The 69790-nt window shown below is 33.4% G+C and overlaps 3 protein-coding genes across 4 annotated transcripts; all 3 read right to left on the bottom strand.

Annotated features, from left to right (window-relative positions):
- Nucleotides 1–9217: 9217 nt before the first annotated feature.
- On the bottom strand, nt 9218–25249 carry LOC108981947 (MACPF domain-containing protein At4g24290-like). Of its 2 annotated transcripts, none has more exons than XM_018953215.2 (8): nt 24645–25249; nt 23815–24053; nt 23058–23250; nt 20826–20891; nt 19732–19924; nt 11569–11732; nt 9863–10547; nt 9218–9543 (listed from the first exon to the last, which is right to left on the bottom strand). In XM_018953215.2, exons 1-7 carry the CDS (start codon nt 24918–24920, stop codon nt 9864–9866), a joined length of 1815 nt encoding a protein of 604 aa, XP_018808760.1. In that variant the 5' UTR covers nt 24921–25249; the 3' UTR covers nt 9218–9543; nt 9863. The 2 variants fall into 2 exon arrangements, with proteins under 2 accessions (XP_018808760.1, XP_018808753.1); XM_018953208.2 differs by having other exon boundaries at nt 9218–9561; nt 24645–25248.
- Nucleotides 25250–33509: 8260 nt separating this feature from the next.
- LOC108981960 (phosphatidylinositol 4-phosphate 5-kinase 2-like) lies at nt 33510–38420 on the bottom strand. Its single transcript, XM_018953226.2, has 8 exons — nt 36921–38420; nt 36629–36793; nt 36294–36459; nt 35990–36100; nt 35703–35896; nt 35444–35574; nt 35260–35353; nt 33510–34283 (listed from the first exon to the last, which is right to left on the bottom strand). Exons 1-8 carry the CDS (start codon nt 37976–37978, stop codon nt 33974–33976), a joined length of 2229 nt encoding a protein of 742 aa, XP_018808771.1. The 5' UTR covers nt 37979–38420; the 3' UTR covers nt 33510–33973.
- Nucleotides 38421–56438: 18018 nt separating this feature from the next.
- Nucleotides 56439–60763, bottom strand: LOC108981974 (flavonol synthase/flavanone 3-hydroxylase-like). Its single transcript, XM_018953238.2, has 3 exons — nt 60273–60763; nt 59836–60163; nt 56439–56666 (listed from the first exon to the last, which is right to left on the bottom strand). The coding sequence occupies exons 1-3, from the start codon at nt 60746–60748 to the stop codon at nt 56454–56456; spliced, it is 1017 nt and encodes a 338-aa protein (XP_018808783.1). The 5' UTR covers nt 60749–60763; the 3' UTR covers nt 56439–56453.
- Nucleotides 60764–69790: the final 9027 nt, after the last annotated feature.

Genomic DNA, 69790 nt, shown 5'->3' with positions numbered 1-69790 from the left:
AATGCATGAAAAAACCTTGCTAAAACCTTTAGAAAGGCTCAAGTACTGAACATCCAAAATAGAATTGTTCAAAACATCCACTACAAGAAAAACGAGTATTTGTGATGGATTATTTATGACAAGAATGACTATTTGTGACAAAAACAGACTTCATTTTAGTAGAAAATAATCATTTTCACAGTAAGTAGTTGGTCACTTTTTAGGTTGAAAAGTATAAAGTAGGTTGAGTTGAGCTTAACTTTTTTATGAAAAATTGAAAAAGTAGTAAGTCTCATCAATGACTGGTTTAAGATGAATTGAGATGAGTTAAGTTTGGCTCAACAACCAAATATAGCTTAAATCTTATCAAAACCTCATATTTCTTAGGACACATTCCATAAGTCTGCAGATTCTAAAACCTTAAATATCATCAAAATCATCTCTTGAAGTTCGTAGAGTTCTAAAATGTTAGATCTCATCAAAATTATTTTTAAAGTCTGCAGACTCTCAAACCTGATTCTGATACCAACTATAACACCTCATACCCTGAGGGTCAGTGAGTTACTTCCAGTCACTTAAAAATCGTCTCCCAACAATACATACATATATATATATAATTCAAAGGCTCCATAAAGCATAATATCACTTATTCAAACTCAACAAACATGTTTCTCTACAAGAACATCAAGGAAATATTTTAACATAATTAATCAACAACTCCACTAATTCTTAATAAAAACATCAACAACCCAAATATCAAGTCAACAGAATAAGACTAATCTACTAAAAAAGTCTCTCCCACAAACCATACTACCCTTTGATACTTTATCCACTATGCCCAACTAGTCTCACCCATGCTTCCTAATCTTGATCTCTAGTTGTATCATCAAACTCATCTGAAATATTGAATGTAATTGGGTTAGTAACTCAGTAAGTAGTGAACATATAACAATATATAAACATGAGTCAGTTACAGAATGTAGAATAAAACATATAATTCAAAGCAACAATTTAGAAATATTTATATACAAAAGTCTTTTGGCATTGCAAACTGTGCATTATCATATCAGAACATATTCCATATTTAACCCTTATGGTAGGGTTATGCTATCTCCGGTAGTCAAATCAGGCAGAAACAAAAGTGATATCTTCCCCTTATCATTCTTGGAGCACCGAGTATGTACACACGAAAGATCACGTAGAAAACTACTTTGTTTTCAAAATGAGTGCACTCAGAAACAGATATATTTGTACCAACACGATAACAAAGGCCACAGTTTTACACCTATGGTAAGGTTGGACCAGAAACAAAATGTCATGCTAGAGGTTTTCATATTTCATATACAAGAGCACACAGTTGAGAACAAAATGCCAAATATTTGCTCATGTCTACACCAATCATGACAAAAATAATTTTCTTTTCTTATTCAAATACAGTGAGTCATGCAGGAAAATGACCAAACTTGTTTTCAAATGTTTCATAACAAAATGTGCACGTTTTTCATAAAATCAACCCCGGTCCATTTTGGCAAACTCTAGCATAGAAATACCGCTTACCTAACTCTTGAAGAGAATTACCTAGGCCTTGAACTTGAATTCTAGCAATATCACAATGAAAATCCACTACCTTGTTAATAATCTACCTAAGTATCTAAATAACAAAATTCGATAATTCCAAACTATATTTCAACACACACAAATCCATCATAATGTCTCAATTTGTGAGCATAGCACAAGCACAAAACTCATTACACCAATATTTTAGTCCAAGTACCTCTTCAGATTCTTTTAACCATACACCACAAGCCCGACAACCAAACAACTCACACGTTCAAAAACAAACTCACTCTTAATTTATCAAACCAACAAACAACCTACATTTATCCTGACATGTCAAATCGACACGTCCAACAACCAAACAACCTACTCTTGCTTCCAACATGTCAAACAAACAGCCTATATATCCATACATTCCTCAACTTCGCTAAACCAATCAACACCCATATGTCAAGCAAACAACTTATAATTTCAAGTCAAACAAACTTATTCTTGACATGTCAAATAACCAAACAGCCCACAAACTGACATATCAAACACACATCACATTAGCAATTAGTCCATTCCTTCATTGATCTACAACATTACAATCAAGAGAACTTCCACATATCAACCCACCATAAGTTTACATAACTTATCGATTCTAACATACAAATAGAGACAACAAACATCTCTAGCAAACACCGACACATTTTCAGCAAACATCAATGCACAAAACACAAATATAAGCAATGGTTACAAGACTAAAGCTCATGTGTATCTTACCTAGTCCCGGAGTGGCGAACAATCGGATTTTATGAGTAAAACAACGTTGTCTAGGACAAAATTAGTACTCTATGATAAGCATTCAACAACCATGTTAGAAATTAATTTTTGAAATAGGAAGGTAATTGCACGGTGGGAGAAATGAAAATCAAAAGAGTGTAGAATTGACTGAAGCAAACCTTCGTGGTGGGTGGTTGACTCTGATGGTATTTGTTGGTCATGCCTAAATTTAGAGAAAGAGTCTACAACTATGGAAAGCAGAATATGAGAGGTTAAAGAGAAAGCAACATGTGACGGAGAGCAAAACAACCAAGAGAGATGAACAAGATGTGAATCAATACAACCAATAGAGACTCACCAGTGTCAACAATGTGGAACAGGGACGGGGGTGTCAACAACAGAACCCACGAACAAAGGTGGCGGCGCACTGGGTATTTCGTGTAAAATATCAATCTCAAGATAGAAGAATACTTAGAGAGAGAGAGAGAGAGAGAGAGAGTTGGGAATGAAAATTGAAATGGCGTGGGAAGGGGTGGGAGGAGAGTGAAATGGGGAGAAAATAAAGGAAATTGACCGGGGAAGAAAGAAAAAGAGGGAAAAGAAAACTAACCCAAAAAGGACGCAATTTTTTCTCACCGTGCTGGGCTTCTTCCAAGTTTGGGTCGGGTATTACATATGTTAGTCTACTTTACAATAAAAGTAGTTTTACAATCTAACTACATCAAGACTCATAAGAAGCACCTTACATAACAAACAATAGAGCTATTGAGGTTTGGATCAATACATATATGTGGCTGTGACTCAAAAATAGGAGTATTAATGACCCAGAAGTGCTAATTTGCTACAATATGCGTGATGCATAACAACAATTAGGAAGTACATGATCCATAAAAACCAAGTATTATCCAGCTGTATACCAGAAAAATAAATGAATTGGAGATTTGATCTGATAAGGATATAATAATCAGAAACAAGACAGACTACATAGTACAAGGAAATCCAACTATAAATATTAATGATTAGATTTCTCCAAAAGTCATCAGTTGATATAATTCAGAGCAGTAATTGCTATTAAAGAGCTTGAAAATACATGTACAGGGTTTAATAGCATGTTGAATCTCCTTTGAAGACTACATATATGTTGACATACACTCCTGGCATTTTTAAAGACCAAAAAAGGTCTTGCATCTAGCAATACTAGATCAAACAATGCATACTTCTTGATTTGACAATAGATGACCATTCCATTTTTTCTTCTTCTTAGACCTTTATTGATGTCTTTTTACACCTAGTGCTTTGTCATTCCTCTTCAGGTAGTCGATATTCAAATCACCACTAGATTTCTTCAAATCAGAAATGTCATTAAACCTACAACTCAAAGTTGTATCGGTCACTAAGGCATCCTACAAGTTGCCACCAACATAACAACTGCTTCAATATTTGCTAGTGTTTTCTTCTTCTAATATGGCCACAAGCAGGAGAAGACAAGACTTCCTTTGTAATAAAACTTATCTCTCCACCACCTGCGTATTTTTCATCAACTTCTTTCACGAAGAGTGGAGAAAGAATAATCCTCCTATTAGGAGCCAAACCACAAGTATCACCAGATTCTTTCACCATTTTACATGGACATTTGACATGCATGAGGCCCTAACACCATAGGCAATCCATGTAAGAGATGCATCAAGAGAAGAAACACCAAAGGTTCATCACAGTAAAGACAAAAAGCCATGATTAATTATCATCCACATTAGCCCATCTTTCTGATCACTAGTGTCAAATATGATCAAGACCAGCTTGTGCCACACAATTAGGTGCGATTTGGATAGTGAGATGAGATGAGATGGTTTTAGATGAAAGTTGAAAGTTAAATAAAATATTGTTAGAATATTATTTTTTAATATTATTATTGTTTATTATATTTTGAGATTTGAAGAAATTGAATTATTTATTATATTTTGTGTGAAAATTTGAAAAAATTGTAATGATAAGATGATATGAGATAAAACACTTTTATTATCCAAACGGGACCTTCGTTCTTCATTACAAACTAAGAACAATAGAAATGAGCTGCTACACCACAAGTAGAGCAATGATACACAGAAGTAAGTGGCAAGGCCTTTATACCTAAATTTTTAAAAGGATCTAATGAAGTCAAGCAAACACAGCACACAGATGGTTGTTCAACATAAGAAAGATCTTCCATCCACAAATGATATGATCGAAGAACTTTCAGATTCTTTTTTGCCTCTTAATTAGGGGTGTAACCAGTCCGATCCTGTTTTGGACAAAATTTAGGACCGAACCAGTATGTACCAATTTTGTATTTTCAAAACTGATTACGCACCGGTTATCCATTAAACCGGTTTTACCGATTCCGGTCCAGTTTAGTCTGGTTTTCCAGTTTTAATTAAATAGAAATTTGTAAATAAAAAAAATTGCTTTTAAAAAAAATCTGTTTTATACTTTTATTCCAGAATCTATTTTATATATTAGTTTTAGTTATAGTGATTTAGTATAACTATATTAGTCTATTAGTATTAGTTACAACGAGTTTAATTTATTATAACTATATTATTGATAGACTATAGTGATAGTATATTAGTATTAGTATACTAATAGTATTAGTATTATTATATCATTATTTCATATGTAATTATTTAGTATAATGATTTATATACTAGTTTATATATAGACTTAAAGTATATTACTAATAGTAATATAGTATTAGACGATTAGTATTAGGCCATACAATGTAAATTATAATTAATATATATTATATGCTAATGTATATTAGTATTAATTACTAATTTACTAATGTATTATGTACTTATCAAAAGAATATATTGAGAATTTATTAGGCCATAAAAATTTGATAATAATATTTGAGTGATTTTCTTTCTTTTTTGGTAAATAATATTTTAGTGATCTTATTTACGACTTTGGTATATAAATTCAAATCTTTTGATATTTAGGATTTTTTTTTTCAATTGATGTGATTTATTAATTTCAGTTTAAAGTTTTACAATTTCAGTTTATTTTTAAATTAATTTATATTATTATATATATTATATGTAAAAACTATTATATATAATATTAAAAAAATAATTTAAAATATATATTATATAGAACTAGTCCGGTCTGGGCCTAAAAAGCCTAGAACCGGTTTTACCATTAAGGAAACCGGTTTAGGACAGGACTGGTTTGACTGGTTCGGGCTGGTTTGGACCAATTTTCTGGTTTTATGATTTTTTTTTTTACTCCCCTACTCTTAATAAATGTGTATATGACAGCTAGAAGACCAAATAAACAAATGACCAGCCACCCAAAAACAAATGGATCATAAGCATGGGAGCTTGTCAGCAACGATACAAATAAATTGCCCAAATGATTTATGATGAACCTAGTTTTTCGCTATCATTTTTCAATATTATTTTACATCTGACATATTTGATGTTTCCAACTCCAAACAGTAGTATTCGCACAAAAGCCAAATCTTATAAGAACAAAATTATTCATGAGAAACAACATGCACCAACACACGTAAATAGAAAGCACATCATACAATAGGATCTAAGAGTTTACATTTGTAACTGCACAAAAGATATGCGACCCTGCAAGCAATTTCTTTTTTTAGTTAAATCCAAAATTTAAGCTAATTTTCAGGCTTAATTGAATAAAGTAAAAGATAAGCATTGTTTGATCTCCATAAGATTATGATGCAAGACAAGAATCATGTCTTGGCCAAACATTAAGATTAATGTAGTGTGAAATGAACAAATGCTGAACCAGGAGAGAAGAAAAGTAGAAGTTAGTGCTAAAACAAGTTTTAATAATAAGACCATATATTGAGGCTCAAAAGAAAACGGGTAAAGGAAATATAGATCAATTTTCAAAACTTACTACTGGATAGCATATGGGACCAATCAAAAGTCTAGATAGCATATGTCTGGCTAACTAATCCATCATCATAATCTTATTTCTAGACGAATGATAGCACCATATGCAAATGAAGACAACTTGACTGTTGATAGGACAAGTTGTATTGTTCAAAAAATGAAATGTATTTTTGTTAATGGTTATTTGTTACGTATTCAGATGTTCTGTAGACATAATCCTCATTTTCCTTGAGCAAAAAAGGGATGGGAAGATTCTGAGGTAATAATGGGGAAGGGATATTTTCATAGGACCAAAAACGTAATGACTCACCCTCTTAGCCCAAACTAAATAAGAGGTCTCTAATCCAAACTAGATAAGAGGAGGGGTGCAAATGGTCCGGTCCGGCAATGGACCGAATATTTTCAGTCTATCATTTTTTCGGACCGGACCGATAGCTATCTGTCCGGTCCGGTCGGTCCATTAGGTTCGGCCTACTTTTTTTTTCTTTTTTTAAATAATTAATAAAAAATTTTTAATCATGTACCAATTCCAAAATATGAGAAATTCTTAGAATCCTAAGGATAATTGGATAATCTAACATGAGACATGCAATAAATATATATATATATATATATTTATATGACTAAGATTTGGCCAGAATTTCTCTAAACTGGGTCAGATCGAGGAAGTTTCCTATATCTATATACAAATACGTTATATACTACAATCATATTTCACATTTATCTCACTATCTAAATGTAGTATTTTTCTATTATACTTGAGTAATGCTATATATTATAATACTATTATCTCACATGTTAGGAACAATAAAAGAAAAAGTAAAACAAAAGTGGAATCAATCACACACGACACAAAATTTACATGTTTCAAATTATACCTGTAAATCAAACCAAATCGGACCAAAACCGAAAAAACCAAAAGTTTCGGTTTCTTTGATGAATATGTTTGTCTCATTTCTCAAAATTTCAAAACTAGCATAAACCGATTCGGTATCAAAATGTCCAAATTAGGACTAAACCGATTACACCCCTAACATTACACTGATAATAACATGTGTTTGCCCCTTGGATTCTATCTTTCCAACTTTCACAAAGCACTGGCATTGGCTTAGTCATATGACCATATTATCTAAGATTTGCCTAAGATGTAGAAAAACTGGTCTATATTCGAATAGTCAAGTATAAGTCATTTAACTTATGAGCTACAACGCCTATATATATAAGTAAAGAGTAGCTTAGCCATCTAGATTTTTTATGTTATTTTATCTCCCCCTCTAGCCAAACGGTAACACTACACCTCTTTTTCACATTTTCTTGACTTTTATATATTTTGATTTCTAGGATGGATGATATAAGAGTATGAAACTGGTTTTGTACATATTTTGATGTTTTATGTTTGAGAATGAAGTTAACGGTTATTGGACAGATTTTATATAATTTGATGTATAACTTGTTGGAAATTAATTATGAAAATGATAATAAAAAAAAGTATTTAACAAAAAAAATTAAAAAAAATATGCATTTAAAAAGTAAAAAATATATATATTATTATGTAGTAAAGAAATAATTACAGAGATGTAGATGTTGTAATCTCACTCAATATCGAGTGGAGTAATTGTATTCATGTATATATAGAATTACAATGGTCGACTATACAGCTGGAGCTTGATACATAAACAAGGAAAGTATTAATAGAGAGATATGAAGGCAACAATTACGGGAGCTGGTTTGGTGCAGGAGGATGAGGCATATCAGTAGCCGAATCCATAGTTGCCTTATTATCCATAGTTGCCTTATTATATAGAGTAAGGGCTCATTAGACAGTAGAGTATTTTAGAATTCTGTTAATACTAGTAGTGAAATGACTTGAGTTAAGATATTTTATTGGATATTGGGAAATGAGAAAAAGTTGAGTAAAAATATTATAAAGTTAAAAAATTAATTGAATATTATTTTTGTTTTGAAATTTAAAAAAATTGTATTGACTTTTGTATTTTATTTGGAAGTTTGTAAAAGTATTGATTTTTGTATTTGGATAATGTTTATATGAAAAAATTGAAGATTTAAAATTGAAATGTATTTTATTTTTGAGTGATATTTGGAAAAGAAATTATAAAAAGTTTTGAGATTTCATCTCATGACTATCCAAACAAGCCCTAAGATGGCTAGTCCAATGTTACCAAATGTAAAAAAGTGACATATTTACCAAATTTTGCGTAAGAATATAGTTAAATTAATGCTAATGCTCTCAAAAGGTTGTCTCTTGTTCTCGGATCAGTTTCTTTCTACCTTGGTTTTGGAGTATGATAAATACATATTCGATTTTTTTAATATGATCAAAGTTTATGTTAGTGTTGTTCTTACATTATTATAAGTTGGACTAACAATCTTTGATACAATCTAAGAATTCAACTCGATCGAACACAATATTTTTTAGTCATGTCATTTTGAAGCTAACTTTAAATTTCACGCTTTAACTTTAAATTAGGTTTTTTTTCTTTTTAAATTTGACCTTTTATGTATTATAATTCAACCAAGATTCATTTTTTGCACAACACAAAAAAACAAAATGTGTAAGAAAAATCATACTATTCGTTTGGATATTGTTGATAGGAAAATGATACTCTCACCACTGGTTCTTACCGCTTGATGTTACCGCTAAAATTTTTTATTTTATATTTTAATTTTTCCTTTTACTTAGTTATTAAAGAAGTATTTTTTAATAATATTCTGATTTTTTTATTTTTTAAAATATATTTAAAAGTGTTTAAAAATACATATAAAAAATAACGATAACCAAAAAGATCAATTATATCTAACGGTAGCTCCCAACTCGGTAGACGTATAAAACACCGTCCTTGTTGAAATGGTGGGACTATACAACGAGGAAACCTACTTAGATGATTGAATAGAGAAATATCATTATCATTCTTTGATCTATCATCTTTTTATCATTTCCAGCCTTAGCGTTGAATGATTGCTAGATCATGTCATATCAGAGAGTGATAAGAAGACTATTTAAAAGATGATGAATGAAGTTCCTCCATTGAACAACCTTCCTTGTGTTTATCCTGTAATCAAGGCATACAGATAAATTACTATCTTAGTCCCAAATTCGTTCTTCGTTTTCAAACAGAAGTCAGAACACCAGGCACCCAACCAAAGCAAAGCCAAAGCCAAAGCCAATATCAGTACTGTTGTATGCGAGAATTTTGCCACTTCATTTCGCTTTTCAAATAAATTTTGACAGGCATCCATATCAACTATGCTGCATAGCATCCTCTTCATTTTAGTTGAAATGGAGAGAGTCCTTGTAGGTTGCTGTTGGCGGCATCTAGGATACCTGCACACGCACACAACACTTGCAGAGAGAGAGAAGAGAGAGAGAAAGCAACCACCACCAAAGTGAATTTCTTGGACGATACAAATATATTAATGTTGGCTACAGCAATGCTTAATCTACAAGAAATAAAGCAAAATTTACACAAAAAGAATAAACAATTTTATATACAATCAGCTCGCCAAAACATCCAAGTTCCAACACAAATTTAACACAGCGTGAGAGACGCCCAAAAACCAATTAATCCTCATTTCTTGTGTAGATGTATAATTCTCTATTTTCTTTGATCATCCTCCCTTCCCATAGAAAAATTATACCATACCTTAGTAATCCTCAGGGACCTCTTCATCAGGTAAACTCACTGTCAAGAGAGAATACTTGACTTTGAGAGAGATTTTAGCCTTCTCAACAAGAAGCCTCGCCCCTGATACAACCCAGTAACCAGGTGAGTCCTGTGGCCCTCTTGTCATCTCTGTCGTGTCAACATATCTTAGAAGCTTCGGTGTCATGGTTGGCACTGGAGGGCCCCCAGGATACACAGCAGAGTTTATGTTCACTTCATCTGGCCGAGGTGGCTGTTTTTGAGCATTTGAGAAACGGGTGCTGATCAAGGTCGAGATTATTCCAGATTTTTGGGCCAAACCAGGGGAACCATCCCACTCACTTTTAACAGCCATGGCGCCAATAAATTTAGAGAAATGGAGCCGTAAGAATAAAACTTTCTTCAATCCAGAGTCGCTAACTTCAAAGCGTGCCCCAGTAACAACAGAGAAATCATCATCAGACTCGACAGGGGCTGTGCACACATGAGAGAAGCTCTTCCACTGAACCTTTTCGTAGTACCTGCGGTCAGATGATAGGTGAGAGACTTTGTAATTCGGTTCATCCTTGAGTTGAAAGGTCTTTGGCTGTGAGGAAAGGTGCTGCAGGTGAATTGCTAAGCAGTTGCTTCTTTTTCCCTCCAAATAAAGCCGGAGGCCAGTAACTGGCTTCTTTTCCACATCAACCTGTCCAAAGAATTCGCATCTAAGTACTGTGCCAACACATAATACAATAACTCAACCCATTCGCATGCAATGAATTAAAAGACGATGCAGAGACACCCAGCCATGAGATATACAAGTCAGAAAGCTCCATAACATGATTTATTTTCTTTTCATCCTCTTTTTTTTTCCTTTCCTGTAAAATATCACAAGAGCATTTGACAGCAAATTCAAGACTGCACGACTTCTTCCAGTTTGTTAAGACAAAATGCAGGATGGAGATAATAGAAGATAAACTGATATGATCACCCCTATCAGGCAACTTGTATTAACATTCTTTTTTCTTTTTAATAAGTAACCATCTCTAGATCAGGAAGGTAAAGTCAGAACCCTATGCCACAGAGGACACAATCTAATCTAGCCCCTTCACCACCTCCACCCAAACCCTGCCTTTTCATTGAGACATAGTTCATTTATGAATTCCTCTGGGTATTTGAATAGCAGATACTCTCTCTGATGAACAGCCCAACAGGGAAGTAAGGTATCAGCCATCAAGATAGCTCATAACTTAGAACCCAAAGTCACCAGGCCATCCTCAAGGTAATTAACTTAGTAGAGATGAGATTTTCAGTCTATCTATAAAATATAACATATCCTAGTCCAACTTAAAAAAGAAAAAGGAAAAAAGTCCAAATAAGTCAGCAATGAAATTGCTACCCGCAGATTCAAGTTCAAGTTATTCTAATGATAAACCGCAAATCAGTTCTCTTTAGCCAACTGTTCCTGTTTTTCAGTGAAAGGTCTAAACAAACCTTCACATTTAGCACAGAATCTAAAAGTGGTTCGTCAGCCATAGGATTCATGACTAGAATTATGATTTCATATATGCCCTCTTCTTAGGCATCCATTTCCTCTTCTCAAGGGCAACATACATAACTCAGAAAATTTTAAAATAAATTAAATAATAAAAGGTAAATAAATAGACACAAGGAAAACTCTTCAAAAATGAATAAAGATTTTCCCATATAAGACTAAAGAGTATTACTGGAGTTTTGTTAACATAGAGCTTAGGACCCATTAAGCTGAACTGTAAAGATGCACTATGCTGCTTCCGATCTGGACCAAGGGGAATGTCACCAAATACTGGCGCCCATTGCCTTGGAAGTTGAAACTCCAAAAACTGATGTAGTTCTTGAATTGGCGGTTTATCTGCATCCATGAAACATGAACAAAAGAATGACTGTTTACATTTTCCTATTATAACACAAATTTGAGCCAAACAATTTACATCAAATTCAAATGAGTTATTATGCATAAGCATAAAACCATCAACAATAAGGCCATCAGATTACTCTTAGAAACGTGAGGTAATAGTCAAATAAAATGTGTAGCTGTAACGCCTCAAAGGAGGCCTAAGCCACATCTAGGCCTATACTCCAAAAGGACTAGTCAATGATACAATTGGAGCTCCATTGGAATCACTATAAGGAGCAAGAACTTCTCCCTCCCAAGTAATGTGGGATCCCATAAACCACCTACCCTTATCACGTATCAATCAATATGGGGTATCACAATTTCCTCCCCTTATATTTCCAACGTCCTCATCGGGCCCATCCATCGTAGGTGGCACAGCTCAAGTCCCACATTTTTAGTTGGGATAGACTCTGCTACTAATACCATTTGTAACATCCCAAGGGAGGCCCAAGCCACATCTGAGCCTATAATCCAAAAGGACTAGTTAATGATACAATTGGAACCATTATAAAGAGCAAGAACTTCTCCTCCCCAAGCAATATGGGATCTACCCTTATCACTTATCGATCAATATGGGGTATCATAGTAGGACACATGGCAATGGACTAAGAAAATTACATTAAAGGGTTTACTTTTGGCAATGGGTGTTTATTCATTAATACAATGAGAAAACAACCATCCATGGCTATCAAAGATAGTTATGAGTCCACTTTCTTATGTAAACTTATTGGGTGTTTGGAATCCAACTGAATTTTCCAGACAAGAAGTTTAAATTTTTTTTTACTCCCTTGGCCCACACTACATAACCGTTTGCAAATGGAATGCAGTAAAACAAAATAAAAATAAACTCTTCCTAAAATGCCCATGATCAAGGTATGGACGTGAACATGGGGTAATTCGACACACAAATGGCCGCTTACAATATTCCCTAGAAAAACCAAAATGCAACCATATATTGCTTAGACGCTGTTTTCACAAAACAATTCTAGTTCAAAGGGAATTATCTTCTACTTTATGATTGCTTCAGAACTAGATTAAACTGATTGTATGGTTTAACAAACGCCCTCTCCTTTCCATGCCACTAACCCTCGTATTATATTTGAACTTAAAAACAATGACATGAATTCAAGCAAAAGCAATAATGCCTTGGTCCCACTGACCTTAAATTGCATAACCATTAGGGTAAGCTTCTCTTCACATAACTACATTTTTCAAGGAAACAATGAAGCTGTATTCCGACCATGATTACAATTTATTCTTAGGGAAGAAGGCAAAAAATGGAAATAATGCCAGTTTGAACTTGGGGCTTGAATAGACTTGTAAGTTGATCATGAGTCTTACTGTTATTTATTTAATTCCTTGCAGTTTTATTTATTGTCAACTTTCAGGCTTACGAATGTAATTTCAGATTTTTGGATATAGGCTGTACTTTAGTCTCTTGGATGTTAATGTTCATTATGGTATTAGGTTTTTATTTGTGGTTTTACTATTAATTTTTGGATTCAGTGGTCAAAGGCCAAGGAGTCCAAGTCCTAATAGAATTCAGCATTTAGCACCAATATATGGTAAACTTAGTGAATAAACTACTTATCAAAATAAATAAATAAATAACAATAATAATAATAATAATAAATAAATAAAACTTAGTGAATAAACCCCTAGGGGTGGCTCGTGTGGTAAGGACCCTGGTCTTGGGAGTATGCCCTAGGTCTAAGGTTCAAACCACCCTTGGGTGCAAACAATTTGTCCAGGCCACGTCCTATCAGTGAAAAGCTGATGATTTACCTAATTCATCTAATGGGGATGCGTTACAAGGGTCCAAGTTCAACCGGGCAAAAGGAATGTAGTCAGTCTCCGGGATTCCTCGTCATTAAAAAAATTAGGCCTACTTCATGAAGTACAGCCATTATGCAAATTTCCAGCAAAATTGCTTGAGGATTGTGTGATGCAACCCCATCCAAGGAGTGAGGTCAAGAAACCTTAGTTTTTTTATCAATAAACAAATTTTATTGATAGAAATAACCATAGCCAAAGTACATGGGACATATACAACAGCAGCAACTAGTCAGGATTGTCAAGAGATACAAGTCAGTCATGGAGATTCAAATCATTGAAATCTATTACAATTGACCAATGGAATAGTGTTAATAGTGAAGGAGTGTGCAATAACATTGGGTACTCAGGAGTTTCTGCGAACTCGTAGAAAAGGGGACACTGTGATAATAGTGAGGAAGGGACGTAACTTTAATGATAGTTTTATCTCCATCTCAGAATTTGGTCGTGATAAGAGGAGAGGATTGCTTGTGATTCCGGAAGGAAGGAAGGGGGAGGGATGGAAGAAGCTTGCTAATATTTTAATGGAGATGGCTGATATCCAGATAGTTGCTGCAAAGAAGAGCAAAGGTGAGGGAGGTGCTCCATCATCGTGGGCAGGAGGTGCAAGGTCGTACAGTGAAGTGCTGAAGAAGGTACCGTATCGTGCTGCGTTTGACGTGGTGTCAAGTGCAACCATCTCTGAGGACGTGCAGCGGCATGGTGTAGCAGAAAGCAAATTGGCAGGGCTAAATGAGGAAAGCATTTTGAAGACGTTAGCTGGATTGGAGGAGAAGATCGGCATTGTGTTAGATGAGATAAATTATCTAAAATGGTGCGTTAAAGGTAAGGAGGTGGTGGGCTGAAATGGTGGGCTTGGTATGGGTCTGGGCAGAGCGATGGGCTTGGGCAAGGGTCAGGCTTTAGGCCCTGTGAAGGCCTAGAGGGCAGTGGAGACAGTTGGGTCAAGGAAGGTTCTCGGATCCGAGATATCAGACCAGGGACAGCGGGTGGCGCCGATAAGTTCATTACCGGCAACCCTGCCGGCACAGAAGCTGCCAACAACCTCGGTCGAACCCTCTGGTGAGACGGAAAAGGAGATCCAACTCGGATCCGAGACTTTGGACCAGGGTCATGTTGCTCCTGTGGCGCCGATAAGTGCATTATCGGCATCCCTGCCGGCACAGAAGTTGCCGACACCCTCGGTCGACCACTCAGGTGAGACGGTAAAGGAGTTCCGACGGGAAGAGGTAGAGGAGGGGGAGTTTCTGGCGTTAACTTCTGCGTCTGTGGAGAATGGACTATCGGAACTGTGTGTGGTGGACGAGTTCCCAGAAGTGGTGCACGAGCAGTCTAGCTTGAGGGAGAGAGAGAGATGTCTCTTTGCGGTGAGGTGTTTTCGCGGGACAATGATGTGGTTCAGAGTGGTCTTCCACTTTTGGTGATGAGTAGACCTGATGAGTTATTTTCTGGGGATGATCCTCCTCTTAATAATATGGTTTTAAGTGGTGAAACAAATAAGCTGGATGTTTCGGTGATTCCCAATAACAGTGTTGGGGAAGAGGGGGCTCTTACTCCTTTATGTACACTCCCCCCCAGTGATTATGGGAGTTGTTCGACGAATTGGATTTTCAAAAAGGTAGAGGAGCTACATAAAATTTTTGGAGTCTCTTTTGGAGGTTATGAGGAACAATTTATGGCCCTTCTTGTGGCTATTGAAGCTAGCCGTTCGAAATCAGCCTCAAAACAAGATAGGGAACTTAAACGCTTGACATGCTCCATCAATTATGATGTCAAGGAGGGGAGTAGTGGAAGGGTTAGATCAAAAGGGAGGAGTAAGTTAAGCTTTAATGAAGCCTAAGATCGTTTCTTAGAATGTAAGGGGTCTCAATGATAGGGACAAACGCCTTCGGATCAAAACGCTATTGAGATTATGGAAGGGAGATGTGATATGCTTGCAAGAAACAAAGTTGGGTTTTATTGATAGAAGTTTTGTGCGTAGTATTTGGGGATGTTCTTATATGGGCTGGTCCTATTTGGCCTCTCAGGGAGCATCAGGTGGAGTATTATTAATGTGGGATAAAAGAGTGGTTGAGGCGATTGAGGAGTGTGTTGGATAGTTTTCGGTTTCGGTGTTATTCAAAAATGTGAGCGATGGGTGGATTTGGGCTTTTGCAGGGTCTTATGGTCCTAACATAGATAGAGATAGACGACAGTTGTGGGAGGAGTTGGCGGGAATACACTCTTTATGGGATGTGCCGTGGTGTATGGGGGGTGATTTTAACATTACTCGTTTTCCTAGTGAATGATCGGGGCTCCATCGACACACTTTGGCCATGGCAGAATTCTCTGAGTTCATCTTTGATATGGATCTTATGGACCTCCCTTTGGTGGGTGGTGAGTATACTTGGTCTAATGGCCGTGCTTGGTCGAAATTGGATAGATTTCTTGTCTCGCCGTTATGGGAAGCCCACTATCCAGAAGTTAGTCAGAAAAGGTTAGCTAGAGTCAGCTCAGACCATTTTCCCATCCTCTTAGATTGTGGTGGCATTCAAGGGGGTCGCCGGTATTTCAAGTTTGAGAATATGTGGCTTAAGGTGGACGGGTTTGTAGAGATGGTGAGAACTTGGTGGACTTCGTACCAGTTTAGTGGCACTCCAAGTTTTATTCTTGCAGGTAAGATGAAGGCTCTAAAGCAAGACCTGAAGAAATGAAACTTGGAAGTTTTTGGTCACATTGACAATCAAAAGTCTATTTTGATGGAGGAGTTGCAGGAGTTGGAGGGTAAGGAATTATTGGGAAGGGCTTCGGAGGAGGAGTTATTGAGAAAAGTAACGGTTGTGGCAGAATTGGAAAGGGTGTTGCTGTTAGAAGAGATTTCATGGCGTCAAAAATCCAGAGCCCTCTGGTTGAAAGAGGGTGATAGGTGTACGAAGTTTTTTCACAAAATGGCTAATTCTCATCGACGTAATAATGCGATTGAGTTGTTACATTCAGGTACACAGGTGCTATCTTCTTCGGCTGATCTAGAAAGTCACATTGCACATTATTATGAGACTCTGCTTACCGAACCAGTAACTTGGAGGCCGAAGCTTGATGACTTATCGTTTGAGGCAATTGATCCGCAGCTTGTGAGTGTATTGGAGAGACCTTTTGTGGAAGATGAGATTTTCAAGGTCATATCTGGTATGGCTAAGGACAAAGCGCCGGGTCCGGATGGTTTCTCAATGGGTTTCTTCCAAACTTGTTGGGATGTGGTGAAAGGTGATGTCTTGCGGGTGTTCAGTGAATTTCATGCTTATCAAAAGCTTGAAAAATCACTTAATGCGACTTTTATTGCACTCATTCCAAAGAAATATGGGGCGTCGAATATTGAGGATTTTCGCCCAATAAGTTTGATTAGCAGTGTCTATAAGATTATTTCAAAGGTCCTTGCTAATCGGCTTAGTCTAGTACTGGAAAATATTATCTCCAAACCTCAGAATGCTTTTATTCATGGGAGATATATACTTGATTCGGTGCTCATTGCAAATGAGTGTTTGGATGCTAGATTGAGGGAGGGAAGTCCAGGTATTCTTTGCAAGCTAGATATGGAGAAGGCTTATGACCATGTGAACTAGGATTTCCTTTTGTATTTATTGAAGAGGTGTGGTTTCGGCGATAGGTGGATTTCTTGGATGCGTTTTTGCATTTCAACGGCCCGGTTTTCAGTGCTAGTTAATGGCACTACTGCAGGTTTTTTTCATAGTTCGAGGGGTTTGCGACAGGGTGATCCATTATCTCCCTTTCTTTTTGTCATAGTTATGGAGGCGTTGAGCAAGATGTTGCAGGCTACTGTTAGTGGGGGTTTTTTATCTGGTTTTCAGGTGGGAAATGGCTCTGGTAGCTCTTGTATCATTTCACATCTTCTTTTTGCAAACGACACCCTGTTGTTTTGTGAAGCGGATAGGAGTCAGGTCCAAACTTTGCGTGCATTATTACTTTGTTTTGAAGCAGTATCAGGGCTTAAGGTGAACCTTGACAAGTCTGAGTTGGATCCGGTGGGTGTGGTCCCTAATATACGCAATCTAGCAAGTCTTCTGGGTTGCAGGGTGTCCTCGTTCCCAATGAAATATCTGGGTCTTCCGTTAGGAGCTACTTTCAAGAGTAGAGCTATATGGGATGGGGTGGTAGAAAAGATAGAGAAAAGGTTAGCTGGATGGAAAAGGGTGTATCTATCGAAAGGAGGTCGTCTCACTCTTATCAAGAGTACCCTTACAAACCTCCCCACTTATTTTTTATCCCTTTTTCCTATGCCTGCAGGGGTGGTGAATAGAATTGAGAAACTCTTCAAGGCATTTCTATGGGGAGGCTTAGGGGAGGAGAAGAAAGTTCATTTGGTTAATTGGAAGACAATATGTTATCCAGTTGAGTATGGGGGGTTGGGTGTGTGTAATTTGAGAACTTTTAATAAAGTGTTGTTGGAGAAATGGCTTTGGAGATATCATATGGAAGATGGTTCTTTGTGGAGGGAAATAATAGATGCTAAATATGGGGTTGAATGGGGTGGTTGGTGTTCTAAAGAAGTGAGAGGGGGGCATGGAGTGGGGCTATGGAAGTTTATAAGGAAGGGGTGGATTATTTTAGTAAATCATATTCGTTTTGTCGCAGGTGAGGGTGACCGAATCAGTTTTTGGCGGGATGTGTGGTGTGGAGATCATGCATTGGAAAGAGTGTTTCCAGCTTTATATCGTATTGCAGTTAACAATGACGTTTCTGTGGCGGAAGTGCGATTATTTGCTCATGGTTCGCATCAGTAGAATATTCTGTTTAATAGAGATATTCATGATTGGGAATTATCTATGGTTTCAGATTTTTTCAGCTTGTTACATTCTTTAGGGTCTACTAGGGCGCAACAAGACAGCTTGAAATGGAGGTTCCAGGATCATAAGAAATTCTCAGTAAAAGCGTATTATAAAATTTTGATTTCACAAGATCACACCTCATTCCCTTGGACGAACATTTGGAGGTCTCGAGTGCCCTCTAGAGTTGCTTTCTTTGTTTGGAATGCCACCCTTGTGAAGATCTTAACCACGGATAATTTGAGGAAGAGAGGATGCGTTGTACTGGATTGGTGTTACATGTGTAGAAAGAATGGAGAATCGGTAGATCACCTTTTACTACATTGTGACGTAGCAAGAGGGTTGTGGGATGAGATTTTTTGATGGGTCGGTGTGGCTTGGGTAATGCCTAGGAGAGTGGTGGAGCTGATGGGTTGTTGGAGAAAATTGCAGGGCAGTCATCAAGTGGCAGCAGTTTGGAGAATGATTCCGTTGTGTATCATGTGGTGTATTTGGACGGAAAGGAATATGCGCTGCTTCGAAGACAAGGAAAGAACAATGATGGAGCTGAAGAATCATTTTCTACACACTTTATTGCTTTGGTTTTCAGCTATTATATTAAATGGGGATGATATACATGAATTCCTATCTTTAGTTTAACGCTCTTAGAATGTATCTAGGTGTTCAACTGTATACTTCCTGTGTACTAGGTATATGCCTATTTCATTCACATCAATAAAGTTTATATCTTACTTATCAAAAAAAAAAAAAAAAAAATTATGCTAGAAACCTTAGTGATGCTTATAATTAACTATACTTTCCCCTTTACTTATAAAAAAAAAAACCTTTCCCCTTTTCCTATTTCTTCGAATTTCTAGAAATTTCCCATCGAATTCCAGCAAAGATTAGTTCTGCAAATATACCTATTTTCTACTAAATCCAAATCTTTAAACCTGTAAACTACATAGTATCAAATAATTCTCAAATATCCCATGAAAGCCCAAATGCTCTTCCTGATCACTGTTCACAGCCCAGGAACAGCAACCAGACCCTAACTTCTACTCCTTATTTCCATCACCAAATCACCTTTCCCTTACAATCTTCCAAACCCTACATCCCAAATATATTTTGTTCTTTTACCAAAAACCCTAAAAAAATCAGTGGCCAAATAAACCATAGCTAGCCTAAAGGTCTTCACTGATTTTCTCAGATTTCTCCTCCATCAAAGGGTTCAGCAGCATAACAATTGAAGATACAAAACAGTGTCCCAGCTGCTAAATAGAATGCAATAAGTGCAAAATAAGAAGACAATTCATACTTACATCGAAGATAAAGATTGATGGCATGGCTCAAAAAGCCACTGCCATGAAGTCCACTCAACAACGATGAGATCGGGATGAATGACATTGAGATCACATCAGGTTCCAACTGAACCGTCTGAGACCACTCATTGTGAGATAGACCTCTACTCAAGGTTCCCCCTTTCCTCTTGCATGTGAATTTAACATCCTGCAACTGAAATATAAAAGACATAAGCAACTAAAAGCAAAATCGATTCTGATGATATGCAGAAGTCAAAAACTTTAGAGAACAGCAAAATGGCTGCAATGAACATTCACGTGTGTGTGTGAAAACCACCATATAGACGAGTGTGGTTAAGTAAAAATCTGACAAGTCCCATATTGTCCAATTGGGACCTTTGCTGGTAGATATAATATAACCATGCTTTCAAATCAACGACACTATAAACTGCACTGATGAATGTTGTGAGACTGAGACTAACATGTATTGTAGAGCAGGATTCTGATACTGATGAATGTTCTTGTACTGGTAATATTTGATTCTCATATAAACCACAAGAATAGGCTTAGAGGGCTGAATAAATATGATGAAAACTGGACAAGACTGCCAATTGCAGTTAGTTAACCCACCATGGAGGCAGTGTTGGTGACACAGGTTTATACCATATCTGCTAAAAGAAAACAAACTACATGTTCATTATTACTTATTACCATACCGCATAATCGTTAAATTGAATTAAACATGTTTATTTTACATATATACATGTAACATTTGTTTTACTTGTTTTGTTCCAATGACTGTTGGTTATCAGCATCTTAGATGAAACCAATGCGCCACTTTCCTATCCCTCATCTCTTATTCTTTCTTATAAACCAAGCATCACAATGAAAAAAACAGTATAATGTTCCACATTTTACCTAAACATCCACCATTAAAAGAAGCCAAAACATCAGAACGCTAACAATATAGAAGTAACTATTAAAATGAACCAGAAGAGTTCAATTGCAAACCAGAAAACAAATAACGCCATATTTAGTGCCATAGCCCATACTGTCTCATATGGGATCTTTTGACCACCACTACTCAATAAGGCATTTATGTACGGAAAGTTTACCTCATTATGGTAGTAAGAACTAGATTGAACTGCATCTATAAAGGGGATCCCACTCTCCTTGATGAACTGAAAGAAAATTATGACAGAAGTCAAGATAACTGCATAACATGTCCTTAGTTTAAACTTCATTTCTTCCAAATTATTTAAACAAAACATTGCAAAATAAATCCATCCTCAATCATGATGCAAAATTATTAACCATAAGAAAACATAAATAGAGGGAAATGGAGCTTAAAAAGTGCGGCAAACTTTTTACAAAAAGTACAGTTTCGACCTCTAAGCACCATCATGAAGTTCTAAGATTTACCAAATTATATTTAATTTAAATACGAATTTGCACAAGGATGGCTCCTTTAAAAGAAAAACAACTTTAACCTTGTAATGATGCACCCCAGGTCCCTTACCAAGAGTGATTGCAGAAGCACGCACAATGTGGAATCTGATTAAAATTCATGAAATAGAATGTGGCAGCTCACCACTGATGGCAACTTAATGGGAAAAGTTACATCAGCAGAGACCTTGGAAATTCTATCATTGTCTGATCAGTAGCATGAGTGCGGTATGCAAAGTTAAATCAGCAGAGCCTGGGAATACTTTCATTGTCTGATCAGGAGCATGTTAGTGTGATAGTACTATTGGACATTTTTTTGTCCATTTCAGAAGAGCTTATGCTTTTGGGACAGTTGGAGTTGGAGTTGTGGTAAAAGTGCATGTGAAAAGAACAAAACACCAAGGCAGAAGTAGTTCAATTACCAAAAGCGAATGCATTTACAAATGCGCACTTCTAGTGAACTTAAAGTACAATTGTAGTCTTTTGAAAAGATATTACTGCTCGTCTAGACCACTAATTTAGACCAAGTAGATGAGGAAGATACCAGTGACAAATCTCTTGATGACAATGATGATGGTCCTAAGCTTAATGATGAGAATATTAAATACATTAGGATTGCATCAATTGCTAGCGTTAGCATAAAAGTCAATAACTACTACAATTATTGTGCTTTTTAGGTCATTGCCATTTGGTGATACTTTGATTCAACCACATACTTATTTTCATTATAGCTATCAAATATCATAGCTGTGTACGCTTTGTAAAGCACAAGAGAATTATATAAAATGCCATTGTTTAAAAACTTTATGTAATTAGTTGATCACTTATTTTTCATGTTGAATATAATCTTACAAATTGAGTTTAAAGGCTAAGATATGTTACCATCTTGCTATTTAAAACTTTTTTATTGTATTTATAAATATATATATATTTTTTATAAGAAATTTATAAATATATTTTTATCATACATTATTCTTAAAAATGTGCACTTCACTTCAATCAAGAACCCATGTGTGCTTTGCACCAAGGCTCTAGGCAGCATTTGCACTAAAGTGTGCTTGGAGCTTTCTGCCGTTTTCTCCAACACAGCATAAATGCATTATGAAAAGGTCGTGATGAGCCTTTCTTTCAAAGCATTTGCTCCAATCAATCAATAATTTACTTGATAACAAATCCACTATCATATTTCTAAACTTTAGTTAGCACTTCTTTTTTAGGCCAAAAAGGGTAAGGTGGGGGAGACCACAGGTTGATACTCTTACACTCTTATGCAACCTTCTAGCTGCTAGGGAGCCACTTAGAAGGGGGCTAGACGAGCCCACAGAAAGTACAAAAAGTGAGGTCAATGTGAAGAAATAGCAGGCACTCCCTCAAAGTGAACTTAATCTAAACAATAACCTCAGCCCCAACAGTGGTACTAAGTTGGTGGATAATGAGGAAGACTCTGATCTCCTTAGCATTGTGCCCATTGAGACTCAAACCCCTGACCCCCCGACCCCCCAACCACCAAACCACTTGGAAATAGTCCTCTTACCACGAAGCCAACACCCTCGGTGGTCTTTAATTAACACTCAATTCTAATAAAGCTATCAACAAGAGATGCTTCTGGCAGAGTTATGACAAGATGGATGAAGTGTTCGGGCAGTAGGACATCATCAAAGGATCCATCAGACTAGTGGAAGGACAAAAGGAACACAGATTCTAGCTCTAAAAGAAGACATGATGCATAGCAGAATATTTTAGCCTCAAATACATAATGAGTTAAAGATTAAAAGTGAAAAGGCTACACTGCAACCATCCAATTATGAACATGAATATAGCTTTGCACGACAAGATAAAACTGCTTCAGTTAATTCAGTTAAGATCATAATTCGTGGTGCACAAATAGAAATCCTTCAAACCTTCTGCCTCCCAATTGAATTCATTCCATGCTGTCCATTCCCATCTGCAAACATCTTGTCTGCCATATCCTTCAGATTCTTCTGTACATCAGCAGGTTGGAGAGGTGATGAATACTGTTGTTTCGCATATATTAAATCCTTGCCCCCCATTTTCACTCCAACTATAATATGTGTGCCATACTTCTCAACAAACCTGGAATTATCCAAACACAGCATAAGTTTGATACGTTCTTTATACTTAATACAGTAGGATTATATCATACACTTTATTAGAAAAAAACCGTTATTAAGAACTGCTAAGAAACATTACATATAAACAAATTTGCATAAAAATGAAAAAAAAAAAAAAAATCTATCACACAACGTGGGAATTTTGATTATTATTATGGTTATTGTTGTTTTTGTTGCATAAAAAATTGATATTGTTGTTATTATTATAGTGGTGATAATGGAAATGTGTCGAGCAAAAGGATGGAGGAGGAAATATGGAGTGATTTATGGAGGCTCATGAGATTAAAAAAATATGGGAGAGATGGAAAAATAGACCTAATTCGATGTGTAATCCCCCTTCCCCAAGAAAACAAGCAATTAAAGGAAATTCCAAAAAGTGAATTTCAACATAAGTTGTGAACTGCTTGTCATTAAAAAAATGTTGTGAACTTCTTTCTTTTGGCAGGATATGTAAATTGTAAACTAATATTTGCAGATACACTGCCCACAGATCGATGAGAACAAAGCTAAAAGCCATAGAACTCACCTTGCCAATGCAGCAGGATCCCATGATGATGGTACAGCTTGTTTTACATGATCACGCAATACCACCTGTGATTTTTCTAGTTCAATGTTGTAGAGTGTGATGAAGACACCATCAAAAGCAAGGCTTTTAGTGTTGGCAGCATCTTTCTGCCAGCTTCCCGTGAATTCAAATGCAGCATTGAAGTGGCCCGAGGGGATTTTACCAGAAAGAGAGAATTCCTTGTTAAACTGCTCTGACATCTAGAAGCATGAAACATGTCATTAAAGCATATAGAGGTTAAAGTGACAAGTGGAAACTAAGGACAACAGAACAAGACCTAATGATTGAGAAGAGAGCTAACTGTGCTTCTAACAATAAAACCAGAAAAGGGAAAAGGATGCGTACTCCAATACAAAAACTAAAGACCGATATAACCACTGAACATGCTTCTCAAAACACAATTAATTTTTTCATAGCATTTAAACTAAAAAATTTGAAGCTATCAAACTTCTTTTTAAAGACAAGTTTGCAGGAACTCTCGGAGTGACATAACTCCCAATATTATCAGCTATTTGGTGAATTCATATTAAAACCAGATAGCATACAATAGAAAAAGGGCAATTCAAATGTAAGAGCGGGTGATTTGAAAGGGTTAAAAGAAAGAAATAGACTAAGACAAACTAAGTCATTCCATGGATCCCACAAACCCCGGACAGAATTGAAACAAAAACAGATCCTCCTGTGTGCAGAAAATCAACCCCACAAAATCGACGAACTTAACGTTAGCCATCTTTGGAAACCGGAAAAAAAGACAATAATAACCTTGCGTAGATAATATAAGCCCGATATACCTGCTGAAAAGATAGAACATCAGAGGCGAACCTCAGACGGTCGCCTTTATCACACTTGATGGACTTGGGCACATTTGGAATGGAGAGTCTACCGGGGGGAACGACCAAGACGCGGTGATCATCATCGATGATGATCAGCCTGGGTTCGGCCGAGTTCCTCTTACAGTACTTAAGCTTCAAATCATCGGTCAGGTCGTAACCCAGCCCAATCGATTCTATGGCGGCCGCCACTGCCATCTTCTCCCCGTTCCCCATCTTCTTCTTGTTGCTTATCATTCTAACCCACTCACTCTCTCTCTCTCTCTCTCTCTCTCTCTCTCTCTCTCTCTATCTTCTATCTATCTCTCTCTCTTTCTCCCTACTACCCTATGATCATCCACCACAAGCCTTCAAGAACGAACAAATAACGGAACTACTCGAAGAAAAGGAAGAAGTCGCCTTCGAAAAAAAGAAAGAAATGCAAGAGGAATCGAGGATGACTGGTCAAACCAAAGCCTGAGATTTTTTAAAAACTTAAAAACTCTTTTTTTATTTTTCTTTTCTTCTCCATTGGTTTAATGGGCATTTGCAGCGGTTTGAATAGGTTAGGTACGTGAAAGTGTGAAAAACTCAAAAAGTAGTATTTGGGTGTTGAAGTCAAAGCTTGAGTGCTCGAGTTCTCTTTCTGGGAAGAATCCCCCCGGCTGCTTCCTCGTCGTCAGCTCCCCTTTTTTTTTTTGTCATTTTCTCTTTTACATTCTTCTACTTCCGCGTAAACAACAAATTATATTTTTTTTTTCTCCTTTTATACACGAAATTATTTCTCTTGTTTAAAAAATAAATAAACTATAAAATCTATATAAAAATTTAATTTTTTATAATAAATTTAATTTTTTTTAAAAGAGTTGCAGGATGCTTATATAATTTATAATTATATCTAACATTACTCAATTAACAAACCAAGACATAAAGATTAGATTAGCTTGACAATTTTGCTTAAGAAAATATTATTCATACGTGTTATTGGGTTAGCTATTAAAACTAAAAGTTTAAAATTAAAAATTTAAAATTTAAAAAAAAACATTGATAAAATGAGACTGCTACTAATATTATAATATTATGCGTAAAATAGTACGTGCGTGTAGTACTATTCACATAATAAATATAAGATCTTTTATTTTTTCAAACTCAACATTTCTTTTAAATAACATGAATATAAAAATCAGAAATTATTGGGATTAGTAATTACCTATTATGGGAAAGATAGATAGGAATATGAGAGTGATGGATTTTGCATTGAAAGTGAAAGAAGGGGGGAATTTAGGGGAGTTGTCATTACTCCTTTTACTTGCTTGGAATTTTTGACATCGAAGGAACAAAATGGTGCATGGTAAAGAATGCCTAGACCCGAGACAAGTGGTAGAACATGCAATGTTGATGTTGAGGAGTTACAAAGACCTTAAGCTGATACCTAAAACTAAAGTGAAGCAATACTACTAAACGTGGATGGAGCCATCTTCATCTTCATGGGCTGGTGTGGGTGCAATCCTTAGATATGCTAAGGGTGACACCATTATTGCCAGCTTGTAAAGTGGAAAGTGAAGTAGTGGATCCAGAAACCATTGAGTTATTAGCCACTTTTAGAGGTCTGCATATCTGTGCAAATATGGGTATCTAGGAGCTCATTGTCGAGGGTGATTGTTTGCTATGAAATCACCAATTGTCCTAAAAGTTTAAGCTGATGGGAAGAAGTAGATTTTATTATTTATTTTATATCTTAACACTCTCACTCACGTGTGGGCGAGACTTCCCCTCAATAGGTGGCCCAACACGTAAAATATTTAATTAAATGGAATAGAGTGTAGAGTTAAGGTTCGAACTCAGGACCTCTGCTCTGATACCATGTAAAATCACCACTTATCTCAAAAGGTTAAGCTAATGGAAAGTAGATTTTATTATTTATTTTATATCTTAATACTGCTTGTGGAGGCACTACAGAACAAAGATGAATCTGAAGCTATGTTGGCGTCCTTATGAGTGAAGTTAAAAAGTTACAAAGGTGTTTCAGTGAATGTCAGTTTCAACATATTTTTAAAAAATGTAATGTGGCAGTACATAGACTTGCTCGAAATGTTTAGAATGTTGAGAACATATATGTGAGGAGATTGTATTCAAGATTTTCTTTCTCAAGCTATATGCCTCGATAAATGTCTATAAAAATAAATTAGAGAGCTAGGGCCGGTGGCGGTCTGAACAAACCCCGGTACAAAAATTGTAGTCCATAACAATTTGAACAAATAAAAAATAAAAGAGCAATGGATCCAATAATTTGGACCCGGGTCCATGATCCTTGGACCCGGTAAAGGAGCAGTTTTGTAATGTGGGGTATGATGACCCCCATATTTAGAAGATCCGGAGCTGGGATTCCACTCGTGTTGCACATGATGTCCATGCAGAGGTTGTTTGGCAGCACTTTCATCGTAACTTTGAAGATCAGTGCTGATAAGTATGATGGTCTAGCATGTGCAACATTCGGGTGGCCGAAAGTGAGAGATTAGATATTTTTAATAGAGAGGAAAAGAAAGAAAAAAAAAAAACTAAAAGGGAAACATTGTTCAAGATGGAGAAGATAATGAGAAGTTTGAGAGAAAGTTTGAGAGAAGTTTGAGAGAAAAAGTTTGAGAGAAAGAGTGGTGCTACTCTGCCGCCTAGTGCATTTTACACCTTTTTTTTCTTTTTATTTTAAATATTTTTTAAAAATATTTAAACACTTTTAAGAAATAAAAAAAATAAAAATACATTAATAGTCACTTCTTTAATTATTAATAAAAAAAATAAATATAAAATAAATATATAAACGGTCAAAATGAGAGGGCAAAATAAGAAATCAAAGTACTAGCATTTCTCTTGAGAGAAAAGGGTTAGATGTAAGTTGTAAATAGTTTGTTTTCAAATTTCTTAATTGGCATACTCAATACATCACTTATGTGTATCCACATAAAACATGTTTTTACCTATCGCTAAAATTGATCAAAATAGACATTTTAATTTCTTCAAAGATGCAGAGAATTAATAATCGTCGAAAATACTTAAATGTAGCGATTAATAGGGATATTTGCGTTGAAGATGCGCTGAAAAGTGCTTGATTTCTTGTAGTGATAGACTTTTACGTAACAAAATTCTTAAATAATTTACGTGCATATTTATCTCAGTTTAGATTCTAAAAATCTCATAAACATTTTAAAAGATGCAATGAGATAATGGCTTTACTTGTTAAAACATTCATCCAAGATTGAGATCTCTTGATTCCAAAACTAGATTGTATGAGAAAGATACATGTGTGACATTATATGATAAATATTATTATGATGCTATGCATTTTTACGATGGTATCTAATACTCAATATGGGAATCGTTCTATTCTAAACTCAAGAAAAAACTAAAAAGGGCTCTTTGGACGGACAATATTAGGATCTGATTTTAGGGGTAGACCGACTTAATTATTGCATTTTTTTTAATTATAATGTTAAATATTTGTATTCACCTAATTCATTTGATTTGGTTGAGCTTTGAGAATAATTATTTTTATAATCAATAATCATTTTATTAATACCTAACTTGATATGATGAACTCGAGACAATGGAGAAGGGTGCTCCATTTTTCATCATATTTAAGACTAGCCAAGGTCCCACAAGGCATTAAAAATTTAATTTTTAGAACCCAAAAAAAAAAGGATTTTGTTGTACATCAACTACTATTTATCCCGAGTTTTGCTACTCATCATCTTCACATACTATACACCACATTTTTTTTAAAAAAAATTTATAATTTTTTTTTGTTTTATTCTTCCTAAACTTATTGAATTCTTCTATACATTATTCATATATCACACATTTGGTAAAATAAAAAATAAAAATAAAAAGTATAATGTGTAGTGTGTGAGGATGATGAATAAAAATTTTCTTCATCCCATATGACCTCACACCTGATAGTTTTTTTTTTTTTTATAAAATATGAAGTATGAGATAGTGAATAATGACTGATAAGAATAATTATTTAAAAATTAAAAAGAGAGAGAGAGAGAGAGAGAGAGAGGGCTCATTTGGACCCCACTTTTGTCATAAAATTGATTTCAAGAACTAATAATTACTTGATTCCAAGAGCCGGCATCCAACCCACACAACACTTATTATATGCGGCGGCTTAATTGAAAAACAATGAAAAATATGAACCAACCAACAACTCAAGTTGGGGGTTTCAAAGCCGACGTAGGGTGGCTCACCAGTAGTTAAGAGACCTTGGCTTATTAAATTAATAATAAGTGAATAAAACCTATTATTGTGAATAAATAAATAAATAGATCTTGTCTTTTTTATTTTTCTTACTAAAAATATTTATTGAAGAAATCTCTAGACGTAAGCTTCATGTAGATTTGTTAATATAAGAATATAGTTTTAGCTATTTTTATCCCTTTTTGTGCTAATTTCCTTTTTTTTTTTTTTTTAAATGAAATAGCATGCCTATAATGTATTTGATTTATTTTAAAACTTTGAAGTACATTACAGTTTTAGGGTATTTAATGTATTCACAGTTCATCTCAGCTCATCTCAACTCATCTCATTATTATTCATTATTATTCAGCAACTTTAACTTACAAATCTCACTATTATTCACAACTCATCTCATTACTATTCACAATCCATCTCAAGTCATATTCGAATCAAAACGTCTCAATCTCATGCTTTTATTTAAAAAAAAAAAAATTGGTAAATTTAGGAACCATAGAAAAATATTATGAGTGTACAAGATTTACACTCTCCAAAACTGTATATATCTAGCATTGCTCTGCAATTAATGTTGTTACTTTATGTATTATAAGTTTTTTTTGCAAAAATATGCATTAGGAGATTCTTGTAATATAAATTAAAGTTTTGAATTTCATACTGTACCGGTCGGTACAGTCAAAATATACCATTTTTGTAACGTAGCCAGTACAAAGAATGATATAATTTGGTACCGATTAGAATTTTGGCAATTTCAACTTGTACCAACCTATATTTCGACCCATACCAGTCAATATTTCAGCCTTTTTTCTTTTTCTTTTTTTTTTCATTTCTTCAAACTGCAAGCTTATTTTTTTACCCTCCAATTCAAACCAGACTATTTATAATATATACATATATTTATATATAATTTATTCATATATAAATTATTTCAAAACAATATCCGAAACGGTACCATTATCATGATACTTTTCAAATCATTAATTATATAATACAAATAATTAAGAAAATAAATATATCTCAAATAATTCACAAAGAGACATTTGCCAAATTAACAGAATTATGGATGTAGAGGTCAAATCAGCAACCTATAATTTAGCCCCGACATAAAGTCAAAAAGAGATAAGATAAGTTGATTCGGATTTTTAAAAGAAAAGACACTCAAACCTCTAAGAGGAAAGAGACTCAGACTCCTAAGAGGAAAGTAGTTCACAAGGCAAATTGAATGCAATCACTTCAAGAAAATAAATCTTTATATAAAGAGGAGATCCCTACAAATCTAAGAGACTCTTCGCAAAAGTTCCTTATGCCAAACTCTACCACACATAATGACTTTGAATGATCTTTCTTAAATTCTTCTATTGTATTATGAAATATGTGAGATCATGAGAAATTATAAAATCGGCTATTATAGTAGATTTTATCTCCAAACAACTAGTGAATGTAGTCATTATGTCGAACTACATAAATTATTATATCTCTCTTTATTTATTTTTATTCGCTTATTTATGATTTATTTCATGGATAAACATGAAAAGTACTATATTAAAATCCGAATCATCAACGTGAACTGAGAATCATTTTTCCCTCCATTCCGATCTGTTATGCAATTTAAGGTATTAACAATGGACTAAAAGTCAACATTATCCGTCTAAATTCATGAATAAGGAAGATTGGAGCCATGGTCTCACTTGCGACCTTATTATTGTACATGTTCGGATGGTTCCATCAAGTGTCGCAGACCAAACATCGAGCAACTATTTACGACTGATATATAGCAACGACTACTTTTGACAAAAAAAAAAAGCAAAGTGCAAACTTATTTTAAAGGCATGTTTGGGATTGCGATAGAAGTCTTAAAAAATATTTAAATAATTTTAAAAGTTCAGTTGGGTGTTATATATTAATTTTTTTGAATAATGTGAAACGTAACTCTAATTTTAAAATAATTGTCAAGGGAAGAAAATAAACATACAACTTTAAGTTAATTATAACTTTTAGACTTTCAAAGACATAGTCTTTATCTTTAAAAATTTAAATAATCCTCATTTCTAACTTAAAAAATATTTTTTTAATTTTTTTTCAAACAATCGTAACATGTTTAAAAGTACCTTTAAACATATAATTATCAAATAGTAAATAAATTTTTAATAGTATAACTTATTATTTAAGTTATAAATAATAAACTCTAAAATTATAACTTATATTTCTCACCACAATCTCAACTATAGACCAAGTTAATGAAATGGCGGCAGAATCAGAAATTAGTAAGGCGTTATGGGCCTACCAAATGTATAAACTCTACTAAGGGCTGTTTTTGTGGGCTTTTATCTGTTAGGCGGCCACTCTGTTATAGGTTGACTTTGTGGGCTTTCTTTGTTAGGAGGCCCATTTTTTGTATGAGTTGGCTTTGTATTAAAGTACATTTTCGGAAAAAGCTTAATACGAAATACGAATACAATTTCTCCTTCTCTCTTTGTTCTTGGAGGTTGATCACCCTCGAAGTTGATCACTATTCATTCTAATTTCTTTCATATTTCTTCTACTTTACTTTTTTTTCATCCAAACACTTATTTCTGGAGAGATATTACTGGTATCTCCATCATTCCTGAGAGATATATACATTATGTAAATCTTACAATATTTAATGTTGTATCTCCACCTGTGTTAATGTCCTGTTTCGCAACCTGAACAGTTCAGCAAGGCCCAAGCTCCTCGTCACCTGCAACTAAGAAGAAAGAGAGGCTCTGGTGGCCTCCGGGATTACTCTGATGCCTAAGTCAGTGGGTAATTCTCTGGTGAATAAAAGTGAATTATGTAGAACAAGGTTGGATTGTTAAGTAGTTTGAGTCGAGAGTCTCCCGTAGGAGGGCTCTCCCTTATTTATACCTGATTTGAGCTCTTCTGTTGAGGAAAATCGCAGCGTGTCAGACGTCAGATATTTGCCACCACTCATTCTCTATCGCTTCAGTGGGTGTCAGTCCGTGGCCTAGCAAGAGATCGTGTCGTGCCAATCATCCTAGGTCTATTTGGCCGCCACTTCCCTACCATGCCAGTGGGTGTCAGATCGCAGGCGAGCCGTCTTTTGCTCGTGGGACACGCCGTCGCGCGCCGGATTCTTTGAAATTGACTCTGGTTGCCTCGTGCCTTGGGTCCGTGGCTCTGGAACCGGGTGCATTCTGCTGTAGTGCGTGTCCGGCCCGGTGATTAGGTTTATCAATTCGTCGACTCCCGAAGCATTCCTTCTGATGCTCCCGAGGCTTGAGTTGACAGGCCAATCCTAGTTTGGTCTGTACTCTCTTCACGATCCTCTCGCCCTGGGCTCCCAACTTCATCCCTTGGACGGATAATTCCGTATCTTGGGCCCTTCTGCAAGGTGTTGCGCGCTCGATTTTTGACTATGTGGCCCAGAGTCTTTAGCTCCCCTTTCTTTCGACTCGGGCTCCGTTGGTTGGGCTTTCCTAGGCTTGGACCCTTCTGGGATGGGCTCCTCTCACAATCTGTATTAGACCATCTAATTCAATCAAGTTGTTAAAGGGGATCTCAATTGGAAATAACTAGACAATAGTTAGAAAGAACCTCGTTTGTTTTTACAGCTATTCTCATCTCATTTCATTATTACAACTTTTTCAAATTTCTATACAAAATAAAATAAATAATTCAACTTTTTCAAATTTCAAAACAAAAATAATATTAAAAAAATAAATTTTAACAATATTTTATTCAACTTTTAACTTTTATCTCAGTTCATCTCATCTCATCTGCGAAAATAAATTTATAATTATGCTTCTTCTCCATAGTTCCAATTTAAATGCAAAAAGTTTGACTAGTATTGTTTTCATCATATTTGTCAAAGTCTCTATTATGACACCGTATGTGTCTGTCCCTATGGTAATCAAATTGATTAGAGCACCAAGATTATAATGGAAGATGTTGTTTGGTAACGGGAAGCTCAGTCCACCCACCATCTTTAGTTTCTCTACGCTTTAATGCTTTGTTGTACTGATTCATCTTGGTCTTGTTCAAAAGAAGCAAAAAGGGCATATACAACTGTGCAACTGTTATTCTGCTTTCCAAACTTTCAAGGAAGAAAAGGACGAGAGACAAAAAATAAAAAAGAAGAGAGAGAACATGAGTCAAGGAAACACCCATATCTTCCTTTGTACACTTTTCTCTTCTTTTCAAGGCTCACTACTGCTAAAGCAACCCTACCCTTGGAATGGCATATGACAGAGTGAGCGAGAAGCTTTGAATGCGCATGAGAGAGAGAGAGAGAGAGAGAGAGAGGGGTAATGGCCTTCTTTTCCTTTCTTGCTAACCAGGGAAACCAACTTTTCTAAGAGTAAGGTACGGTTTGAATATATAAAATTATCTCAATTTTTTAAATTTTTACATAAAATATAATAATTAATTAATTTTTTTAAATTTTAAAATAAAAATTATATTAAAAAATTATATTTTAAACATTCAACAAAATATCTCATCTGAATTGGAATACCAAACGAGATTTAAAATTCTTATGAAGCAATGTTATTTTTCATAATTTATTTTAACAGTCAAATCCATAATCATATGTGGGGGATGGTTAGCATCACTGAAAATGATAAAATTCAATACCAATAACAAAATTTCTCACTGCACCAAGTTCCAACCACAAAAAAGAAGTGTTCAAATCTAATAACCTATCTATTGTCTTCCTGTACACATTTTATTTATCCACCAATTCCACATCCCTCCGGAAGCATTTCTCTATATCTTCTACACCCTACTTCCAGAGACCAATATATCTTAATTTCCCAAGATAAATACAAAAATTTATCAAAAAATAAAAAAGAATGACATCTCTTAACACATACATCCCGCCAACTAAATCAAGGAGGGATTCTCAACAATGTAGTCATTAACATCCCCGGGGCTCTTTTCCTGCCACCATTCAATCTGGCCCTGCAGCAGCCTATTTGCAGCTTTCATGGCCATGGAGATTCATGCACCCTGGCATTCTGCTTGCATGGCGCTGCCACTCATCAGTCATGACAGTTGGGTTTTCTTCAAAATCACCCATAATTTCACTTGTCATCCACAAAAATTCGGTGTATGAAATCCCGGAATCTTTTGGAGTAAAGCTTAGGATCCACCGCTGAGATGGAGGTGGGATCCACTTGCAATGACTTGTAGGCATGTTCTAGCTTTTTGCTAATATCATAATCTTGGAGAATGTCAATGATGCCAAAGAAGAGAATCACGTCAAAGATCTCCCCACCACCCTGCGAAGGGGTTGAATTACTACTTCCACTACCTGAATGCTGATCCACGCCAAACCTTGACACCCGCTCTGCTCTTCCAGGCATGTTTGCCCCTAACCGGATCAGTGGGCCCCTGGAATATTTGGATGCATAGAGATTAGAAAAATCAGCACATGATACAAAGGTCCATTGGCATGATCATTCTTAAAAATCGAGTCAATCATGGGCATAATCATTACTTGACTGCTCCATGCTAATACCTATCCATTATAATATTCTTTCCGTGGGAAGAAACAAAGCAAACGCAGTGAAAGTCACGAGAAGTTCTGAAATAACAAACAAAAAATTATCGAAGGAACAAATAAGAGAACCTTTTCCACTTACAAGTTGCAACACAACAAACAAATGCATCCATAATTGCTGAGTCAGTGATTGAAACAGACCAGACATTTCACAAAGAACATTTTGCTTCCATCTAGAAAAGCACGAAGACCCACACAATTTTTTTCTAAGAAACTACTCCCAATTTTGCATCAAGTCACTTCAATCAAATCAGCCAACAAGACCAAATTTATACAAAGAGATCATCAACTCAAAATGTGAGAAAGAAAGGAGTGGGGAAACTAACATATCAACCACAATTTTGTTGTTTGGCGTAGTTGATACTCTAACATGGAAGCAGTTTTCTGCTTATTGAACCCGTGCCCCAAGTACATAAGCATTAAAGCTAAACATGTGTCACATGCATAGCAGTGAAGAGGCTGAGAATTATGGGGCCCAATAAAAAAAATTTCATAGGAATAAATGGATTGTATATTGGCTTAATCATTTGATTTGTAAACTAAACCAGTACTTCCGTTGCTACAAAACGCGTATATGAGGAAAACTAGCATATCCATAATCATGTCCTCGCTTAAATTATTCCCCAACTAATGTGAACATAGTCGAAGTGCTCAGAAATGGCTAGAGCCCCAATTAAGGCATTCTGTCTGGTAACTAAAACAGAAAAGAGGGTAACATTGGAGAGGGGTTTTGTCTGCTGCAAGTTACAGCAATCCTCAGCAATAAAAATAAGAGCATAAGCAACATTAAAGAATAAAAACACATACCGGCCTACCAGAATCCAATCCATTTCCTGCAGCTCTACTTTATTTATATCGTAACCTTGTTTGAATGTGTCATCAAGATGCATATCTCTTTTGCCTGAAAAAAGAACACAATACAGCAGTAAAAACCTTTGAATTCTTATACGAGTTTCTCCAGAAATCTGTATTAACTTGCGGTGACAATTACCGGAACGCGTGTCAAAGGGGGACATCTTCATCTCATTGACTGAGCAATCATCACGGAAGTGAACGCCAATTAAAAGACTGTAATCCATGATTCTCTCCCCTTCCAAGAATTCACAGTCTTTATCGATTTGCCTGAGTACAAACCATGATATAAGACGAACATTCAAGGATGTTAGAATCAGAGCCCACATATTAGCAGGCATTTCAGGGGGGAATAAAGTAAAACCAACTTGCAAGCATATCCAACTCATCAGATTTACCAGATAAGTTCTTGAAACCAAGAACATTCCAAGCGAAACACATAGTTCAAATCAAGGTCTTTGAGTGTTGTTGTCTCATCTATTTCCTCTTCAGGCTTGTCAGTTGTGCGGCCATAAGAAGAACCTTTAAGGTCAAACCTTTTGTGGATTCGATACTCCGAACAAAACAGATTGCCCATCACAATGAAACGCATCTGATTGATTTAATATCAAATTATTAATATAAACTTATAATGGACTAGCATCAGACAATCGAAGCTTACAAAAATTCACTCTCACGACTCTACCTTTTGACCTCCCACTGGTTTAACACAATGAACGCCAAAGAATTTTGTTATCAACGAGTTCTTGTACTGATAAACATGTTGGTAGTAACTTGGAAGCATCCTAATAAGCACCTGAAAAAGGTGACATATTAAAGGTGGCAATACCATGCATTTAATGAATTTCAAAGTAAGAACAGCATAAGGAAACAACCGTTTTTTGACCACCCCATTGCTAGACTTTACTTTTCTGAAATTTCCTAGTTGCGTGTTCCATTTCTTTTCAACTTGGATGAAATAAAGAGGTTGGAGGGTGTTGGCAACTGACCTTGACCTCAGATTTCTTGACAGTTTTTATCATAAATCGGTCATCTTGTGTAAGGTAGAATAAACTTCCGCTCTTCCCCGGGGAAGACAACTCCCTAAGTGCGTCATTTCCACAAATAGCAAGCATGTAATCCGCCGGATCTATTGCAAACAGTTCCCTCAGATGTCTAGAGACCAAACAAACAGGTTACCACCATTTGATAGGAAAGCCAACAAATACACAAGCTCCCAATATTATGGGAATCCAAAAGGCCAATCCCAACCAAATTAATGAATTATAATAGAAAACTGGAAAATCCCGAAGCCAGGCAAAATTTTGTACAGTAACATCAATACCTGAACACCACCGGACAATAATCCTTCCATTTGAAGTCCAAAGACTGATGCGGCGGCGTACACTTAGACCCTTCCGGAGGAAACCTTGTCCAAAACTTCTCCTTGGGATCGAAATCCCCTGGCCTGAGCTCCCTCCATGTTGAAGCATGCTTTCCAACAGAGTGTCTGCAAGATAAAATCAACCAGATAACCAAATATTTTTCGTAGAACACCCAAAAACCCACAAAAACAAAACTGGTGGTGTCGATGCAAAAAAATTTAAAGGAAAATAAAAAGAAAAACGATAAAGCACCTAATACCCAGTTGGAGATTAAGCATCAAATCGTAGTTCTTATGCCCCTTGGATATCATCTGCCCAGGCTTCTTAATCTCTCCATTGGCCAACAAGCACGGACTCCTCGGTGTCTGCCCGACAGAACCTCCGTAGCTACACTCCTTACCCCCCTTATAGAACATAGACGCCTCCACATTATCTACAATATCACAAGTAATATCTCCAGCCTCTCCATCCGATTCCCAGATGCAAATCCGCGGAAAATTCACATTCCTCGCAACATCCAAATCCACATTCTCAACATCCACAGACGACCTCTTCCTCGCAGCTTCGACCTGAAAGTGAAAATCCTTACCCCAAGACCCGGCATTGCTGCTCCCATCTGCCCAAGTGAATACTCCTTTACCCTTTGGCACCTCATTCTCCCAATACCCCTCATACTTATTCCCATTGGCCCAAATCAGAACCCCTTTCCCGGAAATAAACCCGTTCTTCCACTCACCGACATACTCATTTACATTGCTCCAGACATATCTCCCTTCACCATGCTGCAAATTGCATTTCCATGAACCTTCATACACATCCCCATTAGCGTAGCGCTTCACGCCGAAGCCGTGCTTACGATCCGCGACCCAGGAGCCCCTGTAGGTGTCTCCATCGATGCCAATGAAGGTTCCGTGCCCCTCTATTCGGCCCGACCTGAATTCTCCTTCGTAGGTTGCTCCGGTGGGCCACGAGAACTTGCCTTTGCCGCTTGCCTTGCCTTTCTTCCATTCCCCTTCGTACATGCACCCGTCCGACCATAGATATTTGCCGGTGCCGTGGGGGGCCTTACCGAATAACGTTCCAATGTAGAGGTCCCCGTTTAAGAGGACCTTCTCGACGGAGGTTGTGGCGGTTGTGGCAGTGGGAGTCACGCGCCTGGAACCGGCTGGGGATCGTGTCCGACCCACCACCACGCACGGCTGCGAGACCACGAACTCCACCTCTTCTTCTTCTTCAGATTTTCTTTTCTTATTATCGCTGTTGTTTGGGTTGATGGCTTGTTCAGAAAGACCCACTAGAGTCTCTAGCATTTCTTTATGTCCTTACTTACTCTTCTGCAGATCTGTAACTGTCACCGGAAACTGGCAATGAAATGCAGAGACGTCGGCATCGTTGCCGGCCGAGGCTAGATGGGTGAGGGAGTTTGGTCTCGATTATCGAATCTGGCAACTGTTGCTTGGGAGAATGGTGGAGAATCCCAAAGACAGAAAAGTAAAGCAAATGGATTGTTGTATTTTCATTGCATCGGGAAGACAAAAGGAAAGAAACTTACTACAACAGCTGAGGAAAGTAAAAGCGAGAGTCCAAGAGAGAGAGAGTTTAATTCGCTTTTTGCCCGAATGGCATAGGGAAAGGGATCGTTGGTGGCGCCCCCCACCTCTAGTGCCGCTTCGCCATTTGCGAGACGAGTGAGCGAGCTGGAGAGCCAGGCAGGATACGTGCGTGATGCGTCCCTCGCCTTCTCACTCGTGAGATTTCAATTTTATACGGCTGAGTGTATCGATATATATGTAATATGTATATATAATTCCAATTGTTTTCAATATCCTAAAATTCGTTTTAATTATCATTACGGGTAATGATTAGATTCAGGCTTGGTTTGTATACACAAACTTTCTTATTTCGTCTCATCTTATTATTATAATTTTTATAATTTTTTTTATAAAAATATAACAAATAATTCAATTTTTTTAAATTTTAAAATAAAAATAATACTAAAAAATTATATATAATAATATTTTATTCAACTATTATTCAAAACATTTCATCACATCTCGTCTAAACTGTCTATCCAAACCCAACCAACATTCTCTGTAATTATTTTTGTATGGTGTGATTATTTTGCCCCTTATTTTATAACTATGCCTCATTTATTTTCAAGAAATTTTTCAACTCATCTCATCTAATAATTATAATTTTTTTAAATTTTTATATAAAATAAAATAAACAATTCAACTTTTTCAAATCTCAAAACAAAAATAATATTAAAAAAAATATATTCTAACAATATTTTATTCAACTTTCAACTTTTATCTCAACTCATATCATTTCATCTCATCTATAAAAAAAACAAGGCCTAAAGTCATTTTATAAAAATAATCATTTTAGATTTACTCTATTTATAATAAAATTACAAGAAATAATGTATAGATATTTTTTATCTTAAATATTTTTCCTTCGCAACAGTTAAAAAAATAATTATAATTTAAAAGAAAAAAAGTTTTCATCAGTTATTATTTACCACCTCATTCTCCACATCCTATAGAAAATAACTCCATATCTAGTAAAAAATACCCTCACACTCTATAAAAAAAAATTATAAGTGTTGTGTATAGGAGTGAATAGGCGCTAATGCATCATAAATCTCAATTTAAAATAGTATTTTATTTATTGTTTTCATTCTAGGTTTTACCAGAAAGAGAGACGTTCAAAAAAAGATTATCCTAGGAATATAAAACGTTCAAGAAAAGTAATACTTTCGGACACTTCTCTTTCTTATCCCAGCAACTGATTAAAAATAATAGAAACTTTTTATAAATTGGAACTTCAAAATAATTAAAGTAATAAAAAAAAAAACCCACATTTCCACTTAATTAGGTGGGAGGGGAGGGCTCGAGATTAAATTTGTAAGAGCATTGTCATTTTCCCGTTTTCATTTTCAAACTTCTTGGATGCTCAAACTAAATAAAAAAATTGATGCATTCAATAGTTTTACACTTTGAACATATCATGACCATTTTATTTGGCAATTGGCATTTATCTAGCTCTAAGCTCTCTATATTGTAGTATTTTGATGAATTTGAAAGTATAAAAAGAGAGGGAGTTTGCTGATCATGGAAAGAAAAAGTGGATATGATGGGTGAAAATTTTTGGTTTTTTTTTTTTTTTATTTACATATTTATGAGTTTTTGTATATTTGAAAATGAAATTACAAAAAATATTAAAGAATTCTATACACCACACTACCATCTCATTTTCATCTCATTATATAAAATGTAACACATTTATTACTATTGGATGATTCTTTATTATCCAATAATAATAAATGTGCCACATTTTATATAGTGAGATGAGAGTGTGGTGTATAACATTATTCAAAAATACTTCCTTTCAAAGAATAACATGTTAGATGGGAAAGTTCTATACACCACACTAACATTCTACTTTCATCACATTATATAAGATGTGACACGTTTATCACCATTGAATGATGAGCAATGTTATGCTCTATACTCTCATTTTATTTTTATCTCACTATGTAAGATATGATATATTTATCACCATTTGATGATAAAAAATAATTAAACAAAAGATCATCTAATAGTGATAAATGTATCACATCTTGCATAGTAGGATGAAAGTGAGTTGGTAGTGTACTGTATAGAGTTTTTCTTGGATGATCATTTATTTAATATTTTTTATCATTCAATTGTGATAAATGTACTACATCTTACATAGTAAGATGAAATAAGATGTGAGTATGGTGTATAATATTACTCAATTTGAAGGGATTCAACTTTTTCTAATCTAAAAAATCTAAGATATTTCAATTAGGAGTGTCAAATCGTGTTAATGGGTCGTGTCAAGGCATGTATATTATACTATATGGGTCAACCCTAACCCAACTCATTAAGTTTATCGTGTTAAAATCTCAAACCCTAACATGACCCATTAACATAACGGGTCGTGTCGTGTTGTTGAGAAGTCCCACATGGATTAGGAACAAACTCATCCCGATCTTTATAAGGAGTTACCTCACTTCTCATATTAGGCTTTTTATAGAGAGAAATGAGTAGTTCTATATCATATTAAAGCAGGCTAACCTATGACCGATGATAGGCACTTGTGACCTACCCACGTTGATGGTACTAGAAATATCGGCTCACACGTGAGGGGGCGTGTTGAGAAGTCTCACACGACTTAGAAACAAACTCATCCTGATTTTTATAAGGAGTTACCACACTCCTCCTATTAGGCTTTTTATGGGGAGAAATGAGTGTTTCTATACGTGTCAACCTATTTTGACCCGTTAGTAAATACTACGAAATAGGTTAATACAACTCGACCTGTTTCAACCCATTTATGTAAAGAAAAATTTTATTCATCATCTCCACACATCAAACTTTTTTATTTTTTTTCTCTTACTAAATATGTGGTAATTAGTAGAAGAATTCAATAAGTTTATGAAGAATACAATAAAAAAAAGTGTGATGTGTGAGGATGATGAGTAGGAAAGCTCGAGTTGAACAGACCTGAAATTTACCCGTTTGACTTGATTAAATTTAGTATAATTTTATATAACTGTTAAAATCACAATATTTATAAAAAAATATAAAACTAATTACAAGTCCAAAATTACAATCTAAACAATAAAAATCTCAACAATTTTACTTTTATGTATAAGGGTATAATTTTAACTTTAACTTTCTTAACGGGTTAAAACAGGTTAACCCGTTATCATCCCGTTAAGCAATCATGTCTTAACGGGTTAAGCCGTTTTAATCCGAATCTGTTAAGACTAAAATCTAACCCATTATTATTGTATTGGGTTAACGGGTCGTGTTAGATATTGTCACTTCTAATTTTACTGTTTCTAGATTACATAAAATATATATATAAAAAGAAAATTCTATACACCATACTACCATCTCACTTTAATCCTACTAAATAAGATGTAGCACATTTATCACTATTAAATGATCATTTATTACATATTTTTTTATCATCTAATGATGATGAATATGATACATACTACTTAATATGATCAAAATAAGATGAGAATATGATGTATAACATTACTCATTTTCTAAAAATAAATGTTGGAAATCTTTTCCCAACCCGAACGTGTAAGATTCTCATTTTAAGTTGTCATCTCTACAGATATTGAGAATATAACTAATATCAATGACAGAATTGAGATTGTATAGTAAGGTTGGATTATCGGTATCTGATAATATCGATTAATTATGAAAATGAATTATTATTATTTTTAATTTATGGAATTGCCTTAAAGGTGCCTGCTATTTATTATATGTACATTATTATTATTATTATTGTTGTTGTTGTTGTTATTAACTTATTATTATTATTAATTAAATATAAATTGAGACAAAAACTTTGGAGGACATAAGTTGACGTGGCAAGACTTCTTTTGATAATCTCCCCCACTATTATATGGTGGGCTGTTCATAATCTTCTTTTTGGCATTATTTCGACACGTCTCTCTTTCCATATTCCAAGTTGTGATGTTAAATGTAGACCCACCCACCCCTCGGATCTTTTTTTTTTTTTTTTTTTTTTTTCTTTTACATAAATTTAATATGTTGCCTTTATTTTTATATATATTTAATTATATATAAGTTAAAATAATCTTCAATGCTTATCAAGTCTCTTAGATTTTACATTTTAAACTATTAAAACAAATATACTATATCCTCAAACTATAAATATCGACAAAAAGGGACTCTTCATTCAAGCCTAACAGTTAAGATGACGAAAAATAGATGAAGTGGCGTAATTTTTATTGTTGAATATTAATTAAGGGTGCGATTTAATAATCATGATAATTAAAGTGTTAATATGTCAATTTTAATAGTTTGAGATGTAAAATATGAAACACCGAATAATTTAAGAGTGAAGACATATTTTACCTAAATACATTGTAGTCTTACAACTAGTGTTTCTATCATAATACAACCATGAAATTATTAAGAGTATTGTTATATTTACAAACGAATTATATAAAAATAATCTCACAAACTGATGTGATTTTATCTAATCCGTTAGATCTATTTTATAATAAAAGTAACTTTATAATCTGAGGAATCACATCAAGCCATATCAGTTTGTGATATTGTTTTTTTTTTATAATCTCTTTGTAGTTAAAGTATTTTCTAATTATTAAAGATATAGGTTGACCTTCAAACTCCCTTTTTTCGTCATTTTTTTCTTTAAATTTGCCTCTTATTTTGAGACCACTACTTAAGACTATATTATGCAATCTCAAAACTACTATTTGTACTTATAATTTTTACTGACGTAATAATATATGTAGATGAGTCAGTTATTAATATGTTTGAAAATTATAAATTTTGAATTAAAAAAATTGATAAAATGAGTAGTGTATGTAAAATTACATATAGCACTACTCTCTTTTATATTTTTTAATAAATAATTTTGTAATGAAATGAGAATTTTTAACTTATCTTAAAACAAATACGAGAATGATAATTTTTATAGTTTGATAGGCATACTAGAAAAGAATAATAGGCTTATTGCCAAAACATAATCCTCAAAATATCAAAAGTTATCACTCACACTCCTTATTTGAACCATAAATTACATAAGTGAGGTGATATAATTATAGTATTGGCTGAAGGAAACAGAAAATGGAGTGCTTATCTTTGTAAGTTGATATCACTTGTGAGCATTTGATGGAGACTTGGAAAAATTTTAGATATAAATCTCACATTCTTGCACACTAATTAAAAATATATGATTTTACTTTTCTATCCCCGTATTTTATGAAATATGAAGATAAAAAATAAAATCACATGTTTTTAAGTGGTGTACGGAGCATTGTTTTAAATACCTTACCATACCGATCATTATATGTTGAGAAATATTTTGAAACGCTTTGTAAATTAGAGAATATATAAAATAACAAAAACAAATTAGAAAGAGAAAACTTGGTGTTGAGGCTAGTTGTAATGGATGTTTTCCTTAGAGTAGATTCCGCCACCTCCAATTATAAACATGCACTAGGCTTCTTGACAATCTACTCTCAAGATACAACAACGTCGGTTCCTGTTAATCTCCTCGTCGATGCACACAAAAGAAAATCATCGAACCCGATATAAAATAGCCAAAGTCCAAAGAAAGAGACAAAAAGAAGAAGGAAGTGTTTCTCTAATTTTTTTTAGAGAATTTGAAGTTCATGAATTTGTGGTTGGGGTTCCCTTTTTATAGATAATGAAATGACACTTGTGAAAAGTCACAACTAGAATGAAATGATACTTGTGAAAAGTCACAACTCATTTAAATGAAATAGGACTTGTGAAAAGTCTTATCATATAAATGAAATGGTACATGTGAAAAGTTACATCACATAAATGAAATGGTACTTGTGAAAAGTCATAACTTATGTAAATGAAAGGGTATTTGTGAAAAACCACAACTAGGCTTCTTGACAATCTACTCTCAAGATACAACAACGTCGGTTCCTGTTAATCTCCTCGTCGATGCACACAAAAGAAAATCATCGAACCCGATATAAAATAGCCAAAGTCTAAAGAAAGAGACAAAAAGAAGAAGGAAGTGTTTCTCTAATTTTTTTTAGAGAATTTGAAGTTCATGAATTTGTGGTTGGGGTTCCCTATTTATAGATAATGAAATGACACTTGTGAAAAGTCACAACTAGAATGAAATGATACTTGTGAAAAGTCACAACTCATTTAAATGAAATAGGACTTGTGAAAAGTCTTATCATATAAATGAAATTGTACATGTGAAAAGTTACATCACATAAATGAAATGGTACTTGTGAAAAGTCATAACTTATGTAAATGAAAGGGTATTTGTGAAAAACCACAACTAGGCTTCTTGACAATCTACTCTCAAGATACAACAACGTCGGTTCCTGTTAATCTCCTCGTCGATGCACACAAAAGAAAATCATCGAACCCGATATAAAATAGTCAAAGTCCAAAGAAAGAGACAAAAAGAAGAATGAAGTGTTTCTCTAATTTTTTTTAGAGAATTTGAAGTTCATGAATTTGTGGTTGGGGTTCCCTATTTATAGATAATGAAATGACACTTGTGAAAAGTCACAACTAGAATGAAATGATACTTGTGAAAAGTCACAACTCATTTAAATGAAATAGGACTTGTGAAAAGTCTTATCATATAAATGAAATGGTACATGTGAAAAATTACATCACATAAATGAAATGGTACTTGTGAAAAGTCATAACTTATGTAAATGAAAGGGTATTTGTGAAAAACCACAACTAAAATGAATGAGTACTTTTGAGAAGTCACAACTTCTCAAATATTAGAGAATACATTGAAAATATTTCTAATTCACCAAAGGACAACCCTTTGTTTGGTTGGGAAACGATTAAGGCTCATATCCCCAAAAGGCATATATTGGTTTAAGTACCAAGACACATTTTCATTTAAATCTAGACAATCGAACCAATACACTGAACAAAGGTAATGGTTCACATTATTTTTACTTTATATCAAATATTTTAATTATTTCTAAATTTAAAAACCAACAATCTCCAACCTGATTAAAATATTTTAAAGAACCGAATAGAATACAATTTTCTTTAGACTAAGTACTAAGCATCAATAGAGGTAACTTGTGGTTTTGAACGTCTACCTAGTGTTAGCGTGTTTCCATCAGAAAGAACCATAGTTAACCAAGTCTTGAACCATAATTCTTTAACTCAGGCTTCTCTACATCACACACATAGTACGACATATATCAGGTTCCTTTCAAGGCCGTGCATAAAAATCGTGCACCATATCTTGGATTCATGAGCATTCTAAGGAATAGCCCAATTACCATAGACTGAGGCCCCACAGTCACACTCACATAGATGAGTCCTCCAAGGGTTCCTGCAATTCAATATCTCGCCTCAGTTTTGAACTCATTTAAAACATTTCGTTTTTCCTTTGTCATTACATTTGTAGCACTCACACCCTAGGGATAGACTTATAATAATATTTTAATCGTGTTATCCAGTCACCCAATAGTTTGTTCTTCTCATTAAATCTTTTTCTTGGGATCTCCAGTCATGAAGGTTGGTTTGCCGCTACCGGTAACCTAATTAATGGACTTCAGTCCCATCTCCCTTTATGTACGTATAACCTTCGATTTTGCCAATCATTTTGTCAAAAGATCCGCCAGGTTATCTTCTGATTTTACATATTTCAAAGTCAAGTATCCATTCTCTATCAAGTATCTTATCCTAAAATGTCTGATACTCAAATGTCTCATCTTATGATTAAAGTGTTTATTATTACAAACATTTATCACAACCTAATTGTCACAAAGAACAAAAATAGTTGGCATTGATTTTTTAACTAGTGGAATTTCTAATAATAAATTCTTAAGCCACTTTACCTCATGTATGGTAATATCTAAGGATATTAATTCAGCTTCCATAGTAGATCGTGAAATCACAGTTTGCTTTGAAGATCTCCAAGCCACAACTGCTCCACTGAAAATGAAAATATATCCACTCGTTCCCTTACGATCTACTATATCAGTTATCCAACTAATATCACAGTATGCTTCTAATACAGCGGTATACCCAGAATAATGGATATCATATGTTATGGTTCATTTCAAATATTTAAGAATTCTTTTCGATACCTTCCAATGAGAATCATCAGGCCTACTAATATATCTGCTAAGTCTACTCACAGCATATGAAATATCAAGTCTAGTAGAATTAGCAATATACAGTAACGTACTAATAATCTGATAATATCTCAATTGTGACACAGGATCTCCTAGATTCTTATTTAAATGCAAACAATGATCAAGAGGAATACTGATAGGTTTGCATTTGAATCTCTCAAACTTTTTAAGAATCTTTTCAATATAATGAGATTTATTTATACTAATACCATCACGAGATCTCATTAATTTAATACCAACAATTACCTGTGCCTCTCCCATGTCTTTCATGTCAAAATTTTTAGATAAAAAATTTTTAATATCAAGAATAATATTTATACTGGTACCAAAGATGAGAATATCATCAACGTAAAGACATAACATTACGCATGCACTATCAACTATTTTAGTGTATAAACGCTTATCAGGATTCATTTATCTTAAATTCATAGGATAAAATTATTTCATCAAACTTTTGGTGCCATTGTTTAGGAGTTTGCTTCAAACCATAGAGAAATTTAATAAGTTTACAAATTTTCATTTCCTGTCTTGGAACCACAAACCCCTTTATTTAATCCATGTATATATCTTCTTCTAGATCGCCATTAAGAAATGCGGTCTTTACGTCCATTTGGTGAACTTCAACTTTATGGATCACTGCTAGAGTAATTAGAACACGAATTGTGGTTATTCTAGTAACATGAGAATATGTATCAAAATAATCGATACCCTCTCTTTGTATAAAGCCATTTGCAACCAGCCTAGTTTTAAATTTATCAATAGTACCATTAAGTCTCAATTTCTTTTTAAAAATTTACTTACATCCAATGGTTTTACATCTAGGAGTAAGATCACATAAATTTCAAGTGCAATTTGTCTTAAGAGATTCCATCTCACTATTTATTGCTTCTTTCCAGAAAGTAGAATCAATGGAAAGTATGACATCCTTGAAAGTCAATGGGTCTTCCTCCATTGAATAAGTATAAAAATTATGTTCAAAATCATTTTCCTTTCTAACTCGTTTTCCTCTTCCAAGTTCATTTTCTAATTCAGATACACTATCAGGATTAGATATAATGGTAGGTTGATTACTGGTAGAATGAAAACTTATTGTAGGTAAAGATATTTCTAACTTATTTTTAAAAGGAAATAGATCTTTAAAGAATGTTGCATCCCTAGACTCCATGATACTGTTGGGATCAATACCTTGGACTTCTAATTTAATAATAAAAAACATATATGCAGAATTATGTCTAGCATACCTAATGAATATTGCATCTACTGTGTTGGGACCTAATTTCATTTTCTTAATGTTTGGAATATTAACCTTTGCAAGACAACTCCAAACTCTAAAGAAATTAATATTGGATATTTTACCATTCCATAGTTCATATGGTGTCTTGTCAGATCCCTTAAATGGTACTCTATTCAAGATAAAACAAGATGCAAGTATTGTTTCTCCCCACCATTACTCAGGTAGGCTAGAACTAGAAAGCATGCATTTGACCATATCTACCAAGGTTCTATTTTTCCTTTCAGAAACACCATTGGATTGAAGAGAATATTGAGCAGTTTCCTTATGTATAATACCATTCTCTTCATAGTATTGAACCAATTGATTAGAGGAGTATTCACCTCCTCTATCAGACTTGATAATTTTAATATTTCTCTCCAATTGGTTTTCAACTTTAGTTTTATAGACGACAAATTTACTAAATGATTCATCTTTTATTTTCATCAAGTAAACATAACAAAATTTAGACATATCATCTATAAAAGTAATGAAGTATTTATTATCATATTTAGAAGATACATCATTTAAATAACAACCATCATTATAAATTAATTCATGTAGCGATGAATTTCTTATAACATATTTAAATGGTTTTCTCGGCTATTTTGATTGAACACAGATTAAACATTTTTCATTCAAATCAACAGAAATTTTATGAATAATCTCTAAATCCACTATTCTTTTAACATTATGATAATTAACATGGCCTAATCTAGCATGTCATATTAACGAGGAACATGTCAAAAAAATGTAAATTTATTATTAGAATCAAATTTTTCTTCTACATTATTTTGAATATTTATTACAAACAAATCACCACTCACATAGTCTTTCCCCATAAATGACCCATATAGTTACAATAACTTTATTGAATTGAAATAATAATGTGTAGCATGCACCTCTGAGTAAAGATCTACTAATTAGGTTTCTTCTCGCATTTTGTACGTAAAATACTTTTTTTAAAGGAAGAGTATTTCCAGATGTTAATTTGAGTACAATTTTTCTTACTCCAAATACTTGTGCAGAGGTGGAGTTACCCATCGTCACTTTCATGCCACTTGTATCATGATATGTTGAAAAAATATTGCGGTTAGAAGTGACATGTACATTGGCTCATGTGTCTATTATCTAATCAGTAACACTACAAGTCAGATAAATTTGAGGACTTAAGGTTACATACCGTTCATAGGTTCCAATAGAATCGATCCCGAAAAGCACTATATGAGCTTGTAGATTAGGTGATTTTGGTTGTTCATTGCCTTGATATTTCCTCTTTTTATAGCGATAATTTTTTGCCAAGTGACTTGGTTTGTTACAATTAAAACAAATGGGTATTTTATCATTTTTGTTAATATAGGACTTTGGTTTCAAATTATTCTCATAATTAGTTTTACCCTTATTGAATTTGGATTTCTGATGTATTGGGTTCTTATGTGTTTTATTGCATTCTACAATATTTACTTTAGACTGAAAATCAGAAACTAATAGTGGGATGGAATCATTTTTCAAGTGTTGTTCTTGGATCCTAATAACAGAGATCAATGTTTTCATGATCATATATTTAGTCTTATGTTTAAGAGATAAGTCAAAATTCTTCCATAAATGAGGCAACTTGTCTATTGTACAAGCAACTTGGAGACGCTCGGTAATACTCATTCCCCATTGGCCCAATTCATGGTAAAAAATAGTTAACTCATGGGCTTGCTCTACCACAGATTTGAAATCATCCATCTTGAAACCAAGAAATTGGTTTACGGTATACTTATCAATTCTGGCATCTTCTATACCATATTTCTTATCAAGAGCATTTCAAATATTTTTGGCGGATTTAATGTGTAGATAAACATAAAAAAGTGTATCACTTAAATGATTTAAAATCTTACATCTACACAAATTATCTTTTTCCTGCATATGTCTGCAATTCAATAGTACGTGCGTGCTCATGTAAATCATCAGAAGAATGATCATTTGTGGCGCCCTCGACCCCCACGTGTTATTTAAGTGGAGTTCGTGACACCGGGATAATGATCACCCGGATCACGCACCCCATCGACCAGTGCTCAGAGTGTGTACAACATGCAATAAGTGTACAAAAATATACGCAGCAGAGAAATAAAAAGTCTTTCATTATTCAGTACCAGAATTTGTTCAAAAACAGTAAAAATAACTTTCAAGAATTATACAGTCATCCGACAGATAAATTAAAGACATGAAGTATCAGAAGGAAAACAAATCCCAAAACGCTGAATAACAAATCAGCAACTTATACATCTGGCGGAGTTGGCCTTTCAGGTTCAAACTCGGGCTCTGCGTTAGACTCTACGGCACCATAAAACGGAACCGTAGGGTAAAACACCACAATGAGATTATGACATCTCAGCAAGTAATTAACCGAAATAACATCCAAGAGATATATAAAATCACGCGTCCCCATACGGATATAATCCACATAAAACAACAGCACATGTTCTTTTTCCCAAAATACCCTTTTTAACCACTCACGCCAAAATCTCATTTTGGTCCAATCATAACCATTATTTTATTAAGCATGCGTCACGGTCTCCCCTATGGACCGTTCACACGACCTGGCTCTCTTCGTCACATCACGGGTAACGTCCGTGCATGAGACTTCGTAACGAGCGATGCCCAGTTCCGCGCTCAGCGCGTACATGGCCAAGCATCCTCTAACCTCGCCAGCCAAAGGTCACGGAATCGGTACGAGAGCGTTACCGTCTCGTCCGTTCCCGTCGTCGCCCTGCGACAACTCAGGGGATGTCACGTCAGTCTATTACGTTCCCGAGTGACCAGAGAAGCTCCACTGAGATAATGCCCCATCTCGGCTTGGGGTCGTGAAACACACGCATCCACGTAACAGTATCAATATCCAACAGACTTCGTGACATCACCGCACAATTTAATAAAACGATAAATATGATTTTCAACAGTTTATTAGAATACGCATTTAAATACTTCATTTACAAATTCTCAATAAATGTCGAAATACAATTTCACAACCACAAGCATAATCTCATCCTCCAATCCGGCCCAATGCCCAATTTTCCATAACATCGTTTAAAGCCCAACACTTTAACAAATACAATATATTTCCAATAAACCAACAATTTATAATTAAACAACAGTTATAAAGATAATTAATATCACTTGATGGAAAATTACGTACATGACGAAATGGACAATTGTACAAGCGGCAGCGCAACAATGGTACACGGCAACACAGTGCCCGATAGCCCTCACACTCACGGTTTTGATTCACGGAAACAACCAACAAAATTCCGCAATTTAGAACAAACACCAAGCACGGCCAAAAGCAGCCTCAAGCTTTCGGATTCCCAACAAAATCACAGAGAAATAATCAACCCAAAAATGATAGAGCTAAAGAGGAAGTTGTTCTCAGATCCCCTAACAATGGAGATGCCGAGGCCTATAAATAGACCAAAGTGGCGGTTTGCAAGGCACCCGTGTCGCAAGGTGAAGGAAGGAATTAACGGCAGCAGGCCGTGGAGAAATAGAAGTCTTCTCGCGGACGCGTGGCACGGCGGCACTCACGGAAGCCATGCCCATCGACACCGAGGAGCTTGCGGAAGGACAAGGGACCGTGCGATGCCATGGGTTGACAGCAAGCTCTCGGGGTGCATGCCGAACGACACGAGAGAGAGAGAGATGAAGGTGGAGGTGGCTCACGGCTGGGCTCTACTTTCGGCAGCAGCAGCTACGTGGAATTCGGATGGAAAGAAGCAGAAATAAAGAAGAAGAAGGAGAAAGAAGAAACAGCAGGGTGCGGCGCATGAAGGGAAAAATAAGATGGAGCCCTAGCTCCATCAAAATGGCGCTGTTTCTTTTAGTGGGGGGGCTGGGTTCTCACGGGCTGGGCCGGGCTACGGGCTGGGCCGGTCTTCGGCTGGGCTTCAGCTAACACACACAACACACACGGGCCAACATAGTAAAACACAAATAATAAGCCCAAAAACAAACACAAGCCCAAAAATAAAAACAATACAAATAATCAAAATAACATACTCTAAAATAAATTTACAAAACAATAAAATACCAAAACAAATAACAAACAACATAATTAATTAACACATTAATTAAAATAACAATATAACACCTCAAAAATAAGGATTAAAAATATAATTGAAACTAGAGATCTCACATCATTTTTAATAACAAAATATAATCTAAGCATTGTAAGAAATATTTTCATCTTTTCTTGCCAACGCTTAAAATTGACTCCTCCAAATTTTTCAGGTGCAATTGGTTCGTTTGAAGTCATGGTGGCAATCAAACAATTAAAACACACATCTAGTTTAACAAAGAAGCTCTACTCTAAGATTGTTGGGAAATATTTTGAAACGCTTTGTAAATTAGAGAATATGTAAATAACAAGAACAAATTAGAAAGAGAGAACCCGATGTTGAGGCACGTTGTGATGAACGCTTTTCTTAAAGTAGATTCTGCCGTCTCTAATTATAAACATGTACTAGGCTTCTTGACAGTCTACTCCCAAGATACAACAACATTGGTTCCTGTTAATCTCTTCGTCGGTGCACACAAAAGGAGATCCTTGAACCTGATATAAAATAGCCAAAGCCCAAATAAAGAAAGATAAAAAGAAAGAGGAAGTGTTTCTCTAATTTTTGTAGAGAATTTGAAGTTTATGAATTTGTGGGTGAGATTCCCTATTTATAGAGAATGAAATGGCACTTGTGAAAAGTCACAACTATAATGAAATGACACTTGTGAAAAGTCACAACTTATTTAAATGAAGTGGTACTTGTGAAAAGTCATATTATATAAATGAAATGGTACATGTGAAATGTCACAACTTATATAAATGAAAGGGTATTTGTGAAATGTCACAACTAAAATGAATAAACACTTTTGAGAAGTCACAACTTCTCAAATATTAGAGAGAGAATACAATGAAAATGTTTCTAATTCACCAAAAGATAGAATCCATTGAGGCTCATATCCCCAAGAGGCATACATTGGTTCAAGTACCAAGACATATTTTCATTTAAATCTAGATAACCAAATCCATACATTGAATAAAGGTAATAGTTCACATTATTTTTATTTTACATCAAATATTTTAATCATTTCTAAATTTAAAAACCAACACTATATGCCGTACCAGCCACTAGTCCGATACAGTATTACATGTATTTCGTACGGGCCGAAATTGGCCGATATTCGACCCGTATCGGCCTGTATTTCGGTCTTTAATTTTTTCTTATTTTCTTTTTCATTTTTTAAATTACAAGCTCATTTTTTAACCCTCAATTCAGATTAGACTATTTATAATTTATATATATGTATTTATATATAATTTATTCATATATATATTATTATTTTAAAATACAATTTATATATATTTATATATATAATTTATTCATATATCGATTATCTCAAATGGGTACACGAAACGATATCAATATCGAAATATTTCGTTATAGTGCCTTGACCGGTACGGCATCCGATACGATATTCAAAACTTTGAAACAGGGTATGAGACTTGAGACTTCTATATAACACGACTTTATTTATAATGCACACACGTGTGGCATTAGAACAAATTATTAGGTAGGATGTGAATTTTATCGCAGAATGTTATGTTAGATGGTAATGCTATTTATTATTATTTTATTTATTATTTCATGATCCGATGATTGTAAAATTATTTATTATGTTTTATTTGTCCACTAATAATTTGACGTCACATTTAAAAATATTGAGAAAATGATGATTAAAAAGATAAATAATTTTTTTTTTATCAATTCTGACACCTTAAAAAAAATGCTTTATTCAAATCTTTAAATTTTACTAATGATATTCATTAAAAAAAAAGTCGTATGCCATGTCTGAATTTAGAGATGATTTCATCTTATCTCATCTTATTATTATAATTTTTTTTAATTTTCACACAAAATATAATAAACAATTCAATTTTTTTAAATTTCAAAATAATAATATTATTAAAAAATAATATTTTATTTAATTTATTTAAAATCATCTGATCTCATCTCATCTTATTAACCAAACTATTTTTTTTAAAATTATAAAGATAATAATATCATTAATCAATAGAAAAATGATTATAGACACTTATCAAGCCAGATGACTTGAGAAATACAGTCTGTAATACAATCTCACTAAACATCAATACTTTCAACCTTAAATGCATATCTAGCCAACTTATGTGCTACCGTATTACCTTCCCTATATACATGTGAAAACAAACAATTCTCAAAATATATTACAAGTTTCTTTATCTCATATGATATAACACCCCCAAATAAGAGTTAGCCATGCTATCATTTTTTAGAGAGGTTCAATGCATAGCAAACTGTCACTCTCCACAATAATGTTAGAAGGACCCATAGTAGCACATTGCTGCAGACCCCTGAAAATGGCAAGCAATTCAGAGCCTTCGACCTCTTCCATTAGTACCTCGGCCTTACTAAAAGCCATAAGAACCGTTCCATGTGCATCCCTCAAAACTGCGCCCACACCTGCTCTACCCCATTCAACAATACCTGAAGCATCCACATTTAATTTGAGCCACCCAGATTGAGGTGGCTGCCATTTGTAGTAGTGTCTCATGAGCTGAGTTCTTGTTTTGTGCTTAACCTGGTCATAACTATGCAACATAACCGTAGCATTCTCTGCTACCAGTTTAGGACTTAGCAACTCTTGTATTTATGGGCCTATGGCCTATGGCTTATGGGCACTTATGGGCCTATGGCCTATGGCTTTTTCGCTAGGATTTTTACCTATTGGACCAGCTTCAAGGCCTGCAATTCAGGTGACTTGCCCCCTAGGCCCATCTTTGTTAGTTGGGTCGGGCGAACATACCTTGTATATATGTCATGTCATGTCTCATTAGAGTTAGAACTACAAGACTATATTTAGATACTAAGGTCACTTTAATTCATATCAAATAAATCATTTATAGAATTCAGGAGAATCCACATTCAACTCGTATTAACTTGATTTATTTATCAAATAAATTATTTATAAATACTAATTTTTACTCGAATATTAAAACAAATAAACACACACTTGTTAACGAAACTCATTTAACCTTTTTGACTTAACTATTTTGTAAGAAATTTTAATCACCATAAATGACTATAAATAAGACGATAAGTCATTGGTGGAATGAACTTCTAATATTGTTTCAGTTAAATAATTCACTAATAAAATAGAAAAGGTACTTAATTGACAATTTTAGATATTAATAATATATGAACTTATGCTTGGTTTGCTTTCAAGATTAAAACTCAAAACTTTAAAAATTTCAAAAATCTCTCATCTGATCATTACAATTTTTTAAAATTTTTATAAAAAAATAAAATAAATAATTCAATTTTTTTAAATTTTAAAATAAAAATAATATTTTATTTTTTAATTTTAATCTTAACTCATCTTATTTTTAAAAATAATTAAATGGAGAAAACTTCGTTGAATGCAATTTCTTTCAATGTCGGTACTTGTGGCCTATGCATGCAATTGAACCCAAATGCCAACCATCTTGGTATGTTACTTTTGGAATGGGTGGGTTTCCAAATTCCACCTACCAGGCTACCAAGCTAAGCTAACAATCAGTATGTTCTCACCAAACAAATAAGCCTATTTGAAGGGAATCTTAGTATGCTCGATTTGGATTCATGGATAAAATACAAACCATCTTATCTGAATTATACGGTTTGTTTTATTCATCTATTCAAAAGTACAAATGTAAAGTTTTTAACTCACCAGCATATTTTTATATTGTACATTGATTTCAGACAAACTTTTGACTTTTCTAACAGCCCACTTCTTCACGCCCTTCACCTGTCCACTACAAATTTTTGGAAGAATAAATATAGATAAAAATTAATATTATGTAGATCATACATATTTTTAAGTGAGTATTAAGAACAATTAATTAGAAACAGTCACGCAGTGAGTGTAAAGTGTACACTATTATAATAGATTCTCTCTAGCATTACTCATCAACTTTATCAAATCTCCAACCTTTTTAAAAATAAATTCATTGTAGTGGAATCCATAATTATTATTTATTTCATCTCATCTTATCATTTCATTTCAATTTTTCTAAAATTTAAAATCATCTTATCTCAACTCTCTATCTAAATATATATTTTTTTACAAATCATCTTATTTGGTTTTAATTCAAACTTTCACTATTATTTAAAATATTTTATTTCATATGAACTGTGTAATGAAACGAGGCCTAAACCTATAGTTGTGCCCAAATGGGGCCGCAAGAAAATAAATAGAGCCCAATCACTAGAGAATCATTGGAATTATTTTTTTAATAAAATCTTATTTCAGCACCATTATTTTTTAAGAATTATTTATAATCGTGAATTATATAATTGTTATATAATTGTTTTAAAATAAATAAATAAAACATAAAATTTATATTAAAAAAATTAATTTTTTAATAATAAATTTTATTTTTTTTAAATAATTACGTAACATTTGAGACCTTTATAAATAAAATTACTCAAACAACAATTATAATTATAAGAAAACTCTTATTTTTGACCAGCCCATAGAGAGAAAATACAAACAAATAAAAGTCCGACTTTGGCTACAAGGCCTTTGACTTTTATGCATAATTGCTTAAGCACAATCTGACATGACGGACGGACGGACGGACGGACTACATACAACTATACACACACACACACACATATATATATATATATATATATATATCGGCCAGGCGAGCTGACCGGTACTGACCGGTACTTTCGATGATATTAATTCACTGGGGAAGCTTGTTGAGTTTACAATAAGCATAGTCTTCAAACTTCTTGGACTTGTACTTGGGAGGGTTCTCTTCACTAACAAGTTGGGGCAGAGGTCCAACGACAAACTCCCCCGGTGGCTCCAAGAATACCGGCCAAGACATCCTCGTCTTCCCTTTGTCCACGGTGCTCCGGTGCAACACGCTCTTGTATATGCCATTGCTTAGTACCTATATATATCAAGCATGTAGTATTATCAAATTTGACTCATCATTCAAAATTAAACAAAGTTAATATTACTTTGTAGCATATACCTTCGGGGTTGTCATCCTAATATTTATTTTAAAAGAATTGTTATATATACAAATTAATTATACAAAAGTAATTCTACAAACTGATGTAATTTTATAATATCTGTTAGATTTATTTTACAAAAAAAATAAGTATTTAACAATATGATGTTTCACATTAAGTCATATCATTTTGTAAATTTATTTTTATATAAACTTTTTATAACTAAAATATTTCTCTAATTGAAAAATACATAAAATATGCTAGCTAGCTAGATAACAAGCTGTGCGATAAAGGTTAATAAAATCTAGAAAAGAGTCCTAGTGTTTTACTAAGTTATAAATGGGACAAAACTAATTAAATTCTCGTTTCTATGTATGTTTATGATATGATCATTTTTTCAAAATCTCTTTTAATATATATATATATATATATATATATATATATTTTTAAATGATAACTTTCATTTCAAAACTCAACTAATAAAAGACTTATCAAAAGCAATACTAGGAAGGACCACATCTGGTCCCTCCTCCATCCAAACTGACTCATTAGCTAGAGACAAAGCAAATTTTGCAACAACATGAGCAACTCTGTTTCCTTCCCTTGGGATGAATGAAAGTTTCCAAGTTGGATGCCAAGCCATAATATGCCTTATGTCTTCAATTATCTGGCCAGACCATGAAAATCTGATTTTTCTGTGCATCTACAACCTTCTTAGCATCACTTTCATATTCTAGGTTTGGTACTTGTTAAATCAAATAATTGAATTGTCGGTACTCATGTACAAGGCCGGTAGATTTTCATTCAAAGAGAGTATCTTTAGGGTGTGTTTGGAATATAAATTACTCTCAATTTATCTCAATTTATTATTACAACTTTTTCAAATCTCAATACAAAATATAATAAACAATTTAATTTTTTTAAATTTTAAAATAATAATAATATTAAAAAATAATATTCTAATAATATTTTATTATCTCAACTCAACTCACTTCAACATCCAAACTCATCCTAAAATTATTAACTGCACTTGATGAGTTTTTAAGTGAGAAACAAGATCCATATAGATAAATAATTTAAAATAAGTCTAATAATATCTATTCTTGCGAATAACTTTTTTTGGATACCGATCAAGCGAGCTTGATTGATTACTACTAGATGCATGACCCAACACTGGCCACCACTCACCAGTACCTATTTTTAATGAAAAAAAGGGGTTATGCGTTCTTTCAACTTCTTTGTCTAACACGACAGAAGATCACATGCAATCGACGTACCGTACGGACAACTCGATTCTATATCATAATACCATCATAAATGCTTTGGGTCTCATCAAATAGTATTTCGAATGATTTTTTGTTTTTGAATTTAATGATTAAGAAAATATTTTTTAATAATATATTTTTTATTTTTTTAAAATATTTATGATGATTAAAAAAATATATAAATAAATAAATATAATATAATATAATATTCGATAAACTCATTCAGATCACTTTTTCGACGACTATAACAGGACACTAATACCATTCATATACACAAACGGACAACTAGCATGGATTGAGCAGGGGCACAATATTTCTTTTTTTAAATATTTAATATATGAATAATAAATAAAATAATTAAATTTATTTAAAAAGAATAAACTCAAAAAAATAATTTAAAGAATACTAAAAATTAAAAAAAAAATGATATGGAGAGATTGTGTAATATTGCTCGAAAAAGAAGAGTAATGTTATACATTACACCCTCATCTTATTTTAATCATACTAAATAATATGTGACATATTTATCATTATTAGATAATAAAAAATTATGTAATAAATAATTATTTAATAATAATATATTTTATTTAATAAAATAAAAATGAGATTATAATATAATATATAAAATTTTCCTTCCGTTCGTGTACAAATTAAGCATGCATCTCTCATCAATGCATGCATGTTTTCAAAGCTTGCCCTTGGGATGGGCACGTGGCGTTGCCTCTGTAAAGAGTATTGATAGTGGCTTCTTTATCTTCATCTTTAAATTTAAAAAATATGTCTTTAAATTTATCTATATTGGTTTATACATCTCTAAATTTTTGCATAACTATAAATAGTACTTTTTCAAATTTAAAGATGATTTTGATATATAAAATTTGTATTAAATTGATAATACAAAGTTGATGTTAATTGTAAAATATATATAAAAAAATAATTTTAGGAAACAAATAAAAAATAAAAAAACAATAATATTTTATTATTATTTGATTCAAACTAATATGAGAATTTTTTTTTATATGTAAAATTATTCTTTAAAAATGATAATTTTGCATATGAAGATTTATAAACCACTACCAATGCTTAAAGCCTTCCGGTCTCCACGCGCGTTTCAAAATACAGAAGACTTTGCTAGCTAGCTAAAGCAACAATATGACTTCTCAACTACTCACGATTTTTAACCGTGACATGATCACAATTCTTCATACGGCGAGGAATATTGGTGAAAACTAATTTATTTATTGATCTTATAAAAATTCTCTTTTTTGGTTTTAATATTTTTATGCATGATTTTAGTTATAATTATAATGATGTGATGGTTGGGATAACTTTATATTTTGAATTTTTTAAGCAACATATAATACTAGCTTATAAAACGTACAATAACAAAAGAAAAAAAAATTAGAGATTTTCTACGTTTATAAATAAATTTTATATAATTAAATCAGTTATTTGTACGCGAATAATATATAACAAGTTCAAAATATACAAATTTTACATAGATCTTTTATAAAAAAAAAAAAAAGGACTATACCATTAAAGAAGTGTGAGAAACTCTCTTTTTTATAATGTGATCTATTTTTTTATAAAGAGCAATGATATATATACAATATATTATACAATAATATTATAAAATAAGAATATTTTTATAAAATGATGTTATTTTTATAATATATTTTATAAAAATATCATTCATTTAAAATATAATTATGTAAAATATTATAAAAAATTTTGTGTATAAATTATATTACTTTTATAAAAGGCTTACGTAAAACTTGCCATTTGAGACTTGTACTAACGTTACTTTTTGTAGACTAATAGAAATGATAAGAAGCCAAACCTCAATCTGATCACCGATGTGAATAATGAGAGCATTGGGAATATACTTGGCATCGATCCAACGTTCATCTTTGAGAACTTGAAGTCCAGGGACATCATTCGGCACGAGAATGGTGATGGACGAGAAATCGGTGTGAGCAACAACTCCAAGTGCTAGATCAGGGCGAGGACATGGTGGGTAGTAATTAATCTTCAACATATATACTATCTCCTCCCCACCAGCACCTTCTTTCATTACATGACCTTCAAGCCCTAATCCTAACGACAGGCTATTAAACAGCTTGTCCGCCACCTCACGCACATATTTGGCATACATTTCGTTCGCCTCTCTGCACCACATGCAGAAAACAAACATGCAAAACATTAAGATCAGTAATGTCGTCTTTCAATCTGTTACTGTGATGTGACTGAATACGACAAAGAAGAGTAATTTCTAACCTGTAAGAAGGAGGGTTCTTGGGCCAGAACTGGTAGTTGAGTTTTGAAGGAGGCCAAATCCTATGAAAAAGATGATCCCCCCAAGATTTCTTTCCCTCGAGATCCTTCTGCAGCAGGGTTCCGTAGCCTTCTTTAAAGCCTTCTCCGCTTGTGGGCTTAGCGTATACTTCCTTTTCTTCCTGCGGGAGCTCGAAGAAATGCCTTCCAGCTGCCTGCAAATTGCTTATGACGTCAGTAGGAATGCCATGGTTCACGACCTGGAATATCCCCCACTCCTTGCTGGCTTTGGCAACGGAGCGGACAATGTTTTCTTCGTCTGGATCGCTGAGATCGATGGTTGGGATTTCCGGGACCGGCCCCCGGAATGTAGTGATAGCAGGCTGTTCTTTCTCCGGTCGAATGAATTCTGCCGGGATGGTATCTTGAGTGGTGTGAGATAGTAAGGAAGCAACGGCTTGCACTCTCTCTACCTCCATTTTTTGCACTTCAAATCCCACTAATGGCTTCCAGGTTTCTGAATGTTCCTACCTCGAAGAATCAACTGCATGGAACTGGTTTTTATATATAAAGATCCGAGAGAATGGAAAGGGATAGTTAAAGTGGAATAAATGACGTGGAATACGGATTGATATATAGCACTAGCAATGACTGATTCATATGTATCTTTCAAATAATATTATTCATTATTTTAATTTTTATCATTTTTTTATCATCTTATAATATGACAATAGATGATTAAAAATTATCTATTATATTTTATATTTTATTTATAAACCTATCATCTAATACCGCATCATAAAATAATAAAAAAATGATAAAAATTAAGATGATATTTATTTTTATATTTACATAATATATCTTTAAATTTATCTACATTAACTTATATATATCTCTAAATATTTACATAACTATAGATAATACTTTTTCAAGTTTGAAAAAGTACTATTTATTGTTTGAAAAAGTACTATTGTTTGAAAAAGTACTATTTATTCTTTAAATATTATTTTTAATATTTTTTCTCTATACTATTCATTAAAATCAATTTTATAAAATTTATATTAAAATAATTTTGATATATAAAATTTATATTAAATTAATGATAAAAAATATTTTTTAATACATATTAATATTTATTAATAAAATTGATTATTTTGATATATGAAATTGATAATATTTTAATATATAGAATTTATATTTTTAAGTATATAGTATTAATTTTAAAATATATAAAAAATAATAATTTTAAGAAAATTAAAAATAATAATATTTTATTATTATTTGATATAAATATATATAATATAATATAAAAATTTTATTTATATGAAAAAATAATTTTCAAAGAGCAGTATTAGAGATGTAACCCGAAAGATGGAACGGGTAAAACATATTTTTTTATTTTTTATTAGATATATATTTATAAAAAAAAATAAAAAATTTATAATATTATTAAAAATAGTTTTTTAATTATTAAATAAAATATATATTTTTTTAAAATATATCTTCCAGACGGGAAATGCTTTGGGTCCCGAATTCAGGACCTAAAGTGTGTCCCGAATGTTTTTTTTATTTTTTTTTACTGAATGATTAAAAACATTTTTTTTTAATAATATTATAATTTTTTTATTTTTTTTAAAAATATTTATGATGATTAAAAAAATACATAAAAAAATAAACAAAAAAATAAAAAAAATAAAATGCTTATTCGGGACACAAAATGGGTTCCGAATTCGAGACCCATAGCAGTGCCCCTTCCAGACACATCTTCGAATGATTTAGGCTTTGTTTGGATCTCAAATTCATCTCAACTCATTTCAATTCATCATTACAATTTTTTCAAATCCTAATACAAAATATAATAAATAATTCAACTTTTTCAAATCTCAAAATAATAATAATATTAAAAAATAATATTCTAACAATATTTTATATTCTTAACTCAACTCAACTCAACTCACTTCAACATCCAAAACACAGTCTTAGTATTTCTGATTTTCAAAAGATGTAGCTAGTGCTCAGATAGAGGAGCCCAGAAGTCCTCAAAAGTCGAAACTACAGTGCGAGCAAAATTGACACGTAGAGAGAGAGAGAGAGGTGGAGTTATGGTGTCAACTGTTCACTTGTTAGAGGCACCTACCACTTCCAACGCAAGTGACGCGATCACTCTCTACAGCAAACCTTCTTTGAGTTCTTTAAAACAAGAAGACAAACGAAGTACGGCCGGACAACGTGGCGGTGTAGGGGGCCATGTATGATGTACGTACCTCTACTTCGTTTGTTATTTTCTTCGATTGTCAGGGGAATGGTAGAAAGTAATAATACTTATCATCTATTTTTTTTTTTATCACACTAAATAGTTAAAGTTTATTTATTATATTTCAATTTATAAATTTATAATTTCATGAAATATCATGAGATAATAAATAAAGTAAATAATAAATAAATTTTTTCATGTTAGATGTGACTTTAGCAATACAAGTCTCTTCAAAAACATTTGAGACCCGCGATATATGAAAAAGAATGATGTTATATAGAATTATAAAGTATGTAAGTATCGCGTAATTATTTTGAAAAAAAAAATTATTATTAAAAATTTAATATTTTTCTTCATATAAATCTCGTATTTATTTAATTTTTTTTTTAAAAAATTATGTAATATTTATTTATTTCACGATTATAAACATTATAAATAAGATAGATGCGAAAAATGACGGATTACAGTTTAGACTAATTTTGGTAGACTTTAGAATCTATGATGGTGCGTGAAGGCAATACACTTGTCTATTTTCATACACAAAAATCAGTTCTAAAGGATGGTGGCATGTCCAGTGATATGGCGCGTGTGGCGAGAAGGGTTGCCGAGATGGATGACGTGTGAGGACCACGTGCAGATGTGGGTTGCACGTGAGGACAACGCACGTTGATTTTCACAAAACTGCCACTTTCCTTCGAACGATTTACAGCTTGAGAGTCTTACTTATGCAGCAGGTAAAAATTAGATTTGGAGTCCTTGATTTTTTACGAGAGTGAGGGAAGAAGTCATGGTGGAGTTCTGAGAAAGAAACTTCTAATTTGTCAATAATTTTACATATTAAACCTATTTTTACACGATGATGCCCAAATTAAGTTGATCAATTTATATACTATGCATGCTATGTGAATATAATAAGGATCGAACTACATATTTGACCATGACTTTTAAGATATGTTTGGACACTATGAAAATTTCAAAATTTCTTATAATTTCATTTTCAAACATCATTCAAATATAAAATACTTTTTCAATTTCTTATTTTTTCATCAAAACATTATTCTAATACAAAAAACAATACAAATTTTATAAATCACAAAACAAAAATAATATTAAAAAAACTTATACATTTAAACAAGAATTTAACTTTATTACATTTTTATTCAATATTTTCTTTGTGATCATTTTTCAAAACCTAGAAAAACATTTTCAATCAAACCATTTTACTATTATTCAAAAAAAATCCTGAGATACTCAAAAGTATTACTGTCCAAACATGCCTTTAATATCCGCTAGCTACATGGTAAATATATAATGGAGTCTCGCTAGCTAGAATAGATTGATAAAATGACAAGCTTTCTGCATGCACATTAATCTGTGTTATTCTCGAGGTATGTATCAATAAACAAATTTGAAAATAGAATTTTCATGCAATACATATAAATATAAATATATATACATATTGATCTATTTATAGCACATATCAAATAAAAAGCAGAGCAAAATATTGAATTAATAATACATACCTACCAAGGTCGAATCATTGTCTTTTGCTGTCGACCTTAATTATGCAAAAATAATTGGGACCTTTAATTAATTGGTAGCGTCGTTTAAGGTTGGTCGGTTATGAATCTGAATGGACGAACTATAAGTACTAATTTATAACATGTTAGATACGATCTAACTAGCCCGGTTGAAAAAGCTTCATGTCAATATAAGTATTGAGGAATGATAATTGTAATTATGAATGTGTAAGTATTATGTAATTATTAAAAAAATATAAAATTTATATAAAAATAAAAAAATTAATTTATTATTAAAAATTAATTTTTTAATAATAAATTAATTTTTTTAAAAAATAATTATATAATATTTACATATTTTACGACTACATATAATATTAATATAAACAATATGACTCGGAAGCGCCATAATTGATATATACAACTAATATATACTGACGGAATAATTTTAAAAAATGGAAATATATGTCTGATTTTGTTTAACATGATCATTACAAGGAGGCACGCAAAAAGCTGCAGGTAAATTAGAGAAAATAATAGAATTCATAACTTCACTCTCCATTTTAACGAGTTGATTCGAATATAAATGAGTGGATCTTAACAAAATTTAGTTGAGTTGAATCGAATTTTGTTAGGTATGTGTTATTTATAAATCAAGCAGATATCTATTTTAATGAATGATTTTTTTTTCACGATTCGAGTTCGATTCAAATTTAACCGAGCAGACTATCAAATAAATTGGTTCATTTACAATTCTAATTATTTACAAAGATTGTTCTAATAAAAAAGAAATAGAATTGTTATAGATAAGAAGAGATTATATAAAATAAATTTATAAATTAATGATTATAAAATATCATATCTAATCATCTTAATTTATAAATTTATTTTTATCATCCCTCTAATATATTTTTCAAGGAAGAAAATAAAATAGAAAGGTAGGAAAAAAGACTCTAGCTTGGGAAACAGAGAAAAGAAGGCTGGTAGCTAGGTAGGAGACATGAGAGGACAGCTAGCTATGTAGCTGCATGCACAAGTCCAAGTTATGATATAAATGCGCGCACGCATTGAAATTTGAGACTGAAAGAAAATCCAATATAATTCCAAGGGATATTTATCTATGCGGAGTAAATGAAACATCATGACTACATTGACTATTCTTTAATACTCAGTTATTTATATAGGGAAATTCTTTTCCTCGGTGACCATCCTTTTTTTTTTTTTTTTTAACTCAAACCATTCTGGTTAAGGAGACGTTTAGATTTGAAGATAACTTAAAATGATTTAAGATGAATTGAGATATCCTGCGAATCTAAACGTTTCCTAAATTAGTTAAAAATTAAAAGATAATTTTGATAAATATAAGAAAAATTTAATTTTTGACTATTCTATTCACATAAATCTCTATATTAGAATAATTATTTTCTCATTATATAATAATAAAATAATAAAAGATAAATTTAGTTTTGATCATTCACATTAAATCTCCATATTAGATTATACATTTATTCATTATATGGTAATGAATAACTAATAATTTTAAAAATATTTAATTTTTTAATTTTTTAATTATTAATTTATTTAATTTTATCATATTTTACTATTATACTTATTATATGTTAATTAATAATCATGTTCTTATTAAATTAATATATCACTAAGTCAAATTAATATATTAATTATGATAAAATATGTGATAGAAAGAAAGAGAGAGATAAGTAATTAATAAAATATATATTTGATGTATGTACAGTAACTTTTAAATTTAGAAAAACTTTTAAAAATTACTGTAACTAAATTTTAAATATTTAGAATTTGACTAATCCAATGTGAGTATATTTTACTTTTTAATAGCTAAATATTTATTGAATTTAGCTTTTAATTAATCTAATGAGAGTGTTCTTAGTTATTAAGTAAATATTTTTAAATAAATATATAATTTTTTTATTTTTAAAAAATATCTAAATAGTTTAAAAAAAATAGTGAAAGTAAAAATAAAAAAAATAAAAAAAATTTGAAGAGTTCGGTAGATAATTCAAAGGTCATGCATATATCTCAAAGTCAAAAAAAGGTCATGCATATATCTCAAAGTCAAAAAAAGGTCATGCGCATATCTCAAAGTCAAAAAAAAATCATGCAAATATATATGCATGGGCGGATTATATATTGACGCTTGGTTTCCCTAGAGTCGTTCAATCCAGCTTTTTTCTGCAGCAAATTATGATGCGGCACGTGGATATATTGTGAAATATCAAAACAGTAGTAGATCCCTTAAATGACTTATAGCCGGACACACACCTCCTTCAATATCCATTAATGGCCATCCACGAATACAAGTACGTACGTATAAAATGCTTCACGACAAAAATGCTAATTAATTGGTCTCGACTCTCTCTCTCTCTCTCCCCCCAGTAATAGGTTTCTTTACTGAGTAGTTAGATAGTGTCCTCTTCATAGGACTGCATCACAGTTCTAATATATGAAATGACTATTTTATCCTATTTTAAAATATGAATTGACCAAATTTTCCATCCTTCTATACAATCTAAATCTAAAACAAATTTTATCCAAATTCAAATCGCACCCCTACATTTTTCCTCTGTGTCGTGCATGCCCCTCGACCCGAATAACTCTCTCCTCCACCATCAACGACCACCCTCAACCCACCATCGACGAAACGACCTTCTTCACCATTGATTGTCGATGACTTCCTTAGTAGAGAACCTTGATGAGTTGTTTTAGCTAGTTTGCACTCTGGATAACACACTGATTTCATGTTTTAGCTAGTCCTGATGTCGGATTTTGGTATTGAGAGGAGATGATTTAGGGATGGACAATCTGATTTTTGTTTATTGAATCAGTCTGTAATGGCCTGGAGATGATTTAGGGATGGACAATCTGATTTTTGTTTATTGAATCAGTCTGTAATGGCCTGTTCCTGGTTTTGTTTGGTGAACCAGTTTGTGATGGGTTGAATGGCTTGGCTAGAGGGGATAGCCGAGCCAGAACAGAGGCATCGAGAGGTCGTTAAGGCCGTTCTTAGGCACTCTTACCGTTGTGGCCTAGTATCACTCTTCACCGTTGTGGCCTACTATTGTGTTGTGTTATTGTACCAATCTTTTGGAAAATATATGGCATTTCTTATTTATATACACCACTGAAAATTGAAATGCATTAACTTAATTTTTCTCAAGTTCGAATTTTCTCTGCGGATTGTCTTGAATCTATGACCATGTTCTACTTACAATATATATATATATATATATATATATATGACCATGATCTCATGGCTTAGTTGTCTAGTATTTTGTTTTGATGTGTATAATTTACTATTTTGATTTCTTATGTGGGTATAATCACTTATGTGAGTATAATGACTAATGATGTGGGTATAATGTTTGGTGCTTGCTCTTGTATGCATCATATTCTTTTCAATTTTACTACAAGTTTTATCACCAAGAGAATGAAAAGAAGTTTAACAGTGATTGATGATATATGCAACCAAACTTATACAATGTGAGCATCTGTTTATCTTCTTATTTGCAAGCCAATGAAGTATATATATAACAAGGATAAATACTACTGCCTGCATGCAAAAATGACTTTGTCCGCATGCAAATACCTCCTATGCAGATAAACTGGGAAGGTGGACAAATATATGTTCTTTGGAGAATTCTAAAGCATAAATCAGAAAACACAACCACACACAAACACAACTAGAAGTTAAGATAGCAATGCCCTGTGAAGGCAGAAGCTGTGTGTAGAGCCACATCAGTCCCAATAGATATGTATCCAGCAAAAAAAACCAAGTCATCACTGCATATGCTGTGAGAATGAGAACAAATAGCAGAATTTCAATCCCAATGGAGATACCCTTTTTATTTATTTTATTTATTTACCAGTTTCACATTTCTTACCCAACAAAACATATTGTACTATTGGGAAACAACAAAAATTAGTCCATAAGTTGAAACTGGAGGTGTTAAATTTTGTAAAATTGAAACAAGTTCTTAACTTGGCATTCTTTTTTCATATGGGATTAGTGTATACATGATTCCATAATAGGAAAAAACAGCATATAAACAAGATTCAGTCAAAGATTTAACTAGATTTTGTTCAAGTCTTGTATTCTCCCTGTGTACTTGGGCTATGCCTATTACTTGGTTTAATCAAATTTCTTTTTACCCATATAAACAATAACCACTCCCTCAAAATTACAAAATCGAACACTTTTTCATTGGATACATCTTACATTAGGTAGCCTATTTCTTCTTGTGTATATGGGTTTCACCTATTTCATTTGCTTCTAATAAAATTATTTCTTACTTATAAAAAAAAAAACATCTGGTAGCCTATTTCCAACCATGGCATGTCTACAATAGTAGGAGTATAAGTAATGCTCTTCTTCATCATAACCTTTGTCATCTCCAGTCACACTTGGTGATGTTGCACATTTCACATGGGTGTCATTTAAGTGAATGAAAATGAGTATATATTGCCTATATTAGAAACATAATCATACTTATGAACTTTGTTTCTAACATTTATTAACTTTTGCCTCAATTGTTTTCTATTCTTGGTTATCAGGTTTGCTAATTTGTTGTGCTTTAAATATATATATTTTTTACTTTCATGTTGTGCTTTAAATATATGAAGATTGTTCTTGATGGAGAAAGGGAAGGAATGCACATCTACTAGGCGACCACTGTTTTTTTCAGAAAGCAGTAATTATATGGATACCCCAAATGTGAGAGATGATGAGGTAGTGATTGATAATCATGGTGTAGTGCTGGGGAATGATGATGATGATGTGGTTTTAGAGCCAACATCGAGAAATGATGATGATAGGGTTTCAGAGCCAATGTTGAGAAATGATGATGATGAGGTTTCAGAGCCAACGCCGTGGATGTTTTTTAAAATTGAGAAATAACACATTTACTACTACAAGCAATATGGGAGACAGATTGGATTCGACATAATGACCCAAAGAAGTAAAATGAAAGATGATGAGAGTGTTAGATATGTAACACTTGGGTGTGCTTGTGGTGGTAAAGCAAGGAAACGTATTACCAACATTTCTAAACCATGCCCGATAACGAAGACTAATTGTAAGGCGAGAATTAATGCAATTTTGGCTGATGGTGTCTTACGTATAACTACTGTCTACAATGCACATAACCATGAGTTAAGTCCACAAAATGCAAGATTTTTTAGATGTAATCGTGCAATTGATGATTCTGTGAAGAGACAGTTAGATATTAATGACAAGGCAGACATTGGTATGGCCAAAAGTTTTAACGCATTGGTTGTCGAGACTGGTGGTTTTGAGAAACTTCTATTTATTGAAAAAGATGCAAGGAATTATATAGACAAGACTCAACACCTTAGACTTGGCAAATGAGGTGCTGATGCACTTTGTAGTTATTTTGAGAGGATGCAGTATAAGAATGATGAGTTTTACTCATCGATGGATTTGGATGATGATGGTCGATTAAAAAATATTTTTTGGGCTGATGCACGCAGCAGAGCAGCATATGATTATTTTGGGGATGTTGAGACATTTGATACAACATACCTGACAAATAGATATGGCATGCCATTTGCTCCGTTTGTTGGTGTTAACCACCATGGACAGTCAATACTTTTGGGAGCGGACTTTATATTAAGTGAAAATACTGAAACATTTGTTTGGTTATTTGACACTTGGTTGAAATGTATGGATGAGAGGGCGCCAAACGCTATTCTCA

The sequence above is a fragment of the Juglans regia genome, chromosome 10, assembly GCF_001411555.2.
Source record: "Juglans regia cultivar Chandler chromosome 10, Walnut 2.0, whole genome shotgun sequence".
In the NCBI taxonomy this organism is placed as follows: Eukaryota; Viridiplantae; Streptophyta; class Magnoliopsida; order Fagales; family Juglandaceae; genus Juglans; species Juglans regia.
This window is presented reverse-complemented; position numbering and strand designations above follow the sequence as displayed.

What these genes read in the sequence shown, in the direction of transcription:
- LOC108981947 (XM_018953215.2), bottom strand. Translation starts at nt 24,920, where the DNA reads ATGATAAGCAACAAGAAGAAGATGGGGAACGGGGAGAAGATGGCAGTG. An exon ending in GATCCTGCTGCATTGGCAAG is followed by an intron (nt 23,251 to 23,814) that starts GTGAGTTCTATG and finishes GGATAATTCCAG; the next exon opens with GTTTGTTGAGAAGTATGGCA. An exon ending in TCTATGTTAACAAAACTCCA is followed by an intron (nt 10,548 to 11,568) that starts GTAATACTCTTT and finishes TTCTTTGGACAG; the next exon opens with GTTGATGTGGAAAAGAAGCC.
- LOC108981960 (XM_018953226.2), bottom strand. Translation starts at nt 37,978, where the DNA reads ATGCTAGAGACTCTAGTGGGTCTTTCTGAACAAGCCATCAACCCAAAC. An exon ending in TCAAGAAATCTGAGGTCAAG is followed by an intron (nt 36,101 to 36,293) that starts GTCAGTTGCCAA and finishes CACCTTTTTCAG; the next exon opens with GTGCTTATTAGGATGCTTCC. An exon ending in AACCAGTGGGAGGTCAAAAG is followed by an intron (nt 35,897 to 35,989) that starts GTAGAGTCGTGA and finishes TAAATCAATCAG; the next exon opens with ATGCGTTTCATTGTGATGGG.
- LOC108981974 (XM_018953238.2), bottom strand. Translation starts at nt 60,748, where the DNA reads ATGGAGGTAGAGAGAGTGCAAGCCGTTGCTTCCTTACTATCTCACACC. An exon ending in AAGAACCCTCCTTCTTACAG is followed by an intron (nt 60,164 to 60,272) that starts GTTAGAAATTAC and finishes CATGTGGTGCAG; the next exon opens with AGAGGCGAACGAAATGTATG. An exon ending in ACATCGGTGATCAGATTGAG is followed by an intron (nt 56,667 to 59,835) that starts GTTTGGCTTCTT and finishes TGATATATATAG; the next exon opens with GTACTAAGCAATGGCATATA.